General features: G+C 36.6%; 6 protein-coding genes across 10 annotated transcripts; 3 read left to right on the top strand and 3 right to left on the bottom strand.

The window, feature by feature from the left end:
* Positions 1-8,179: 8,179 nt before the first annotated feature.
* LOC105233484 (insulin) lies at positions 8,180-22,846 on the top strand. Its single transcript, XM_011215586.4, has 3 exons — positions 8,180-9,890; positions 21,533-21,761; positions 21,835-22,846. Exons 2-3 carry the CDS (start codon positions 21,533-21,535, stop codon positions 21,987-21,989), a joined length of 384 nt encoding a protein of 127 aa, XP_011213888.1. The 5' UTR covers positions 8,180-9,890; the 3' UTR covers positions 21,990-22,846.
* Positions 22,847-36,107: 13,261 nt separating this feature from the next.
* Positions 36,108-39,397, top strand: LOC105233483 (zinc finger MYND domain-containing protein 11). Its single transcript, XM_011215585.4, has 8 exons — positions 36,108-36,437; positions 36,492-36,604; positions 36,674-37,390; positions 37,498-37,699; positions 37,756-38,419; positions 38,491-38,572; positions 38,635-38,778; positions 38,852-39,397. The coding sequence occupies exons 1-8, from the start codon at positions 36,311-36,313 to the stop codon at positions 38,999-39,001; spliced, it is 2,199 nt and encodes a 732-aa protein (XP_011213887.1). The 5' UTR covers positions 36,108-36,310; the 3' UTR covers positions 39,002-39,397.
* An 804-nt stretch (positions 39,398-40,201) lies between these two features.
* LOC105233482 (fumarate hydratase, mitochondrial) lies at positions 40,202-45,529 on the bottom strand. 3 transcript variants are annotated; one of them, XM_011215582.4, is made up of 5 exons: positions 45,333-45,529; positions 41,848-41,979; positions 41,586-41,786; positions 40,691-41,495; positions 40,202-40,628 (listed from the first exon to the last, which is right to left on the bottom strand). In XM_011215582.4, the coding sequence occupies exons 1-5, from the start codon at positions 45,432-45,434 to the stop codon at positions 40,366-40,368; spliced, it is 1,503 nt and encodes a 500-aa protein (XP_011213884.2). In that variant the 5' UTR covers positions 45,435-45,529; the 3' UTR covers positions 40,202-40,365. The 3 variants fall into 3 exon arrangements, with proteins under 3 accessions (XP_011213884.2, XP_011213886.1, XP_011213885.1); XM_011215584.4 differs by lacking the exon at positions 45,333-45,529 and adding an exon at positions 44,801-44,944; XM_011215583.4 differs by lacking the exon at positions 45,333-45,529 and adding an exon at positions 42,078-42,223.
* Positions 42,683-48,620, top strand: LOC105233481 (protein crooked neck). 2 transcript variants are annotated; one of them, XM_049455672.1, is made up of 5 exons: positions 42,683-42,784; positions 43,214-43,277; positions 46,286-46,338; positions 46,395-47,367; positions 47,451-48,620. In XM_049455672.1, the coding sequence occupies exons 2-5, from the start codon at positions 43,214-43,216 to the stop codon at positions 48,521-48,523; spliced, it is 2,163 nt and encodes a 720-aa protein (XP_049311629.1). In that variant the 5' UTR covers positions 42,683-42,784; the 3' UTR covers positions 48,524-48,620. The 2 variants fall into 2 exon arrangements, with proteins under 2 accessions (XP_049311629.1, XP_049311630.1); XM_049455673.1 differs by lacking the exon at positions 43,214-43,277 and having other exon boundaries at positions 42,705-42,784.
* Positions 48,621-50,090: 1,470 nt separating this feature from the next.
* LOC105233480 (DNA-binding protein K10) lies at positions 50,091-53,708 on the bottom strand. Its single transcript, XM_029553485.2, has 2 exons — positions 52,445-53,708; positions 50,091-51,413 (listed from the first exon to the last, which is right to left on the bottom strand). The coding sequence occupies exons 1-2, from the start codon at positions 53,471-53,473 to the stop codon at positions 51,339-51,341; spliced, it is 1,104 nt and encodes a 367-aa protein (XP_029409345.2). The 5' UTR covers positions 53,474-53,708; the 3' UTR covers positions 50,091-51,338.
* Positions 53,709-56,024: 2,316 nt separating this feature from the next.
* Positions 56,025-58,597, bottom strand: LOC105233479 (protein regulator of cytokinesis 1). 2 transcript variants are annotated; one of them, XM_011215577.4, is made up of 2 exons: positions 58,446-58,597; positions 56,025-58,377 (listed from the first exon to the last, which is right to left on the bottom strand). In XM_011215577.4, exon 2 carries the CDS (start codon positions 58,351-58,353, stop codon positions 56,302-56,304), a length of 2,052 nt encoding a protein of 683 aa, XP_011213879.2. In that variant the 5' UTR covers positions 58,354-58,377; positions 58,446-58,597; the 3' UTR covers positions 56,025-56,301. The 2 variants fall into 2 exon arrangements, with proteins under 2 accessions (XP_011213879.2, XP_011213880.2); XM_011215578.4 differs by having other exon boundaries at positions 56,025-58,374; positions 58,446-58,580.
* Positions 58,598-71,731: the final 13,134 nt, after the last annotated feature.

Genomic DNA, 71,731 nt, shown 5'->3' with positions numbered 1-71,731 from the left:
AGTGTATTTTCAATGGAAAATTTTTACATGCCCTGGTCCAGTTCTTAATGTTCAAATTAAGGGCTAAAATTTTCAGGGAATTTTTTTAGGGTATTTCCAAGCAATTACTAGTGTTTGGAATCGAATCTCAATACTCGGTATCCAGCCGACTCCCGCAACCAAATTTTACGGACTGACGAAGAATTAACAGTTATGGGGAATATAATTTTAGAATAAGACTTAAGAAGACTTGATGAAAGACTGCATCAATAACAGATTACTGACCAACATGAATAACGAATGTGGAAAGAAACAATGTCAAAACGAAATGTGCAATTAACTTTCATAAAAACTGTTTTCTAATTGAATGTGAAAGAAGTCTTATAAATAATCAGAAAGCCATCTTTAATAGTGCCTTATTTTCGCACAAAACTGTTGCATTTATGCTGCTCTATGCTCGGGCCGTCAAAATTGCGTGTTCTTTCCTCAACATGTTTTCAGGTTCGATTGTTCTTTTCTCAAAGTGTTACCTTCTAAAAGTGGCCATACACGATAGATAGATAGATAGATAATTTAATGAGGTAATGCACCGCGACCTAGGGTCTATTGTGCTCTCTTCTATATCACATGTCTTCCCAGAGTTCCAGCAGCCTGAATAGTTCCAGGAGTTTGCCGGGCGCTACTGAGGTGATGTGATCCCTGCTGATGTAAATGGAATCCAGGGCCTTAAGCCTTTTTCCACAGATTGCTGTACAATCCAGGATTAGGTGCGCTGGTGTTTCCTGTTCCAGGTCGCAGAACCGACAGTTAGCACAGGACAGGACAGCACAGGCTGCCTGCTGCCAATGCCGTTCTCTCTCTACTCTCTCCTCCGTGCGTATGTTTCTGGTCCCATCATCTGGCACCCAAATTAGGTGCACCCGGTTACACAAGGACAGGCGGTTTAGCCTATCTATGCATTCCTCGACTAAAAGCGACTTGGTCTCATATGATGAGATCGCTGAGAACAGCTATGCGCTGGTTGCGATAGTTGCGGCGGAGGTTGACTTCAGCGCACTGACATATGGCAAAAACTTCAGCCCGGAAGATACTTGGGGAGAATCCCATTGGTATGAACACGCGGTCCCGCAATACCTGCCCCAATACCTTCCGGTGTTTTTGAGTCATCAGTGTACCACTGAATGGTACTGTCTTCCAGCAGCCTTTCCAGCGTGGAATCGCTCCACTCCGTCTTGCTGCCCACAGTAACCCACAGTAACTTTGAAATTCTTTTTGAGGTTTATTTTCTTCGTGGTGCCTTTGGGAGGAGGGCTAGCGGTGTGCTTTCCGCTATTGCATCCATCTGTCTAGAGGACATTATCTTTCCTCTTCCTCAGCCTTCTGCTGGCATGGTGTGTTTTGCTGCTTGCTTTATCACCTGATGCAGCGGTGTGAGCTCCAGTCTGACTTCCAGTGCCACCGTGGGGCATGTGCGCATTGCCCCCGAAGCACAGACACAGGCAAGCCTTTGCAACTTTGACAGTCTCCGGATCACCGAAGACCGCGATGCTTTGGCGGCCCAAGCAACTGCTCTATAGGTGACAATAGGCCTTACTATCATGGTACACAGCCATCTAATGATACTTGGCTTGCATTCCCATGATCTGCCGGCCAGGCGTCTGCATATCATAAGTGCTCTAGTTGCTTTGGCCTACTCCACCATAATGATGAGTCTAAAGTGAGGCCGAGGAATTTGACCTCATTCGACATTTCCACCTCTGTGCCTCCGATTGTTAGGGACCTGAGACCCGGAAGAGATCTCCGCTTAGTGAAAGGGATCACGGTAGTTTTTGCTGGGTTGATATTTAGCCCTACCGTGTTGCACCATCCTTTCGCCAGGTTTAAGCCCCTTTGAACAATGTCGCAGAGAGTGTTCTCAAATTTACCTCTCGTCATTATGACAATGTCGTCCGCGTACCCTTGACAGCGGATTCCATTGCTGGTGAGCAACTCAAGGAGTTCATCTACTACCAAGCTCCATAGCAGAGGGGATAGTACTCCACCCTGTGGGCAGCCCCTTGTGGTGCCAAGAATCTTGCTTTCTCCCACCGTTGTTTCCGCTACCCAAGTACGCAGAAGGGCTTGGCCATACACGATACACATGTGCGTTCGATCGGTATGTGTGCGATTGCGGTTAACTCGTGTATGGACTTGTGCGCATACCGATCCATGTTCGCGAAAATGTTTGATTTTTTTTTGTTTTTCGGTGTGCACACTTGTATGTCGTGTATGGCGCTGTGTGCAAACAAATCTCATTTCTCTCGTGTGGTAGAACAGAAAAGATCGCGGACAAACAATTTCCGCTTGCTTGTCGCACATATTCACTGTTTGAAGAACGAACGCAAAATGGATTTGTATGTCGTGCATGGCGAAACGATTTTATACTGATCGAACGCACATGTGTGTCGTGCATGACCCTTTTAACCAGGCAATAGTGGAACATTTTCTACCCTCTCTCTTAGTACATAAAAAATTCGAGTTCGTAGATGGGCGTAATCGGACCACTGCCACGCCCAAAAATCGTCATTAACCGAAAACCTATAAAGTGCCATAACTAAGCACTTAATTAAGATATAATATTGTAATTTGGCACAGGATATCGCATTAGCAAGGGGCACCTGTGGGTAAAACATTTTGGAAAAGTGGGCGTGACCCCGCCTCCTAATATATTTAACGTGCATATCTCCTAAGCCACTTAACCATATATAACCATGTATATTATATATTCTACCGATAGTGTGAAAATGGATGAAATCGGAGTATAACCCCCCGGAGTATAACTCCCCATTCAACGGTACTGTTAAAACTACTAAAAGCTCGATAAATCAATAATTAAATACGCCAGAGACATTAAATGAGAAGCCTTTATGAGAGCCGGTGTGGGCTGGACAATGTGCGTGGCACCGCCCACTTTTTTGTGAAATGCTATATCTCGGGACCCGACCGACCGATTTAGACAAAATTTAGTATGTATCATTTTTCTAACATTTCTATGTTACAGAGAGAAAATAGGCAAAAAGGGCAACAACCACGCTTACTTCTCTTATAAAACAATTTGAAATTCCATTTGATTCGTTCACTTTCCAGTACACAAATCACGAAGTAATTAATATAAGGGAATACAATTTTGGTGTAATAATTCCCTTAAAGTGTGGCATCTCCAAGACCTTAGGTACCGAATATGTGGGCCCCGGTATCTATAGTTGACTTTTGACCGAAAATATCGGTCAATGTGTGAGATATATAATTGAAATTCAGGGATAATCCTCCTCTGACAATGATATGTCCGCATATCAAAAAATTGTCGAATTAGGCTAATACTTCCCTGAGCTCCCATATACCTAATATAAATATTTTCGAACTTCCAAGTGATTATGCTGGATATATCAGCCAATATTCCTGGCTTTAATTGTAGCAAGTTGCAAGAGTACAAAATGTTTGGTTGCATCTGAACTTAGCCCTTCCTTACTTGTTATATATAGATTCTTAATGTTGCCAAGTATTTTAATCAAATCTAGTGACATGATTCAGTGATTCAGTCAGTTTTATTAAAATCATTATTGGGAATTGCAAATGAGTTAGTCGATTCATCATCTTCAGAAAAGGAAAGAAAGAAAATCCCTACTCAGGCTGAAAGGATTCGTAGAAGACGTTATGAATGCTTACTCAGTCTCAGAGGCAAAAATTAGTATTAAATGACAAACTTATTTTCATTATTTTCGTTAATTACAGTTTAAAATTTTCATCGACAACGCTTTAAGTAATGAAGTCCCTGAGAAGTAAGGAATGTCAGCTTCAAGCAGTGCGAAAGTATTTCCGGATTTAATGCAAGTTTCAATTCGAAGAAAATACTTAAAATAAATATATACGATTTGTTTGAAATATACCCATGATTGTCGTCCAAACATTTCATAAAATGTTATGAAATGTAGTTACGAGTTTTCGAGAGTTGGAACGTTGAGCTGTATGAGTTATGTGGCGACATTGACATAGTTCAGCGAATTAAAAGACAGCGGCTACACTGACTAGGTTATGTCCTCCGAATGGACGAAAATACTACTTTGAAGTATTCGCCGGGGGAAGCAGAGGAAGAAGAAGACCTCCACTTCGTTGGAGAGATAAGGTGAAGAAGGACCTGGCTGCACTTGGTATCTCGAAAATACAAATACAATTATTTCGACTTTACTGGTGGATGGCTTAACATACAAGTATTGTATGTAGGCATAGTAAAATGGGACATAAAAATCTTTGGCGTACGTCATAGATTGTCATGCTTCATGCATAACATTTTATGAAATGTAAGATAAGGGTATGAAATCTCAGAGTTAAATAAATTGAATGGCTCTTAAAGAGTTTAATATGTTAGTTAATCAACAATTGTTACTTCTCGACAGAAAATGTCGAACCTCGAAAAATATATCTGGCAACAGGAAAAGTAAATTAAGTTTAGACGATATTTAGACAAAAGGTCACAGTCTTCACAATGGAGTTTTTTTTTTCAAAAAATTGTTTTTTTTTGCTATGAAGAACAATTAATAATTTCCGTGATGCTAATCAAGATGAACTGTCTGAAATAAATAGTTTAAATCTTTATTACATTCGTTATTTATTTGATTTTTTTGTCATTCTTACACATTTTTTCGCGCTTACGTATGTACTCATATACATACATATGCGTACGTATTTTGTTGGCGGATGAAAAAATGCTGATACATATGTATGTATTTGAGTACATGCGAACAGCATGTGCTACTTGAGCAGATAAAAACTTGGACGAATTTTGACGCGCAAATATTAGAAGTAAGAAAGAGCAAAGTTCGAGTGGAACCAAATGCTATGAACCACTATCATTTTAGATAAATAATTTTTCTCTAAATATTATGATTCCTTTCTGTCGTGGCATCTTCAAAACATTCCTCTTCAATATACTTCAAATGATGAAGTAGATAGATTGTCACCTAATTTTTATCCCTTCCGCTTATGCGCGCAGTCTAAGTGGACCCTTATTATATAAATAGGTATTTTTACTATTAAAGCTCGAAAATTCTACGAAATAATGCGGCGACTAACAGAAGGTTCAAGACCGGAGCACACTCTTGTAGAAACAACAGAGGTGATCTACTACTTCCCAGAGCATACTAAAATTATGGAGGGAACACTTTTCCAGCCTGCTGAATGGCAATGAATGCATAACACCAGGAGATGGCGAATCCGATTCCCCAATCGATGACGATGGAGCAGAGTGTACAGCTGCCGGCGGATGCCGATGATATTGATATCATTGGTCGCAACAACCGCGCCGTTAGTTCTGCTTTCTCCAGACTGGATAAGGAAGCAAAACAAATGGGTCTGGTAGTGAACGAGGGCAAGACGAAATATCTCCTGTCATCAAACAAACATCATCGCACATCATTTCGTCTATCTTGGAACCAGTATCAACACCAACAATAATGTCTGCCTCGAAATCCAACGCAGAATAACTCTTGCTAACGACTGCTACTTCGGACAGAGTTGGCAATTGAGAAGTAAAGTTCTCTCTTGACGGACAAAGACTACAGTTTACAAGATACTCCTCGTCCCCGTTCTGCTAAATGGTGCACAGGCATGGACGATAACATCGGATGAGTCGATGTTACGAGTTTTCGAGAGTTGGAACGTTAAGCTGTATGAGTTATGCGGCGACATTGACATAATTCAGCGAATTAAAGCGGCTACACTGACTAGGTTATGTCGTCCGAATGGACGAAAATACTACTTTGAAGTATTCGCCGGGGGAAGCAGAGAAAGAGGAAGACCTCCACTCCGTTGGAGAGATAAGGTGAAGAAGGACCTGGCTGCACTTGGTATCTCGAAAATACAAATACAATTATTTCAACTTCACTGGTGGATGGCTTAACATACAAGTATTGTATGTAGGCATAGTAAAATGGGACATAAAAATCTTTGGCGTACGTCATAGATTGTCATGCTTCAGAGATAAGCTTGACCTATAGTATAACTACAAAAATGGCACATTCCGCGCTACACCTCTTTGGTATGTACATTTGTATACAAATATATAAATAAATCGGAATGCATATTATGATAAGAATATTGCTGATTACGTAATATAATCATAGAAGAAGGTTGAAGGTTGCTTATATCAAACAACATGGCTAGAGTAATACATACAAAGACATGATCTCAAGGGCTGTCAACTGGCCCAAAATACATAACAACTTTATCTGCTAATAACGGGTGTTTTTCTTAGACCTGTGGTATTCAATGTGGCAATACTAGTCTTAGGAGTTAGTTTCTTTGGCAGCTAGTTTGTCATAATGAGCAGTTTTACTCCGGAACCACTTTTGTAAATCCTTATTGGTGACTTGGATGAATCAGTAAATAGAGTCGATAATCTGAGCTACGAAGGGTCGTTCACTCACGTACGCCGTACAGTGCACATTTTTTTATTTTCTTTATTTTTTTTTTTTATTTTGTTTATAAATTGCAACTAGTTCAAATAAAAGAAAGAATGGATGGATATAGGGAGAATATTTTGGCTAAATAATCCGAAAATACTTCTGTTTTTTTTTAGTGCGCACTGAAGACGCTATTTCCGCTATGGTAATTATTTTGATAAGTCCGACAATTGATAATTTGAAAGAGAATATTCGACGCGTTTTGCTGAAAAACGCAGTAACCCTCTCATTCAACTCAAATTTAAGTCAGTGAATAACTTTTTGAGGTATAGAAACCATGGAGGATTTCGTGGTTCGTAGTCTAATTCGACTAATTTTGACCATGTATACGGTGATGTTGTGGCCAGTGCGATTTTATTTCTTCACTAAATGGTACTGTTTTTCTCTAATTTCACGTCTATTCAACCCAATAGTTCGACATAGTAGATCCGTGTTATCTTCCAGCCTGGATAATCAAGAAGCTAAGCGTCCAATTAAGAATGATTGCAATCTGTAACCTCTCGGAAAGCTAATAATATAACATTCAATAGGGTTTGATGGTCAAGTACATTATAAGAACCGATTAAACTTGTCAATAATTTATGATTTTCATAGACTCCGCTGACACGTGGTGTGTTTTTATATTCAAAATTTCTTCAGAGTGTTTGTTTCTTTACGGTGATAGGTTAATGATTAAGCTTATACGTATGTCTGTCTTGCAGATAGAAATTTTATATTTCATACTTTGGTATTTAAAATATCACGCTTCCGTTTACAGGCAAATCGTGTCCGTTATCAATCCAAATTAGTTACAAATTTTATAGCTTTCTTTGCTATTCTAATGTATGCTTATTACGCATAATTCTACAAAAAGCTTAAATTCGTGAACCAGTCGTACTTAAGTTTAACAGGCTCGTGACTTTTATACGTACGTTGCTAAGGCACATCCCTATTAAATAATTCTGCTTTATCATATTTAAACATTTAAGTTACATAAATTTACAATAAGGTATGCATGATACAAAATCACATAGTAAAACACCGCATCACTCCGATATACTCGTAGGTGACAAGAGACAACTCAACTGAAATGTATATTAAGAATCGAATATTTGATGAGGGCCAGGTGGAGCTATCGCCTCTTTAAATAAATGTTTTTAGAGTTAAAGGGCAACTCACATAAACCTCCGGTAAGATACCCAAATGAAGACAAAGTTTGAATGGCTATGATATGAGAATTATACATACTATATATTCTCTCATAATGAGACACGTAAATTTGATAGGCCAAACATCTTACAGATGCTTTTGCAAAAAGATAAATGATTCTTACTGCTACTAGCGTTATATAAAGAAAAAAAAACACCACCGTTTAGAAATTCTTTTGATAATAGTGGCAATAGTGGCAGGAATTAGACCCTCCTATTAATATATTTACATTTAAAGCACACGCAACGCCAAAACTCCTCGCAGATCAAAGGTATTTGAATGCTTTATAAGCTCTTTTTGATAGTGGGCAAGAAATACTGAAAAAACTAACAACGGCGTGTTGTATTAGCCGTTTCATCTATATATAGGTACATACATATGTACATATGTGATTCTTATCGTGTTTGTGGTTTGCTGTTTATTGTATTAAGTATCAAAATGATAATTAGTAAACAGCAGCGAATCGACAGCACCGACGAAGCTGTGGCCGAAGACACAGTTTTTAGGAGGCTCTTTTGCAAATTGGCTGTGAAACGGCGAACAACACGTGCTGTGCTACATATAACGTACTAAGCAATTAGGAAATTCAGAAAAAAGTTTAACAGAATTAGTAAAATCATTAAAAAAACAAATTCTGTTTCTTAAAAAGTATAAAAATCCAACATTTATTCGGTTGAAAGCTGGTGAAAATCTTGAGAGACTTTAGAAAAGTTCATGTCATTGCCAGCACAACGAGTTATTTGTGTGAGAATAAATTGAAAATAAACTATAATTCAGTTAACTACATTGATTACCTAATAAATAAAAAAAAATGTAACTATCAAACAAATCACAATCGCAGTTAAGTTGTTAACTCTCGTCAAACATCTTTATTAGTATATAAAAATATAAACAAGTGTTTAGCCTTCGCACACAAAGTTAGTAATATGTCAGATGTGAAAACCCACATAACATAGGAAACCACTGTAATAACACAACAACAATATATGATAAAAACAGCAATAGACAAGAAGTAATAAACTCTAACAGCAGCCGCGCTGCAAACGCTCTGACGCGCCGCAGTGTTTGTTATCCAGTTGTCAAACCCACCTGCGGTGTGAGTGAATGCTCAAACATCGCGTCTAACTATAGCACAGATCACGCTAAAAATAGCACAAACATTGACAGCCGCGCTAAGATACGCCAAGGAATCCACTGTCTTACACTTACACCTATCAATACGTACATAGAAGGTATTTAAACATAAATTTGTTCGCTGTTAGGCGGCAAGCAGCATACTCGTAGGCAGGCATTGGGGCTCCATGCTATAAGCGCTTATTCGCGCTCTGTGGCTAGCTGCTGCTGGACGCTTGCTGAGGATAGGTGCCACGGCTATTATTGTATACTGTGTCGTAGGCAAAAACAGGTCCAAAAATAGTCACTGGCGTGTTAAACATTAATGCCGAGCAGCAACACCGATACACAACAAACGAAAAAGTGGAAAAAATACTGAACAATCAGCAGCAAACAGCTTTATTCCCTGCAATTGAACATAGATTCATTTGTAACGTGGAAACAACTTCAAGAAAACAAACACAGTAATTTTAATAACAAGCAGCGGTAGTAGTGCATTGAAAAAGTAGTCAACATTGTAGCCGACTAGAAGACTCCAAAGCACCTCGCATACGAGCGCTTGGACCAGAGCGATGTTGAGCTCACACCGAAACAGTGCGAACCGCGCACCATAACACAGCAAACGTCAATAAACATACATGAAGAATTGCATTATTCGGTGGCGTTACCGTTAGTCACATAAGTAAAAATTATAAAAATAAATTTAAAAAATAAATTGCAATTTTGTTTAAAAAGAAATTAGCAAAAAGAAAAAAATATAATTATATGTTTTAAATTGCTAGTGATGTGCAACTTGTGATCTTCAATTACGCGTTTACGTAAAATATAAATTCGATTAATATAGTAACTCAGTTATCTCAAAATAAAAAAAGTTCCTGAAAAGGTGGTTTTGGTGAAAAGAAGCGAATCATAAGGTTTAAGCTTTGAAGTGGAACTACAAAGTACGAGTATAATAGCCAATAAATATAACAAAGTTTCAGAAAATTTCGGCAAAATCTGTTGCTGTCAGCGCGGGAGACGTCAGTTTGTTTATTTGTGTCCACAGGCATATAATGTTTAGATATCGCTTAAGTACTCATATACGTAGCGGTCAGACAACAACAATCACACAAAGTAAGTAAACATTTCAATATGGTATTAGCTATTTATACAAACATTGACGGCAGGCATTTTTTTCTTTCGGTATCAGGTGCTTTATTTGGATATTCTTAAAATCGCATTGACATTTTAGTGCACGTAATCATATGCGCACAAGTAAAAAAATCGGGCAAATTTATTTTTTTTTTTTTTTTGGTATATAATCGACCTCGTTTAAATTGATGTCAATGTCTTTTTGTGCATTCATTTTACGGTCAATGCCAACAGTTGAAAGAACTAGATAATTGTTTATTAAGCTGGGATTAAGAAATCTAATATATGTACATCAAATACATTAAAGTTCATTAATGCTGCTAAAAGTAAAAAAAAATATTCTAAATTATTTTAAATTCAAAAATATGTCACTGAAAAGTCGGTCATTATTGTTGTTTCTATAAAATTGTCTCGGTATTATGCAAAATAAGGAACAGGAAATTTTTTTCAAAAAAGGAATTAACACTCAGTCCACACATACACCAATATACTTATGAAAATAAAAACCGTAAATGGTTTAGACTCAGCTATTCGACGCTGTCCATCAGCTGAATACTTGTCTGATTATCAGTTCTGACGGGGTAACACTTATTGCTGAAGCTTAAGTAAACAATAAAAGTAATAAAATCGTACTTGAAATCTGCATTTGGAAGCCTTCTAAATTAGCTTTACTAAAACTGCACTAAAGCTAATTATAGTTTTTTTGAAATATATATATATATATATACATATATATATATATATATATATATAAAACAAGTAAGGAAGCGCTAAGGTTGGGTGCAACTGAACATTTTGTACTCTTGCAACTTGCAAGAATCAAAGGCAGGGAAATCATGAGTAAAGTAAGCCGGATTTTCGAAAATACTGATATTAGTTACATACATATATAGGGGATAGGCCAAGGTTTCGCTCAAATTTATCTATTTTAGGCACAAAGATACACTGTTATGAGTAAACACGCTCTCTTATTTTTATTGGGATAACTCACATATTGGCCGATATATGCGGTACAAAGTCACCCGGAAGTTCGAAAATCTTTATATTAGGTATATGGGGGTTAAGGGAAGTATTGGTCCGATTCAACCCATTTTTGACAACAGACACACTATTATAGGGGAAGGACTGAAAACTGAACGAATCAAGTGGAATTTAAAATTGTGCTATATGGAAAGGAGACGTGATTTCGTCCATATTCACAATGTGACATAATAATGTAGGAGGAACGTACTACATTTTCACCAAAAAGTGGCTCCTCTAAAGCTCTCTCATCCCATCCCGATGGTAAAATTAAACGTCTCTGTTTTTACACTGTCAGTGGAAGTTCTTAAAAGATTTGTTCTAAGCAAATTTGGTTGTTGTAGCTAAAGTAGTTCAGGATATATATATTGTATATTAGGGTGATTCAAAAAAAAAGTATTTTTTTTTCGTTTGGTACTCGGAAAAATAGGTTCCTAGACACCTCTAAGAAAGCCTCTCCAAAAACCTATTTACGAAGTGCAACGCAAGTGAGGATGATCGCCATTCACTTAGGAGTGGACAGAAACGATCCCTTTACATATGGCTCAAGCAGCTCACGATTTCTGGTCTTTGACCAAGTATCCTCTGGGTAGCCTAAGAACATCCGTTTGAAGGCGAGCTAAAGTGAGAAAGCAAAACATTCCCCACATAGGGTTGTGAACAGTGTTTGGGACCCGACACGAAAAAAAACACCCTCAATGAAAAATAACAACCAAACAGTCGTCGCACTCGCGACTTGGCACCCACGTCACTGTTGACAGTCATAACTTCGAAGATAATTTCGTCTATTTAGGAACCAGCATCAAAACCAACAACAACGTCAGACTAGAAACCCAAAGCAGGATATCTCTTGCCAACAGGTGCTACTTTGGACTGAGTCGGCAATTAAGAAGTAAAGTCCTCTCTCGACGAACAAAAACAAAACTCTATAAGTCACTCATTATTTCCGTCCTGCTTTATGGTGCAGAGGCTTGGACGATGACAACAACTGATGAGTCGACGTTGCGAGTTTTCGAGAGAAAAGTTCTGCGAAAGATTTATGGCCCTTTGCGTGTTGGTCACTGCGAATATCGCATTCGATGGAACAATGAGCTGTATGAGATATACGACGAAATTGACATAGTTCAGCGAATTAAAAGACAGCGGCTACGCTGGCTAGGTCATGTCGCCCGAATGGACGAAAACACTTCAGCTCTGAAAGTATTCGACGCAGTACCCGCCGGGGGAAGCAGTGGAAGAGGAAGACATCCACTCCGTTGGAAGGATCAGATAGAGAAGGACCTGGCTTCGCTTGAAATCTCCAATTAGCGCCACCTTGCGAAAAGAAGAAACGACTGGCGCGCTGTTGTTAACTCGGCTATAACCGCGTAAGCGGTTTCAACGCCAGTAAAGAAGAAAGATAAAACCCTATATCAATCTCGCTAGTTTTAGGTAATACGTACAACCGTTTGGTGAACAAAACTATAATATTCTGTACCAACTGGTTGCAAGACTATAACTAGTAGATCCGACGCACATAAGAGCATTTACCCTCAAAAACCGGACAAAATTATTTTAAGTGATTTTATGAATGAAAATGCATGTTTGAATATAATAATGCAATTTATTAAAATAAAACAAATAAGGAAGGGCTAATTTCGTGTGCAACCGAACATTTTATATTGAATATATGTATATTAAAATAAAATGATAAAGTAAAATTATAATAAAAAAATGAGAATTCCCCCGTGTGTTGTTACAAAGCCTCTTCTGATTCATCAGAATGTTCAGGCAATCCTGCTTCAGTGTCGACGTGGACCTATAGTTCCTGTGACTCGAAGAGCTTTATAGTTTCACTCAAGAAGGATGGCTTTTGCTTCGTTGACGGTTTCGCTGGCAACTTAAAAATGGATCAGATGTGTGAAGAAGCCAGCATCTTGGTTGCACTGAACCCATGAAAATTTTCTTGCAAAGTCTTGTCGATATAGACGATAATGCTTGTTTTCAGCCTCCGCTGCCTCTTCTCATAGCTGACCGATAGGTAAGATAGCGTATTTTATGATTGTTGGGCCATGTGCAAGCATTTTATGAAGAGTGAGCGTCATTGGATGCCAGGATGCTCCACGTACATTTTTGCTGTATCTTTGCAAAATATTTGAAATTTCATTACATCAATTTTATGGCCAGATGATATTGCTTCTAGAATGACCTTAAGTTTGATTATGAAATTTTTTTATTCCTGTAATTTCAGCAGCTAAATCTGGATCGATGAAGAATCTTCGAGATGTGTTACCCGAATTAGGATTTCCGAAACCAGCCCTATTAATAGTCCAGCCCTTTCCCTGTATGTTTTTTGGATTCTCTCCTTATTTTCTTTCACAAGTTTTTTCTCTTCTGTGGTTCGGACTTGCCATTTCTTCAAAGGAAGTTTATAAGCAAGGTGTAATATTGTTTCAAATAAACGGATCCTAGCGTGGAGAATTGACAAATCAAATTTTAATGACTGGGATTTTCCTCATTAGTACTTTCAAAGTTATTGAAACTTTTTGACGTTTTTCAACATATGTAACATCTCATGGTAGAAGTGGAAGCAATGTATGTCGCACGAAAATATCTCGTATTGGATTGGGTATTTTGGTCACCAGCAATCGTTTTGCCTGATTCTCTACTTTAATATAAAAACGAAATAATAGAAAAAATTCCTAACGTAGATCTTGCACATTTTCAATTCCAGTAATTTTGGGTACCACTCGAAAAATGTATACCCTCTTCCCACCCGTCTAGATTAATTTAGCAGGACTTCAGTTTTCAACCAAAAAAAAATTAATAAACCAGTACTCATTTTTTTACAACTGATCTACTTTTTTCAACGCGTTTTTTTTACAGGGGGGGAAAGAGGGGGCAAATGTTTAAGTTGCTATGTTAAGTAGAAACCCTGTAGTTTACTAAGAAAAAAATCATAGCTCGACCTCGCCCAAAACTATAAAAAAAACACTAATTTCTAAAAAATAAAAAAAAAAATTTAGTTTTTTTAATGATTCCTTGTTTTCTCGAAAAAAAAACACAATAATTCATTAACTAAATTAATTTTTATACTATTAATATTAAATACATACCATGTTGTCCTGAATTTATAAAAAGTATTTCCATGAATTCCGTTCACGCATTAAAAAAAAACCCTTGAAATCTCGAGAACAATGGAGGGTTTCGCGAATAAGCATGTGCGTTCTGAACGAAGTCTAGGTTTCGACTACTTGTGTGGCCATAAATCGGCCTGAAGGTCATTCATTTAATCGGTTCATTGTAGACCGGTTATTTAGGTACCAACAAAAAACAATTTTGAGTACCATCGCTGAAGTTTGTAATTTTAAATTTTGTCCGGTTTTTGAGGGTAAATGCTCCTATGTGCGACGATGCGTTGTTCTCTGCTATTCAATACAGTGAAAATATTAGGTACAAATAAAGACGAAGATTGATATCCATATGTGCATATATTTGCCAATGGAAGAAATAATGCATTTCCCATTTGCGTTTTATATTATATTAATAGTAATAATTATACTTTTTTGGAAATTTTGATCACATGCTTATGTTTAAAAATATGAATGTATACAGTGAAATTCTGCATTACGGACAGTCCTTATAAGCGGAAAGACGTGAAAATTTGCACGGGTGTTCCCTTAGTCCTGGAGTAGGTTCTAATAGCCCTCGATTTTGCAATTTATGTAGATATTTATAACTCAAGAATGGCTGAAAATTGGTGATGAGGTAGCTATAAATAAAAAAATATATTTTAGAACAGAGGTATGTGTTTAATATTCATGTAAGAATCATTTAAATATTTTTTTACTTCGAAAACAAAAATTTACATCATACAGCTACTGACAGGGAACAGTAGTTTATTACATACACATATATGATTATATGTATGAATTATACTGATAGTTACTTAACTAGAAAAGGTTTAATCATAATTTAGATGAGTTCATAAAAGCTCACAAATATTCTTGAAGCCGATTTTGCAATTGCATTCGATGAATAATACATATTGAACAAAACATTACCATATGATTAGATACAGGGTGTGAGACGCGCCATCTTCTGCTCGACTCCTGCACTGTTATACGCTATAAGAGGAAGCAAATGTACATATGTATATGTAACGATATACGATGCAGATGCAGATGCAGAGAGTGTAAAGACATTTGTTAATATGTTGTTACATCTTACGTATTTAAGTATGTACTATTCCTTAAGTGATTTACGAAGTCAACAAAAAATATAGATTGCTAATTTAACTATTCCTGTATATTGTTATCAATTAATTTTTACGGAACTGATAATTGTCCTACCTGATATTAGCATGCATTTATTAATTCAGTAGAAATATAGTTTCGAGTTGCAGCTTCTGACCCTAACAATACATTTTAAATACACGGTTTTGCCACGCTCCATATATGGACAGCTCCCATAGCCGGACAAAAACACAGCGACGGTGCATGTCTGGTTATGAGCAATTTCACAATAAAATATTTTTTTTTAATTGTTTTACTTTTAATATAATTGAGATATAAACTAACCTATCTTATACACAATTTGAACGCAGTATACAAAAATCTTCATTAGTTTAGAAGAAAACGTAACACATAATTTTTATATTGTATATAGAAATAGATAGACAAGCAAACAAATTCTTTACTGATATACTAATATTTCAGTTTTTCTTAAAATTACATCCCTTAAAACTCATTGAAAAAAATTTTTATTAAAGTATGTATATTGTTTCTATGTATATCTGATACAATCAATCAAAATCATTAATCACTTCTCTTTTGCTTTGAGGCACTAATAAATTGTAGGTTCAACGTGACGTATGCGTAATTTTTAGTTCCCAGCGATTCCAACCTGTCAAAAGGATTATGCTTATTGTAAATTAAAAACTAACATCTCCACAGAATGTTGTTCTTGAGAAATATATGAATTAAAATAGTGGGCGAGTTTTTCACATAATCACACACATTATTTAATCATTCCATTTTACTGCTTCTCCTTCATTTTTCTAGAAAAACGATAATATTTTCTTAAATTCCACAAGTATGAAAAATACTAAAGTATACTCCTGCCATATATCGAAATCCGACCAACCGTCTGACCATTATTCTACTAAACATACAAATATAAACATTAATTATATTTCACAACTGTAAGATGACCCTTTGCTAGTTATAACACCATACGAGTAATAAAAATCAGATTTTAATCACACCTCCAGTATACTTTAAGAATCAATAATTGTGAAAAAAGTTTAGTAGGACCTTAATATTTTGGGATGATAATAAAATTGTAGAAACATTTATGTCCTTTTTTTAAAGGCAGTTAGTATTTCTGATCTTCAATCTGATGAGCAAGTCGATAGCTTTCTATGGGCCGCAATTTATTTCCGCCGATCGTAATCATTCGCGAGCTAATCCCTCAGCTTTTGGTATATAGCTGCCGATTAAAATAAAGTTCTTATGCAAAAGCTTAAACTTGTGCAGGATATAGCTTTGTTGCAGCCAAGGATAACATTTTTTTCTTGTGAAAATACAATGGAAAATTTACTCGCGGCCGTCAGCGTTTGCTGGACTGTTTCTTCATTTCATTTTTTCCATATTCTTTATACTACGCATACGTTTTCTTAGACATAAGTACTGTATACAAAACAAAAATATCTTTAAGAATTGGTTTTTTCTCTGGTATCAATTTTCAAAATTTTCAATTTAACAAAGGAAAATAATATTTTCAAAGTGAAAACAATTGTTTATTGAGCAATTTTTTCTATTTAAAAACAATTGTATAAAACTGTTATAACGGGTGGGCCATCTAACGTTTTAAATTTGAATGATCTATATTTCGACATTAGAAACGTCAAATACCATTCGGAAAGCGACAGATATTCAGTAAAAAGTCTAAAATTTATGAATTGGGTCGCTATTTACTATTCTACACTTCGCAGATCGGGCAGAAGATCGTTTGACCGAGGATGGTCAATTTTACCGAAAAATCATCTTTTCGGACGAGGCTCATTTGCACCTCGATGGTTACGTTAACAAGCAGAATTGTCGCATTTGGGGCACAAAAAACCTGCACGTAATCGTCGAGAAGCCAATGCACCCGCACGAATCACTGTATGGTGCGGATTTTGGTCTGGTGGAATCATCGGCGCATTTCGGCTTCCGTAAAAGGTTTTTGACGAGATGCCAAGCAAAACATTGGGCAACTTTCATCTTTTTATGCTTTGCCACACTCCAATCGCCATTTTTATTAGAAAAAGACACTGAAAGCAAAGCGTTTACTGTGGCAGACCCTTGGTTTTCAGCGCTTCGTTGTTTAAGTATGAATTGTCACGCAAAGCCAGGAGAGTTTTATGTCAATGGGTCTTTACGTATGATCGTACCAAACGGTAATTTCGACTAAATCCGATGTGATACCGTTATGATAAAGGTAAACTGAAAACACATTTTTACCCGAAAGTGCATTATAGTAACATAGTATCTACCAATTCTCATTGCTAGTGTTACGAACACTATCGGCAAAGGTTTAATACTATGAAAGGGCGCCTTTATAATAACTGTCAATCACAATATTCAAGAGAAACACGCTTTGAACATAAAAAATTTAATCAATTCAAATCAGCGTTTAATTTTAAATGAATGAATTAAGTCAAGCTTATCTCTGTTTAGTAACTCAAGCACATGTGGGGTAATGCAAGTTTCAAATGTAGATCCAAATATAAACTCCCAACACGAGCATGCACACTATCATCTGTATATGTTTATATGTATGTACATTTATAGTAATTGCCTGGTATGCAGTCAGTATTATTTATAATAATTTGGATTTTATTCTCTTAAGTACTTAATTGCATTCTTATACTAAGTATTTCTATGAGAGCGCAAACGAAGGCGAACTGGCGTCTTCTGGAAATTTTGTGTTATTGTATTTATACAAGTATGCATACTTGTGGGATGTCGTTGTTAAATCGACAAATCTATGCAAGCTATAATTATATAGTTGCTCATACATTTGTTTGTTCATGTTGGGTTCCGATTTCCCCAAGGCGATCAGAGTTTTTTAATTTTTTTTTTTTTCTCGTGGCTTTATTAAAATAGATTAACTACTTTTTCTCAAGCAAAACTTAAGTGACAACGCTACGCCAACGCTTTCGAAGCCAACAACTGAAATGTAAACAACAATAAGTTTAATTACAAAAGCAACAGTGGCGGCGGCAACAACAAATCCATGCCCTAAATGATAAGAAATGCATTGAGCGAGCTCCTCCAAAGTTATTCGTAAACATTTATACATACATATACATACATATATGTGTAAATGTTTATTTTTAAACATTGAAATTTATTTTAATAAGTACACACGCCTGTACTCTTAATGATTAATCGAAATTCAAAGCATACAAGGAATTAAAAACAATTATATATGTACATATAATTATTTATACTCAATGTAGGCGATAATTATCTACCAATTTGTAACCATATACACTCATGAGTACATCTAGTTATATGTATGTACATATATTGAGCGCTCGTAGTATTAATATGTAACAAATCTGACAATCCAAAAATTTATTCTGCCAGGAAGCAAAGGTTATCTACCTCATAACCATTTTATATGTACCCATGTGTATATTTTATTATTGACATCAATGAGAACAACACCCAATATGTGTAGACTCCCTGTAGCCGCTTCATGAACATTTATTACATGCATCAACATTTGTTAATTATAATAATGCGTATTTTTAAGGAAAGTCCACAGAAACAGCTCTAAACTCGTTGCTAGCAGAGATTGAATCTCTGGAAGTAAAAACATACGCCCTAATAGTCTTCCTTGACGTAGAAAGCGCTTTCAATAACGTCCAGTTTAAGGGCATACTGAAAGCTCTTAAAGATCTGAACATCACCGAACCTCCATAGTTTCAACGCCGGAAGTTTCATGATGTGTACCTCTCTCTCTAAATAGGTACACTTCAAAGAGGGGTGTTATTTTCACTTTTCTGCGCCTTAACAATGAATTGAATTTTGTTCAATCTAGAAGAGAACACCCTCGCAAACGCTATGCAAACAATTGTAAATGACATAAATCGATGGGACGTATCGTGCGGCCTATAATTAAATCGACATAATATTGTACATTAGGAAACAAAAAAATCCAATCCGCTACTTAGGTCTAAGGAATAGTGGCCTTCCGACTACCAGAACACTGCAGTGTTTTCCAATCGGAGATCGCAGGTTTTCCTTGAAGATAGTGAAATAATGCCTCGATCTCTTAGAGGATCTCACATCATATTTTACGATAAACCTGCAATGGGTTCCAGTACACAGTGATATTCCTGACAACTGCCTATAACATGCAATAACTATTGTTCTGTCAAGACGTTGAAGAAAAAGAGACTTTGGAACACCTTCTTTGTGAAAGCGGGGCTTTGTATAAGAAAAAAAAATCGCCGAGGGTTTTTCGACGGGGTCTTGCAGGTTTCACAGATAAAGCATTTTGTATTGATGAACTTCATCAGGAGCACAAGGTGGTTAAGGGAGGAACAAATAGAGTGAGGCGATTTAATCATTTTCGTTTTACAGTGGACCTCCTTAGAGCCTAGGTGCATCGTCACACGTCTACCCTACCTACTTAAATACTTGTTCCTTTCAAATCTATATTTTATCAAATGGTTTTCAATTTTGACACAGCTGCAACCTTCCCCGAACTATTATAGCGCTACTCTTGAATGCCAATAATATTTCAGCTAAATAAGAACAGCCTTAGCTTCATCGGTAACCCGCCATTTTCTATAAATAATCAACAATCACGTTTCCGAAAAATTGAATTTCACTGGATGAAAATCGATGAGTGGTCGATTTTAAAACCGTTACACAGTCTCAATGCTGGTATTTATAATTTTGATAACACATTGTATTTTGCGATTCACTTCCTCTAAGTTAGTGGCTCACTAGAAACACTTTGTAAAAATAATATACACTTTTCATATTTAACAGTTCATACTTAAGTTGTGCTTAAGATAAAACAGGAAAATAGTGTTTTATAGTTCATACATAAGTTATGTTTCAGACAAGGCGACTCCCTATCGTGCGCCTTCTTCCATCTGCTGCTGGAGAAAATAATTCGAGCTGCAGAACGTAATCTAGCAGGTACAATTTTTTATAAGAGTGTACAGCTGTATGCCGATGATATTGTTCGTTAGTTCTGCTTTCTCCAGACTGGACAAGAAAGCAAAGCAAATGGGTCTGGCAGTGAACGAGGGCAAGACGAAATATCTCCTGTCATCAAACAAACAATCGTCGCACTCGCGACTTGGCTCTCATGTCACTATTGACAGTCATAGCTTTGAAGTCGTAGATAAGTTCGTTTATCTTGGCACTAGTATTAACACCAACAACAATTTTAGCCTCGAAATCCAATGCAGGATATCTCTTGTCAGCAGGTGCGACTTCGGACTACGTAGGCAATTGAGAAGTAAAGTCCGATCTCGACGAACAAAAACAAAACTCTATAAGTCACTCATTATTTCCGTCTTGCTATATGGTGCAGAGGCCTGGACAATGACAACAACTGATGAATCAACGTTACGAGTTTTAGAGAGAAAAGTTCTGCGAAAACTTTATGGTCCCTTGCGCGTTGGCCACGACGAATATTGCATTCGATGAAACGATGAGCTGTATGAGTTATGCGACGACATTGACATAGTTCAGCGAATTAAAAGACAGCGGCTACTCTGGCTAGGTCATGTTGCCCGAATGGACGAAAACACTCCAGCTCTGAAAGTATTTGACGCGATACCCGCCAGGGGAAGCAGATGAAGAGGAACACCTCCACTCCATTGGAAGGACCAAGTGGAGGAGGACCTGGCTTCGCTTGGTATATCCAATTACCACGTAGCGAAAAAAGCGCTGTTGTTAACTCGGCTATAATCGCGTAAACGGTGTCTACGCCAGTAAAGAAGAAGAAGAAGAAGACTTAAGTTATGCTTAAGTATTGAAAATGGGAGACTTAAGCAGTGCTTAAGTAACAGCTGATTTTTGTTTTGAATTGTTTTGAATTTTCAGTTATTTGTCAAAAGAAGAATAATAAGAAATAAGAAATTATTTTTTGTAAAAAAACATGGAATCGGATTGGGATTTCCACCAGTTCCAATAGGTGCTCCGACTCGCTAGCGGTGAAATTCGGCGTTCTTTTGTTGTTTTCATCCATTTCCGATATAACTTTCCTCGCAAATTTATGTATTGTCTGTTATAATTTAAATATTTCAAACATATTTTTAAGGATGACATTTGTGAAACATATGTTGCCCATAACGTTGCCATATATCATAACACAATTTTATAGAACTTAAGCATTGACAGCGATACGCAAACGACTACTGAGTCTGCTTAGCTAAGATTTTATTTGGGCACAACTTAAGTATGGACTGTGAAACCGGGCATAAGTCTTACATCTTTTGCTTTTATAATGCAGTCTTTATTCTATTTTACTCGATATTACTTAATCTTTTTGAGGTTTAAACGAGAGACATATTTCAATTATTTCAAAATTTTGTTATTTACTTACAGATGATGTTTCCAAAACACACCGTAAACTTTCCTAACCTGCTGTGCCTTAGTTTAGTCGTTATCAGTTTTGTATTTTGTGTGGAACTATCGCCGCACTGTACAGAAGCTTTACCTTTACTTCCTGGTGGTAGTAATGATGTGGAGTTCAAACGCTACTGTAGTACTAATCTCTCAGATGCGATCCGTCTCATATGCGGTGGACGCTACTACTCACTGTCTCGAAAATTTCGTAAGTATACAAACAAATTTAAGTTTTTTTAACATAATTTAATTTTTTATTATGCATTATTTATTTTATGCAGCCGATAGTGTTGGCATGGGACACGTGTCCAGCCTGAAGCGGTTAGCCGGTGAGGAAGGTGAATATCGGCAACCTTTTCAAGGTGCCATACACGAGTGCTGTCGCCGTCCGTGCGGCTATCCGGAGCTCAAATCATATTGTGAACCCGATTACTGATCAGCAATGATATGATAAAGACGTATGCGAGAGATTGGTAACAAACCATTTGACTTAGGCTCACGTGAAATTTCATTAATTTACATACTATACATACGTATTAGCCATAACCTCATGCATTTGAATCATACGAATTTGTTTTATCGTCTTTTTAGTAATTAAATTAAAATCAATTAACTTAGTTTAAGGATTAAATGTCTCGGACATTATATGGATATTGCTATATATATACATATATTTATGTATACATAAGCGCATTGTGTGGTAGTTATGAATAGTGAAAACAGGAGAATTTAAAGGTTGATAATGTGACCCATGTGATATAAGTACGTGAAGTTAAATAATTTTTATAAAACAATGATGAAAACAACAAAGCAGTCAGCAGCAATTTAAGAACTGGAGAAATGCCAGCTCACGAAAGTTTTTGAAATGAGTGAAAGCTGCCAATTTGCTGTACTTTGTTTTGCATTTTTTGTTTGTATGTACATACATACGTATATGCGTATAAATATATGTACATATATATGTTTATATGTATGTATGTATGTATATTGAAAAACGTGGCTTGTGCTGTTTACAAATTTTATATTAGAAGTATTTGTTGAAATTATTGAATAAATTATTTGTTTTGTTTTATTGCTACTAAAATGCATTATTTCTAGTTAAATTGAATTTAGTTAAATTGATAAAAAGCAACGTACAGCGGATTTTATAGTTAGTTAAATCATTAATAATTTAATATAATTTATATTGTTCGCTATAAAACTTTGTATGTAATATTTGCAAATATATAATTTATATAAATACAAACTAGAACTAATGGCTAATAAAAAGAAAAATAATGTAATTCAAGCAAATTAATGTTGTTTCCTTCGAACTTGAAAACGAATTTGAGTTTCGGGAACTTAAAAGATCGGACGGAACAAATATGATGAATAGGTTGGCCGAACAATAATCATGAGAGTAGACTTCCAGAAATAATTTTTCGCAGTAAAACCACGCACACGAACGACCAGTTTTTACAAACATGTATGTACTACTGTACCCAAAAAATAAGGTGACATTTGTATTTAAATTGCGCGCGTCGAAGGATTTGGAGAATTATTTTTTTTTTAGGTTGGTGGTACTGTCAGTCATATTTGTGTCAAATTTCATGTCAAAATATTCATTAGTGTTTGAGATACGTGTTGTTTTGTGAGCTGCTAAAAGTGAGTTTTTCGTTTTTTGCGATGTCGAAATTTGTTGAGCAAAGAATTTGCATTAAATTTTGTTTACGGAATCAATTTTCTGCTGCGGATACGTTGAGGATGTTGCAGAAAGCCTTTGGTGATGAGGCTATGTCTAAAAAAATGTTTACAAGTGGATTAGTGAGTTCCAAGCCGGCCGTGAACGTGTCGAAGACGAAGAGCGTCCAGGGCGACCATCAACCTCAACCGACGAAGCTCACGTTCAACAAATCAAAGATTTGGTGTTGAAAAACCATCGATTAACAAATAGAGACCTTGCTGATAAAGTTGGCAAATCGAAAGGCTCAGCCAATACCATTTTGAAGAATGTTTTGGGCCTCAAGCGCGTCAAATCTCGACTGGTACCGAAAACATTGAATTTTTTGGAAAAAAAGGCGTCGCGTTGAAGTGTCTGAAACGATCCTTTCCGACTACCAGGGTGTCATGAAATCCATTATAACTGGCGATGAGACTTGGATCTATGCTTACGACGTCGAAACAACCGATCAATCGAGCAAATTTCGTGCCAAATAAGAGCCGAGACCAAAAAAATTGCGTCAAAGTCGCTCAAAAATCAAGGTCATGTTGACTGTTTTCTTCCATTATCGCGGTGTTGTGCATTACGAATTTCTTCCAACCCGTCAAACAGTCAACAAGGAATATTATTTGAATGTTATGCGTCGTTTGTGTAACGTTATCCGCCTAAAAAGGCCGGAATTGTGGAAAGACCATCCCATACTGCCCTCGTAATTCGTGATCATTTCGCCAAAAACTCAACCCATATCGTTCCGCAACCACCGTATTCACCTGATTTGGCGCCGTGCGACTTCTGGCTGGTCCCCAAGCTCAAAATACCGCTCCGGGGACACCATTTTTATACGATAGAGGAGATTCAAGCCGCAGCGAAGATGGAACTGAAGGCATCCCGGAAAGTGACTACAACCAGTGTTTCGAAGATTGGAAAATCCGTTGGCATAAGTGCCTTGCATCGGAGGGGATTACTTTGAAGGGGATGAAATTGATATATGAAAATTATATCGATTCCGCCCACAACATGTTAATACAGAGCAAAATAGTTTCTACAGATACTGAAACGTTTTTCGTAAATTTTAGCACATTGTGTTCAATTTGATCTAATTTAAAAGATAACACGGTATATATCTCAAAAAATAATTATATTAGTTATAATTTTCAGTAAAATGACAAATGAGAAATACAAAACTGTTGTTTAATACAGAACATCGGAGTATGAAAGGGTATATGTGGTTCAAAACTTAAACAAACAAATAATTTAATATCCATATCCCACCACTAAAGCTATTTAAACCAAAGTATCTAAGAAGTAGTATTCTATTAGGTCTACAACTTTGCTTCCGTCGTTTTTTTTTTTTGTAAATACACCAGAGATGGTACGAAAGGGCTTCATGGGAGCCGATGTAAAAGTTTATCAACGGAAGTGACACCTCCCACCTTTGGGGAAACCATATACATCAAGAACTCTTGACCAATTTGAACCAAATTTTTTGCATAACATTGTTTTCGACGTTCTTACCTTACGTTGTTAAAAAATCGTCTCGCTGTGACCTTGCGACTAAAATGGACAAAATCGTTCCCATAATAACCCTAAGCCCTATATACCTAATGATTGATTTTAAAGACCTGCAAAAAATTTCCATAGAATATACACTACAATCGTGCGTTTTTATCTTTAAATACCTACAGATCTGAGGTATTTTATGGCATCGCTTTGACTTTAGACGCATATTTCTCAGAATTGTTCACTCTAAAAAAGTGTCCAGTCCAACAAAGTCGTATCTCACACCGGCGAGGTAGTAAGGGGCTCTAAACCCGATCTTTCCAAGAATTTCGCATTTTTTTATATATCACGTAAATGACAGGAGCTATAGAAAAAATGCAAAATTTGCACCATAACAAGTTGTGTATTGTAGATGTGCGTAATCGGACCATTGCCGTGTCTACAAAACACTCTTAATCGAAAAGTCTAAGCAGCAAATTAAGATACAAAACTAAATATTTAGATTCATATAATATATAATTTACCTAATTATATAATTAGGTACGATGAATCGAAGAGCAGGAGAAGGAGCATCATAATTCTTCATAACAAGTTCTGTCCTCCAAAATATTTAGCTTCACCGCGTCACACAGTTATAACGCCTATCATTGCGGCGAGTGAATGTTGTGTAGGGCTAGCAGTTCAATGGATTTAGAAACCGTACGCTGATTGCAAACCAACACTTTTTGAACTACCGCGAAGCCTAGATATCCAGCGCCCGAGTGCACGAGCTCTTTGTCATAATCATTAAATTTCACCTTTTACATAATATTGAAGATTATGGTCATGGCACCGGCCACTTTTAGGTGAAAAACTATATAGCGTATAGGAATTTAGGTAAACAAAATTTTGCAAAATTGCAAAATCTAACAGTTATATTAAGAAATCATTACAACTATTGGCATCCGGTTTTGTACAAGATAGTTTTTTAAATAGTTCCATGTAGGCTTACACCTAACCCGAGCTTATACGCAGCCAAACATGAGCTTCGTCAGGATCGGGAAGGACCTCTCTGAGCCGTTCGATACCAAACGAGGTTTCAGACAAGGCGACTCCCTATCGTGCGACTTCTTCAATCTGCTCCTGGAGAAAATTATTCGAGCTGCAGAACTTAATCGAGCAGGTACAACCTTTTATAAGAGTGTACAGCTGCTGGCGTATGCCGATGATATTGATATCATCGGCCTCAACACCCGCGCCGTTAGTTCTGCTTTCTCCAGACTGAATAAGGAAGCAAAACAAATGGGTCTGGTAGTGAACGAGGGCAAGACGAAATATCTCCTGTCATCAAACAAACAGTCGTCGCACTCGCGACTTGGCTCTCACGTCACTGTTGACAGTCATAACTTTGAAGTTGTAGATAATTTCGTCTATTTAGGAACCAGCATTAACACCACCAACAATGTCAGCCTGGGGGGTACGAGGTGTGTTCAAAAAGTATAGCGAATTTTGTGTTTTTTTCAAAAATTATTTATTTATTCATGAATATCTATTTTGTCCCCTTCAAAGTAATCCCCATGAAAGGGTATACAACTATACACTTGTGCCAACGGTTTTTCCAATCTTCGAAGCACTTCAAAAAATCTTTTTTTTTTTATCTTCTTCAGCTCCTCCTTCGAGGCCGTCTTTATCTCGTCAAGAGAAGCGTAACGTCGTCCTTTCATGGGCCTCTTCAGTTTAGGGAACAAGAAAAAGTCACAGGGGGCCAGATCTGGGGAATACGGTGGCTGCGGCATCATTAGTTTGTTGTTTTTGGCCAAAAAGTCGCGCACAAGCAACGATGTGTGTGAGCAGGGGCGTTATCGTGGTGCAAAAGCTAATTTTTGTTCTTCCACAAATCCGGGCGTTTCTGGCGGATTGCTTCGCGCAAATTGCGCATAACTTGCAGGTAATATTCCTTATTAACCGTTCTTCTCTAATGGCAAGAAGTCATGATGCACCACGCCCCTGCAATCGAAGAAAACTGTCAGTTACGATTCGCGATACTTTTTGAACACACCTCGTAAAGTCCTCTCTCGACGAACAAAAGCCAAACTCTATAAGTCGCTCATAATTCCCGTTCTGCTATATGGTGCAGAGGCCTGAACGATGACAACAACCGATGAGTCGACGTTACGAGTTTTCGAGAGAAAGGTTCTGCGAAAGATTTAAAGTCCTTTGCGCATTGGTCACGGCGAATATCGCATTCGATGGAACGATGAGCTGTACGAGATATACGACGACATTGACATAGTTCAGCGAATTAAAAGACAGCGGCTACTCTGGCTAGGTCATGTTGTACGGATGGATGAAAACACTCCACCTCTGAAAGTTTTCGACGCAGTACACGTCGCGGGAAGCAGACGAAGAGGAAGACTTCCACTCCGTTGGAAGGACCAAGTGGAGAAGGACGTGGCTTCGCTTGGAATATCCAATTGGCGCCACGTAGCAAACAGAAGAAACGACTGGCGCGCTGTTGTTGACTCGGCTATAATCGCGTAAGCGGTGTCTACGCTAGTAAAGAAGATGAAGAAACATGAATATATATTCTTTCCAACTTCTCTATTAAAAAAATGACCTCTACTTTCGGTTATCAAAAATATTCAGTTTCTATTCCTAATTTTTATGTGAAAGTCAGATAAAGGATCTCATGAAATATTTTACAATAGTTTATTACCTTATTTGAGCGTGACTAAATATCACGAGCCTAGCCAAGTCTCTGTTTAAACCAAAAAAACTAGACCAAGAGAGCCTAGGAATCAGAGAGAGCAACTAGTTTCTGCTAGCTGTATATACTTATGTATGTAATTGCTTTTTTTAGTTAATTTTTATAGTTTTGAAGTGTGAAAATAAAAATTCTTTTGCACATTTTGCAAATGTTAATATGGTATGTTTCTGAAAAGCATTTTTATTGGCTTATCTGCAAAATATTTTTATTTGAACAAACTAACATAAAAGCTTACATCGAACATTGCTGTCAACCCAAATGTCTGACGCAAAGATAGATTGGCTGGCCATAAGCGTATGTGCAACTGTGAGAGATGGTTAAAAACACACGATACACGAAGTTGGTAAGTATATATTGTGGCGATCAGCGAGGCCAGAGCAAAACAGAATCAACAACAATTCGAAAATCGACGTGGTTGTAAGAATGTTCGAACCGTAATGGCATGGATTGCTCAGCAGACTCAGTTTTAGTTAAAGTGAGTCCGAATGAAGAGTAAATGAATTACAGAGTTTGTGCGGAAACTGAGTCTTTTGAAAAGAATTTATTGCACCAATCGTTACAGTTCTTTAAAAACGTTCAAAATAGGCTCCTTCGATGTAGCGCTCCCAGCGCGATTTCCAAGCATTGAAATCGTCACTGAAGGTATTCTCCGGAGTAGCCTTGAGAGCCGAGGTGCAAGCTGCTTGGATCCCCTCTGTCGTCTCAAAATGCTTGCCTTTCCTCGGGATCATACTCAAAGATCCATGACTCGTCAGCTATGAAAACGTTATTAAAAAATTAGGGATCACTTTCACACATTTTCAAATTTTCTTGGCACACTTCCAATCGCCGAAATTTCTGGTCGTCAGTGAGCACTTTTAGGACCATCTTCGAGCGCACCTTGCACATTTTCAAGTGCTCCGTCACAATGTCATGAACCACAGATTTTAAATTTAACATCTAGGGTATTAAACGAATACTTAGTCGACGGTCTAAGTTCAAAACTTTGCGCACACGAGTCACATTATCGAAATTTGCCGAAGTCGCAGTTCTCCCAACACGGTCTTAATCAAAGACCTCTTCCCGGCCCTCCAAAAAGGCCTGGTGCCCCCGAAACTCACAAATCCTTGCTAAAGCAACATCTGGATAAGCCTGGTTGATCATATCAAACGTCTCTGTCGCAGATTTACCAAGTTTCACACAGAATTTAATCGAAAATAACAATAGATTTTGAGATACCTATGTATATATGTACATATGTATATTCTTGTTTCTACTGGCTTATCAGCTTGTACATCAAACAACGGTGCTGACTCCAGCAAAAAGCTTGCTGTGTTCTAGGTAATTTCAACGTAGACTATTTCTGAAGTAATCCCGTTACAGTATTTTTCTGTCAAACGCATTTTAGAAATCTCGCAATGTCTCTATTTATTACTTCGAACGCGTCAATATATTGTCAACGTAACTGTAGTTTCTTAGAATCGTAGAAATGAAAATATTTTTTTGTTTTCCTTTCTTTCGCATGTTTTTGATACCCAAGTTTAAATTATCTTTTATCGATTGTCTTCATCGCAACTGTAAATTTTTTAATATTATTATATTACTAAAATGTGAGAAAATTAAATTCTTATTTAACCTTTAACTAATGACGTGGTAGTAAATTTTACACCTTGTGTTTTGATTTTCTCATAATCCTAAAAAAGGCTTCTAAAATAAACGACAAATTTTTCAAAAAAATACAAAGAGTTTAAAATTTTCTTTCCAAATACAGTAATTAGAATTAATTTAAATCAGTTTGATGAAATTTGTAAGTATTATAATAAAAAAATCTCTAATAAATTTTAACAATCAAAATGGTGTAAAATTTACTACTACCTCTAAATCTACGTTTCGAAATTTGACCTCTTAAGTTAAAGGTTAATAAACTTATTTTAATCAACATTGTTCATATCAAACTGATGGAACTTTTCTAATATTTCTTTTTCACAGATGCAATAAAGTCAGTCCGTGAAAGAAGCGCCACTTTAAAATTAAAATACACTCACACAAAAAATAATGTTTTAGAATAAGTTGAGTTTTTCGCAGCAAAAAAATTAATTAAAGTAAAAAAGAAAAAGGACTAAATTAATATTTCTACTCGAAAAATTGCCATTGGAATGTTCCTTGTTTTCTTTATGCCTTTTGATTTCTTTGTAAAATATTGTTACGAATTTACTCTTGCTAGTTTACTTTGTTAGGTTCGTATCTCTGGATTGACAAATAAAATCAACACTGTTTAATTTAATTCAACAACTCTTTATTTCACAACTCGTCTACACTATAGCAGTTTACTCTTAGCACTGATTGATTACGTTGGCGCTGCCACGGCTTATATAGCCACGCACTTCTCGCTGATGCCGACGTGTCCTTCTAGAATATCGCGTCTGGAAATTACCAGAACATACGGCTATACGGCGCCAGACGCAAGCAGACAGTCGCGGCGCCAGACTCAGCAATTGTTTACCTAGACAAGCAGACAGTGCGGCGCCAGATGTCTATTGTTTCGACGAGCAGACAGCCGTGGCGCCAGATGTCTACAACAAGACAAATGCTATTCCATAGACCTACAGCTATTGTTCATAATCAGGGATGCATATAGTAATACAAATATAACTTAATACTACTTTTGTAACACTGCCCTCCACTAAAGCCTAATCGTCCCGATTAGGCACAAATCCTCTTGAACCAAATGGGGCGAGCCTCTCCAAATGTACTACTTTCATTTTACATCGTGCTTTTCCATTTCTTTGTATGCGGTATACCACGTCATTAAGTCGTTTCATCACCATATAGGGTCCTTCCCAGGCTGTCTGCAGTTTCGGGGACAAGCCTTTCTTTCGAAGTGGATTGTACAACAGGACCAGATCACCTTCTTCAAAACCTTTTGAATTTGCCGCTTGATCGAACCGGTCCTTCATCTTATTGCTCATCAGATGCGTATGCTGTCTTACCATTAGATGCAATTCATTCATTTCTTCCTTTAAGGCAGAACAATAATCTCCATCATTTCTTACAGCTGTAGGATTCGTTCCAAACTTAAGATCAGCAGGGAGTCGCAGATCAGATCCGAAAATAATCTTTGCTGGCGTGTAACCAGTTGTCTCGTGCTTCGCTGAACGATACGCCAGCAGGAACATCTGGATGCACTTGTCCCAATTCCGTTGATCTTTATCGACGATTTTCCGCAGATGTTCTTCGAGCGTTCGATTGAATCTTTCTACCATCCCATCTGATTGTGGGTGTAACGCTGTTGTCCGTGTCTTGTGGATGCCCAATAATGTACAGACTTCTTGGAAAATGGAAGATTCGAAATTCCTGCCTTGATCTGAGTGTAATTCGACGGGCACTCCGAACCTTGTTATCCAATTTTCTACAAATGCTTCGGCTACTGTCTTTGCTTCTTGGTTTGGTAAGGCATATACTTCTGGCCATTTACTGAAATAGTCCATGACAACCAGTAGATATTTGTTTCCGGCCGTACTGGTTGGGAACGGACCTGCAACATCCATTGCGACTCGTTCAAATGGTGATCCCACGTTGTACTGTTGGAGCCTACCGCGACTTTTGGCTTTAGGACCTTTAGCTGCCATGCACTCTACGCAATTACTTATCCATTCTGCTATGGAATCTCGACAACCGATCCAGTAGAACCGTTGTTTAATCTTCTCTATAGTTTTTGTAATTCCAAGGTGCCCTCCACTAGGTCCATTGTGATATTCTTTCAACACTTTCGGGATCATGGACTTCGGTACTATGGTCAACAGACGAGACTGTTTGCCATCTTCACTTTCCCAGGTACGATGAAGGTATCCATTAACGAGGTTTATGCTGTTCCATTGGGCCCAATATGCTTTTGCAGTTGGACTCTCGCTACTTATTTGTTCCTTTGGTGGTCGTACCCCATTTTCTTTGGCTATTATCAGCTTTGCAAGATCAGGGTCCTCCAGCTGATTGATTCTGATGCGGTGAGGAGTCCAATCATCTTCAGGTTCTATATTCAATAATCGCACGTCGATTATACCTTCTTTTCCCTCTGATTTGGAGCAATGTTTACATTCCAGTGGACAAGGGCGACGTGATAATGCATCCGCATTTTTGTGGTGAATCCCCTTTCGGTGTTCTGTTTCGAAGTCGTAATTCTGTAATCTTTCGATCCATCGTGCAATTTGGCCTTCCGGATTCTTAAACTGTAATAACCATTTTAATGCTGCATGATCAGTCCTCAGCAAGAATTGTTGTCCATACAAATACTTGTGGAAATGTTTTACACATTCCACCACAGCTAGTAGTTCTTTTCGCGTCACACAGTAGTTTTTCTCTGGTTTCCCGAGCACTCTGCTGTAATACCCAATTACTCTTTCTTGTCCGTCGATGAGCTGAGACAGGACACCTCCAATTCCATAAGCGCTCGCATCTGTATCCAGGATGAATTTCTTTCCAGGTATTGGATAAGCTAACATCGGCGCCGTACAAAGTAGTTCTTTAAGCTGCTCAAACGCTTTTTCTTGTTCCAACTGCCATACAAACGGGCGATTCTTCTTTGTTAAATCATGTAAACTTCTAGCCACGTTCGCAAATCCAGGTACAAAACGGCGGTAATACGTGCATAAGCCGAGGAAGCTGCGGAGTTCATGTATGTTGGTGGGTTGAGGCCAATCTTTAACTGCTTTTATTTTTCCCTCCTCGGTGTGAATCCCCTCAGTTGACACTTTATGTCCGAGATATGTGACCTGCTTCTTCCATAATGAACACTTTTTGGGATTCAAGCGTAATCCGGCTGATGCTATTCGCTGAAAGACTTCCTCTAGATTTTTCAGATGATCATCAAAACTTTTTCCCATGATGATAATGTCATCAAGATACACCAAACATGTCTTCCAGTTGAGTCCTTTTAACACATGTTCCATCAGTCGCTCGAACGTTGCAGGCGCATTACATAACCCAAATGGCATCACAGAGAATTCCCATAACCCGTCGCCCATACTGAAAGCGGTCTTTTCACGGTCACGTTCATCAATCTCGACTTGCCAATATCCACTTTGTAGATCTAATGTAGAAAACCATTTCGCTCCAGACAAGGTGTCTAATGTATCGTCGATTCTCGGTAGAGGATAACTGTCTTTCTTTGTGACATCATTCAACTTCCTATAATCTACGCAGAAACGGGTGCTACCATCTTTCTTTTTAACTAAGACGATAGGTGAGCTCCATGGACTTATTGAAGGTTCGATTACGCCGTTTTTGTGCATGTCTTCAATAATTTTGTTAGCATCTTCACGTTTTGCTAGTGGAACCCTACGCAGAGCTTGCCGGATTGGTTTAGCGTCTCCGGTATTTATGCGATGTTTGACAATGCTCGTTCTTCCTGTGTTGTTTCCTTCGTTTGCAAATATGGATGCGTATTTTTCTAATAGTTTTTCTGCTTTTAATTTTTCATTTCCATGCACCTCATTCAGCAAATTGTTTAGGAGTGTAGGACTTATCTGCTGTGGCTCAATAGTAGGCTTCTGTTCTGACCGTTCGCATCGTGCTATTGCACTTATATTCTGGCACTGTCCAATTACTGCTCCTTTCTTCAGCCTTATAGGCGTGTTGAATTCATTCACTACTCTGACCGGAATGGTGGCGTCTTCTCTAATTTTCACAAGCGTTCTTCCTACCAATATGGGTGTATCTATTTTTGTTGGTTCCACAATCCACAATTCTTCAGTCCCACCTCCTCCATTCACTTTAGCCCATACAATCGCCTCAGATTTTGGTGGAATACTCTGATTATCATCAACAATCACCCTCTTACTTTCAACGTTGGTCACATATCCGGTGTTTATAGGCATCTCCATGTTCTGGCAAAACAGCATTTGCTTGTTTAAATCCAAAGTAACCCCGTGATCAATCATGAAATCTACTCCCATTATAATTTCATCCGTGATTTCTGCTACGATGAAGGTGTGATTAACTTCCAGGGTACCAATCATTACTTCGCAAAACACTTTTCCCGCGACAGCTGCTTCCTCTCCGGTGGCCGTTCGAAGCTTGCAACCGACTAATGGTTCAACCGTTCCTCTTACCACATCCGGTCGGATAATTGAATGTGTGGCACCAGTATCCAAAGTAAGCGTTGACAGTCGTCCATTTACGATGCCGTTGATAGTAAGATTGTTGTCATGGCGACCTATTTGTGATATCGAGATGGCGGGGCAAATAGTTGTGGGAACCAGCTCACGCCCCTTTGAACTGTTCCGTTTTAGTTTAACGACTTGTGAGATGTGGATGCTCCGTCCTCGTTATCAGTTGGTTGTTTCCGTTTTGATGGGTTTACTTTTATATTGCAATTTCGGGCAAAGTGACCCGCTTTTCCACAGTTGAAACATCTTCCTGTTGTATTTACTCGCGGTGCAGCAATTGTCTTCAGAGTCTTCAATATTTCTTCCATCAGCGCCGGTTGTTCCATTTCAACCCTTTGTACTTTGTGTGCTGGTTTACTTAGTAGAGAAGCTGTTTCCTGTGTGAGGGCGTGCGAAACCGTTTCAGCAAACGTTCTTTTTGGCAATGCATATGTGGCGCGTTTGGTGTCCACATCACGAATTCCATTTATGAAGCTTTGAATTTTTACCCTCTCAATGTAATCCACAGGTGCATCTGCATTTGCCAAATGAGCCAGTCGTTCTATTTCAGTTGCGAACTCTTGCAATGACTCGTTCATCTTCTGACCCCTATTTTGCAGTTCGATCTGGTATATTTTTTTCCGGTGCTCACTACCATATCGTCTTTCTATCGCACTCATCAATGCCTCATAGTTGTCCCGTTCACAGTCTGGAATAGTCTGAAGGATTTCTGCCGCAGGTCCTTTCAATGATACAAACAAGGACGCTACTTTGTCCGCTGCATTCCAGTTATTGGCCATTGCTGTCTTTTCAAACTGAAGTTTGAAAATTTGAAATGGAATACTTCCATCGAATGTGGGTGCCTTCAATCTTTGATTATTTGTTGATGGTGCAGGGCCATGCAGTTGCAGTTCTCGCACACGATTACTTAATTGAAGAACTTCTGCTTTTAAATTTTCTTCGTCATTTTTTAAAGTGCTTAATTCGTCTTCAAATTTTGAAAATTTCTCTTGCACTTGTTTTTGTAGTTGTGTAGTATTTTCCGTAATCTGTTGTACCAAACGATGTTGTTGTGTAAGGCGAGACTCTAACTGTGATGTATTTTCAGCTATTTGCTGTGCCAGACGATTTTCGGTTTGCACTGCATTGTCTGCTATTTGTGATGTATTTTCAGCTATTTGCTGTGCCAGACGATTTTCTGTTTGCACTGCCTTTTCTGCATTTTCAGCTATTTGCTGTGCCAGACGATTTCCTGTTTGCACTGCATTTTCTGTATTTTCAGCTATTTTCTGTATAGCCACTAACAGCATGTTCATGTCCACACTCGATGATGTTCGTTGTTCTTCTACTTTTTCTTCTACCTTTGTAGAAGTTTCTGGCCCAACAAATTCGAACTCGTCCACATTAATTCCATCCGCTTCCATTGCTTCACGTAATCGTGCCTGCAGATCCGCCTTTTGCCCGCTTATCGGCAAATTACGCTCCTCCAGTTTCTTTTTTAATTGCTGAATTCTCAATTCTCCGAATTTAACCATCTTGATTTTGGATTATTTGACAATCCCACTTCTGACACCAATTGTTACGAATTTACTCTTGCTAGTTTACTTTGTTAGGTTCGTATCTCTGGATTGACAAATAAAATCAACACTGTTTAATTTAATTCAACAACTCTTTATTTCACAACTCGTCTACACTATAGCAGTTTACTCTTAGCACTGATTGATTACGTTGGCGCTGCCACGGCTTATATAGCCACGCACTTCTCGCTGATGCCGACGTGTCCTTCTAGAATATCGCGTCTGGAAATTACCAGAACATACGGCTATACGGCGCCAGACGCAAGCAGACAGTCGCGGCGCCAGACTCAGCAATTGTTTACCTAGACAAGCAGACAGTGCGGCGCCAGATGTCTATTGTTTCGACGAGCAGACAGCCGTGGCGCCAGATGTCTACAACAAGACAAATGCTATTCCATAGACCTACAGCTATTGTTCATAATCAGGGATGCATATAGTAATACAAATATAACTTAATACTACTTTTGTAACAATATGTAGATAGGGTAACAATGATTATTATTTATGTATTATTGTGTAAACGAGTTGAACAAAAGTAAAAAATTGAATAAAAGGTACTTTTGCACTATTTAATAAAAACTAAATGTGAAGGGTTTGGATAAAAAAGTTAAAAATATAACAGAGAAACACGCATTTTTTAAGTAGTAGACTTTTTGTACTTTAAATGCAAATATATAAAATATACATTTAAATAATATGGAGTACCTCCTTTATCCGTATAAACCCATTTTAACACCGAAATCGGGGGATGCTATTCTATAATACAACCAAATTTATGCTCTGTATTAAAATTATCAAATTTTTATGCGAATTTCGCATCATTTATTACCATTTTAACATTTTATCGATATAATAAAAATCGGTTTAAAAATATTACATCAAGACGGCAGATAATAATCAAATTTAATTGCATGGTGTGAACACGTTTATTGTTTCCAATGCAACTCTTCGTCATATTATTTTTGTTTGTTACAGTTTACAATTCTTAAGTCACATTATAAACCTAGTATCTTAAATTTATAATACTGCTAAATATTACTACTCTTTCATTGAAAAAATAATAGTATGAGATATTTTTAACTTTAATGTAGTGCCAAATATAATTGTTTTAAAATGTATCGAAAAGCTCAACCTGATTGCCTTCGCTACTTTCTGTCGAAACTAAGTTCAGGAAGCTCGAGCTCTGCCCAATTTGAAGACCTTGTACGCGTGCTTGTGAAAGAGGGAAATTACGAAAAATGTAACTAGATCATTAATTGTAAATTCTTTGATTTAATATAAGTCTGAATAACAGCGCTAGCCTCGGAAACAGTACAAAATGCTTTGAAGGATGGTCTGCTACACAATAACACAGGCTCCACCAGAGTACCGCGTTTATTGCGTTTGCCAAAACCTGCAGAAATTATTGTAATCCCATATTAAATTATTTATGTTCTTGAAATATCTTTATAATTTGTTTTTTGTTATTTTAAACAGGAGAATAATTTACATGATTTCTATTGTTTTGAGTGTCATTTACCGGGCGCCTTAACGCACTGCCGGCAGTGCTGCCGTTCGTTTCATCGACTCTGCTATCGTAAAGAACCAGAACGGCCCAACTACTCGGTACCATCAGGAAAATTTCAAAAAAATCGTCCTCCGGCGTTCAGTTCAGACACTGATGCTGACTCTGATGCCAATGACACCGCACAGGAAAATACTTCCTTCGATTATGAGAGTGACGTAAGGGTACCATCGTCTTTGCTGCAACTAGATACTGGTTCTACTAACAGCGGAGGCCAACAACGCTTCACCGAAGAGATTACAGTTGATAGCACATCTTCGCCTATTCAGTCCGATTTGAATAACTTTGAAGATGAAGTACCGAATACGTCAAATGCAACAAAAATTTGCAGTGAGCTACATAGAAATCAGAAAATCTACCGAGAAGATTTTGAAACAGAGTCAAAGGCTAAAGTGGAAGTTGTTTGCATGGGCGAAATACGACCCCCAACGCGAAAACGTCCACGCACTCTCACGTCAAATTTGTCGTATAAAAGTGAGATCTGCTTAAATGAAGAACAAGAATCAGATTTTGAACTTTGTACGTGCTGTCGACTGTTAAAAACAGCTGAGCTGCGACATCCTCCAAATATGCGGCGGGACGAATTAAGTTACTTGATTAATTTTACGTTTGAGCGTAATCGTTCGTGGGTGAGTATATGCCGTGGTTTATGTACTACTTTAACCTTGGATTAACTCTATAATTAATATGAAGTCATCCATACGAACAGAAAAGTAATACTTTTATTCCTAAACAGGTCAGTAATGACGTACGAAGTTACTTGGAGTCAAAAATACCTGTGGAATTGATTTCGGACGTTTCAAAATTACTATTCAAATTTCCCGATAAACATTTGGAATCCATAGCAGCTAAATTGAGAGAAATGCAGTATAACCTATTGACTGAATTCTTTGTTGACATACTTGACTTGCAGCATAACATTGGTGTATTTTTTGGTCGTAAGTAGTTAAATAAAGCAATTCGGCAAAAAAAATATATACAATTTTTCCAACAGCTAATAGCATGGAAATGGAAGCTACTAAATGGATGGTTCGTGACATAGCTTACGATTTGGCTGAGATTCGTCGTTGTCCAGATTGTTTCCGGCATTCACACGAAAAACATTCTAGCGTATGGTTTGCGAAACCATGCGTTCAACGACACGAATTAGTGTTTGCAAAGCACAGTGGTTTCTCATATTGGCCGGCAAAAGTAATTCGACTTCTACCAAACAATAAATACGATGTTCGATTTTTCGGCGGCAATCATTCACGTGCACTTATCGAATCACGTTTAATTCGCTCAATCGACACAGATATAAAATCTTTGAAGATCGGCAATAAACCGGCTATTAAAAAGGCGCTGGAAGAACTAAGAATACATCAAATTTTGTCGGCATACCCGCCTAGTATATTTTCTTTTCATGCAAACAAAAATGAAATGGAGCAAATTATAAGGAATGCTTTACAAAGAACAACAAATCAATTCCTGGAGAACACTAATAAGACGAGAAAACCTCCAGTACGTCGACAAACAATTTGTAACACCGCTCCACATATTAGAATAAATACCCGCTTGGATATCTCCGACGACATACTGTCTTTGCCTAATGTCGAACCGCCTGTTCTAAGTGACAGCGGATTTCTAAATGATACGGAAACCAGATCAAGAACGAAAAGGTTAATATTTTCTTTAAGAATAATTTAAATTTTTTATAGAATAACTGTTCTTAATTTTTATAATTTTTCAGATCGCAATATGGTAATCCAAAGTCACCGAAACGGCTAACACGTTCTGCAAATACAATAATAAGTGTGGTAGATTTAAAACAGGTAGATAAAATTACATATTCAAAGCGATTGTCAATAAATAAATGTAAATATTATCAATTTAGGTTCAAGACCAACTTGATGACGCCTTAAAAGTGGTAGCAGCTACACAAAAGAAAAATGAAAAATTGCAAGCTAATATAGAAAAGCTGAAAGCATCAATCAAAAAACATGAACATGAAAAGAAAATCCTTAAACGAAAACAGTGGGTGAGTAACTGTACACTGCAAAGTACACAAAGTTTTTGCTATACGTTGGTAAAATATTTTATATTTTTTATAGTGCTACTGGTGCCTCAATGAAGCTATTTACTTATGTTGCTTTCGTGCTGCGTATTGTTCGCAAATTTGCCAGTCACGACACTGGAAGGACGGTCACAGTAAAGTGTGTAGAAATCAAAATGATCAACGCCAAGCAAGCTCCACAACATGAAATTGCAATATTATTGAATCTTTATTGTTGGATTTTTTAATGATATTTTTGTAATGACATTGGTTTTAGCTATACTCTGATTAGGTTCTGTTAAATCTTTTTTTGAAAATGAATACTTTTATACATAGTTACATTATTAAGTGCTCACATAAGGCAGTTGTTTTCGATTAGGCCTTTGAAATTGCTTACTTTTCCTTTTTTATCTATGACACTATATTTCGTACGCGATTCGATTATGTTTAGTTATTTAACATATAAATACATCACTAGCACTGCATCACTAATATTTCGATAAAATAAGCAAAATGAAGTAAACGCATATTTATCAATGTACATACCATACAACGAGAGGTTATTGAGAGAAGAGTTAAATAAAAATGACTATGTTAGAAATAATATTGATGCATTTTGCATTGTGGACGTCGGTTTATGCGATACAAAATTCAAGTGGTAAACCGACGGCACGAAAACGTCGTAGGGAATTGGCGCAGGGGTGTCAGAATTACCCATAAAAATTTTCCTTACCTATGGGTAGTTTTCCAAGTAGAGGTCTTTGCTATAAGTCGGTGTGTAGAGTTAAACCTCCAACGTAACTATCGCAATGAACGTGTAGCGTATATACTAAGCGATAGCCAAGCGGCACTCAAAGGGATTTATGCATACGAGATCAAATCGCAATTGGCGCAGGAGTGAATAAAACGACTGATTAGTCTATCGGAACGTAACCAAGTCCATCTTATTTGGGAGCCAGGTCACAAATGTATAGTCAGGAATGAACTGGCTGATGAGCTTACAGCTTGCCCGCTCCGCAACATCCAATAACATGGTAGAACCGGAACCTTTCATTGCGGTTAGTCTCAACGCCTTCTGCATTGGCCATTGTAAGCTCAAGAAGCACTTATTTAACATGGGCCTAGCTTCCGGTGCAAATTGCCGGTTCTGCGACTTAGAGTCTGAATCACCAGAACACCTGCTAATGAACTGGGACACTTGGATCCATGTTTCCAAAAAGGGATCACATCGCATCAATAGCTCGCGGTGAGACGTTGTGCCTTGAAGAGGATACAATAAACTCTAGATCGCGGTGCAATCCTCACTTATGTGATCTGCAAAAAGTAATTGATGTTTTCCTTATATACAGAAACTTTTATAACTATTTCATGAGATTTTCTTTCAATCAAAATTTCTAAAACCAAAAAATAACTTCTGCCAGTTTCGGCTTATACTAGATAAGTACCAGCAAGCTTGTGTATTTCATTCTTTCAGATTTAAATAGTGTTCCACATCATGACTATCATTTTAGAGTATCGTTAGATTTCAATTCGCTTTATATAAACATTTAATATAAAAATTAGTCTCAATAATTATTTTGGACCCAACATTTCCGATGGTTTAACCCATTGCTCAAATTGTTCGGCAGTTAGGTAGCCCAAGTTGATGGCTTCCTCCTTCAAAGTGGTGCCATTCTTATGGGCAGTCTTAGCAATCTTGGCAGCTTTATCGTAACCGATGTGGGGATTCAATGCAGTCACCAACATCAAGGATTCAGCCATGATCTTTCCAATACGATCGCGATTCGCCTGTATTCCATTGACACAATTGGAGGTGAATGTGCGTGAGCCATCAGCTTTTAAAACAATTAAACCATGAATAAACAGTTATGTACTTAATATAATATTTCTCACTTACATAGCAAACGAATAGAACGTAGAACGTTCGAGACGATTAAAGGTTTGAAAACATTCAATTCGAAATGTCCATTGGCGCCGCCTACAGTTACCGCAACATGATTGCCCATAACTTGCGCTGCTAACATAGTTAGTGATTCGCATTGAGTTGGATTCACTTTACCTGGCATAATCGAACTGCCTGGCTCATTTTCTGGCAGCATCAGTTCACCCAAGCCGCAACGTGGACCCGAACCGAGGAAACGAATATCGTTTCCAATTTTCATCAAGCTAACGGCGATTGTATTTAAAACACCATGTACTTCCACCATTGCATCACGTGCTGCCAAGGCTTCAAACTTGTTTGGCGCTGATACAAAAGGCAGTTTAGTAAGTTGAGCAATGCGTGCGGCACATTTTTCCGCAAAGCCAATACGGGTGTTGAGGCCAGTGCCAACAGCTGTACCGCCCAAAGCCAATTCATAAACGCGCGGCAGAGCGGCATCGATGCGATCGAGTGCATATGCCATTTGCTGAGCATAAGCGCTAAACTCTTGCCCCAACGTCAGTGGCACTGCATCCATAGTATGTGTACGTCCGATTTTGATGATATCCTTGAATTCTTCAGATTTGGCTTTAAGAGCGTCATGCAAAATTTTTATGGCAGGTTTAAGGTTATTGTTGAGTTCCAATGCAACCGAAATATGAATAGCTGTAGGGAATGTGTCATTAGAGCTCTGCGATTTATTCACATGATCATTAGGATGGACAGGGCTCTTTGAACCCAATTCACCACCCAGCAATTCAATGGCACGATTGCTAATCACCTAATATGTAAGTAAAAAGTACGCATTATGTTATAAAATTATGGTAATCAATCAAAAAATGACTCAAAGTTTAATCGGCTATGTGTTCACCTCATTGACGTTCATATTAGTTTGTGTGCCTGAACCTGTTTGCCAAATCACCAAGGGAAAATGATCTTCATACAATTTACCGGATATGACATCGTCAGCAGCTTTCGAAATAGCGTCACTGACCTTGGCGTCAAGACCAAACTCCTTGTTAACCTCAGCAGCAGCTTTTTTTAAAATTCCCATCGCTTGAATAACCGGTTGCTAAACACAAAAGCAAATGTTAGATTTTTTATTACCTGTAATTTAACGGAATGCAGCTTACCGGCATGCGCTCAGAAGATCCGCCAATCGGAAAATTCAACTTAGAACGCATTGTCTGGGCACCATAATACTTGTCAGCTGGAACTTTGAGTTCGCCAAATGTATCCGATTCTACACGATAAGCTTCAGACGCCTGCAAACAAATGCATTATTGATTTCCACATGCTTGCATAAGCCAAAATTACTAAACAGAGCAATAAGAAAAAACTAAAAACTAAAAAGCCTCCGCACCATTTTAAAAGTGTGCAATTCTGGGCAGTCGCTCTGCTACTGAAACCATAAGGCTTAGAGACAATAAATTTGACTGGCTAATCGACGTGCAAATGTTTATAGATAACCAAATGAAAAAAACGCGTTATCAGCACATGTAAGCATTGTACATAGGTATATAAACATACATACATAAGTTAACACTCAAATGAGTAAAAGTTGTTTGCATACAATTTGGTGCCTTGCTGTTTTGGGGGCTTGACAGAAACTGACTAAAATACAAAAAAAATATAAGTTTCAAACTGATAGAAAATTACAATTTATAAAATTATTCAATTTTAGTTCAATTTATAATCCTATTAATATGCAGTATAGGGATTAGTACGTGTGGTTGTATATACATATAATATATACAATGCTAACGTATTTTTAACTGAAATCGGAAAATTTAAATAACCGGAAAATAAAACTCTGTTACTATACATTTCCATTTATAATAAGAATTTTAATTGGCATATACTAACTACATACATATGTACATATATTCCCATAACATTCAATTTAAACAACTTTTAAATTTTCCCTAGCAGTCAATCTACTTTTCATAAATATACATCAGTAGGGAACATATCGTAAAGCGTCAAACAGGCATTTACGGTGAGAACGGCAAAAAATAGCATTCAATTAACACATCAAAAGCGAGAGCATGGATTAAGGTCTGTGTCACAGTAAGTACAATATTTATATATACATACATATGTATATGTATGTACATAGAAATAATTTATGACTATAGTCATACATATGTATATAAATGTTTTAGGGGATATTATAATAGCTTTCCAACAGTTTTAAGGTGGCACTACTATGTTCTATTAAACTTTTTCATTTCAAATCATTAAACATTGAAGTAAATTAGTCTTTAAAAGATTTTATAATTTATGGTCTTATAAAGCTGGGCATATACCCTGTATGTATAATTTGTATATCAATTCGTGGTACAATTGAAATTACTGAAAATATATTTCAGTTTGAATATTACAAATTAAAGTAAAATTCGGAAATAATTTTTAAATTTATCCAGAAGTGATAGTTTTCTTTAGGAAACTAGATTATCTATTATTAAGCATATTTCCTTTTTGTTCCATTGTTTTTAGATGAACCTCCAAGGATTAGTGATCACTGCTAGCAGCTTCGGTTGGAAATGGGTCAACGCAAACAGTAATTACTTTAAAAATTATATATATTTTTTCAAATTTATGTCAGGTCAAGTCCAAACCATATTTAATTAATTTAATTTACTATTTTTACTTTTCTAAAATATAATAATTTACTAGCAAAAAATTATTTATGAATATAATTTTTCAAGTCTCTGACCTAATGCAATAGAAATACTTTGGAAACAAAGCAGCCATAGAACTTCTGCTTATCAATTAATACTTTTGTTCCGAATCCTAAAACGCGTATTCACGTCTTAATTTTTATCAATGTGTTTTTTTTTCCTTTTGTACTTGATGAGATAGTTGTTTATTTACCCATTATTATCATCTAGACACCGAAGTTAGATACAACTTGTATATAAGGTTTTTCAAACCTGTCACATTCTTATACAAATTGCTGTACTTTTCCAATAGCCTGCACTTAGCTGTACAATATGCATATATGTACATACATATGTACATATATGCATATGCGGTTTAATTGTACAAGTAATTGACAAGCAGAGTGGGTGAACTAGTTTTTAAGGATGAGTGCCAATCAAAGAGCTTATAGCGGTATTTAGATTAGCAATAAACAATTGTAATTTTTTTTTTGTAAAATATTAATATGAACTGTGTTTTATCGTTCCAACAGATACTAATTTACCACTCCAGCCATTAACACCGCTTTCAGTTAAAATAGATTGCAGCTTTAAAGGTTCTTTGAAGCCTTGTATCAGCCAAATCAATTCTCATCGTGATAAACTTGAATCGAAGCAAAGGCTTAAAATGCTGCAAGCAAATCAGAGGCAGCCTAGCTGCCTCCCAACTTTCAGGGAAACCCTAAATCAGTTAGAATAAAACGTCAAATTTGTGTAGCGGTCGCGCATATTTGTACGATCTTCGATACCTAAAAGAAAAGCTTTATTCTTAAATATATTCACCTATTTTGAAAACGATATCGAGGATGCATTTTGTTCTAGATGCAGTTGAGATGACAATATATTGGGATTAATTCAACCAATACAGTATAGATTTTGATAAGTTTAGAAAATTAACGTGCAGAGATCTTGAATATTTAGGGATTATAAATCGTGAACACCTAGTGAAATTGCTTAAAGCCATTGAGATATCGAGAACTTTTTACTAATTTGAACGAGATTTAATTTAATTTGGTTTTTCTTTGTTTGAAAATTATATGTATGTAAAAAAACAATTGTTAGAATATGAAGAATGACAACTCATTAATATCCTGAATGCATAAACAACATGTTTAACTAATATGTATGTATGATAAATCTGCATTATATTAAATATTGTTTATTGTAAGAAAAAATATATGTACGTATATGTATGTACATATTTACGTATGTATGTATAAAAGGCATTTTGCACGAACGCATGCACATAAATAAGTATATGTAAGTTCACATTTTTTTGACAATCAAAGCATTTTTGCATTGTTAGTATGTACATATGTATGAACATGCAGATGCCGAAATTCAAATATGTCAAGAATAATATAATCAGTGTATTTCCGCTTACCATTCTTAAGATTTCTGATTTTAACAAACTTTCTCTGTATATGTTTTCTTATTGACTGTTCATACAAAAACAACTTTAATGCAGAAAATAACTTTCTCAACGTGAAAGTACTTTTAACACGACCGACAGCTGAAGATAACTAAACAACACTAATGTGTTGTTATGTTTTCCGGTATTCAAACCGGCACTTGTATAGTAGCTTTGAGTCGCATATGAGCAAATATGAACCATATAGCATAAATGCATCGTAATTTTTATATAATTAATTTATACCCATTCGTATGAAAGTTGTTTAGACTTCGTGTTACTAAATCTAACCTCACATATTTTTATATTTTCCTATAAAATTCTTATGTTTTATTTCATTCAAATAATAAATTTTGTATGTTTTTAAATGTTACTTTAGCAAGTGTCTAAGTTTCACTAAAGTAGTTGAGCAGAGATATAAATATAATTAATATTACATAACCATCGCCCATATTACATCTCCGGCTGTTGCAAGCATTCTTGCAATCATTCAGCTATTACTTACCAATCCTCTCTTGATAAGCGATGAATGCACCCAATTGCGTTGGCTCAATTGGTGTAGACCACGCGCAAGATTTGCAGAACGTCTCATAGCTTGAAGCACCATTTTCTCTAAGAATGAATACACAAGACTTGCTTATTAATTTTATGCTAATAGCAATGCAAATCCACTACTTAAATCGACTACAGATGAGGAATAGTTTGTTTTGTTATCGAATAATCAGCTGATAAAATAAAAATAAAAGAAAAGGAAATAGCGAAATGAGAACATGAGAGAAATTGAAAGACAAAGAGTTGACAACAGTAAACCTTGCAAAAAATTTCTAATTAATAAAACTTGCAAATTTACTAAATAGAGTAACATTAAATTTTTAATAGAGGTAAAAATTCCATATTATATTTTGTGAAGTAATTTTTTGAATTATTTAAAAATAATCGAATGTCAAAATTAGTATAGAAGAGATTGCGGTTGCACTACGAAGTCTATTGTGTTCTCCTCTTTTTCACACGACCCATCACTTAATGAATGTCGAGATTATAATTGGCACTTTGAACCATTGAGCTCCATGCTTGGATACAAATATCTAAAGACCTTCTTCCTGAGTCTGCAAACTAAACTAAAGTTGTGATTAAACGAAAGTCATAAATTTAAATGCGTGTGAAAATAAATTTCGTCTGCACTTTTGTACTATAAAATACTGACACAATATTTTTTTTTGGTTATTTTCTTTATTTAGCATAACATTTTTAGTTAAATGTAATGAAAACGCCGAAGTTTAAAGTCGAAAAATATTAATTATGTATTTGTAATACAATGTTATGCGAGGATTAAGTTCATTATTATTACAACCCTGTTATCAGCAGCTGTTTGCTGCTCAATTACATTTGTCAAAATAATCGTAAAATTTGTTTACTATTCGGTTTGTCTATTTCAAAATACCTTTTTTAATTATATAGAAAACCTCTTTAGCAAGATGGAAAGACCACAAAAAATGCCCAAAGTAGCCAAGGTAAGTTAATATTGGTACCGTATATAAAAATCACATTTACATTATTATTATTGCAGGTCAAAAACAAGGCACCAGCGGAGATCCAGATTACTGCTGAACAATTGTTGCGCGAAGCTAAAGAACGTGACCTAGAAATTCTTCCCCCGCCTCCTAAGCAAAAGATTTCGGATCCTGCAGAATTAGCGGACTACCAACAACGAAAACGAAAAGTATTTGAAGATAATCTCCGAAAAAATCGCATGGTAGTAAGTCACTGGATTAAATACGCGCAATGGGAAGAATCACAGAAGGAAATACAGCGGGCACGTTCAATATGGGAACGCGCACTGGATAACGATCACCGTAATATCACTATATGGCTAAAGTATGCAGAAATGGAAATGAAAAACAAGCAAGTAAATCATGCGCGCAATTTATGGGATCGAGCCGTTACAATCATGCCCCGTGTTAATCAATTTTGGTACAAGTATACATATATGGAAGAAATGTTGGATAATGTAGCGGGAGCACGTCAAGTATTTGAAAGATGGATGGAGTGGCAACCGGAAGAACAAGCTTGGCAGACCTATGTTAACTTTGAATTGCGTTACAAAGAAATCGACCGTGCGCGCGAAATCTATGAGCGTTTTGTATATGTTCACCCTGATGTTAAAAACTGGATTAAATTTGCTCGTTTCGAAGAATCTCATGGATTTGTTCATGGTGCACGTCGTGTTTTTGAACGTGCTGTCGAATTCTTTGGAGAGGATTACATTGATGAACGACTTTTCATTGCATTTGCACGTTTTGAAGAAGGTCAAAAAGAACACGATAGAGCGCGTGTGATTTACAAATATGCACTAGATCATCTATCAAAAGATCGAACACAGGAACTTTATAAAGCTTACACAATCCATGAGAAAAAATATGGCGACAGAGCAGGTATTGAAGATGTTATCGTTTCAAAGCGCAAATTCCAATATGAACAGGAGGTAGCTGTAAATCCGCAAAATTACGATGCTTGGTTCGATTATTTGCGACTAATTGAAGGTAACGATATATATATATAATCTAAGTATTTTATAAGTGATGTTATTGACATAGTTTTTGTTTTTTGTTCATATTTTGTGTAGGTGAAGGCGATGTCGATCTTATACGCGAAACATATGAGCGTGCTATCTCTAACGTTCCTCCTGCCAATGAGAAAAACTATTGGCGCCGTTACATTTACTTATGGATTAATTATGCACTCTATGAAGAACTTGAAGCAGTGGATTTCGAACGTACGCGACAAATATACAAAACATGCCTCGAACTTATTCCGCACAAAAAGTTTACATTTAGTAAAATTTGGCTAATGTATGCACAGTTTGAAATTCGTTGCAAAGAATTACAAAAGGCTCGGAAGACTTTAGGAATGGCAATAGGTATGTGTCCACGCGACAAACTTTTCCGCGGTTACATAGAATTAGAAATTCAGTTGCGTGAATTCGACCGCTGCCGATTGTTGTATGAAAAATTTTTAGAGTTTGGGCCTGAAAATTGTGTAACATGGATGAAATTTGCTGAGCTGGAAAACTTACTTGGTGATACGGATCGAGCCCGTGCAATTTTCGAACTGGCAGTCCAACAACCACGTCTTGACATGCCAGAACTGTTATGGAAAGCTTACATAGACTTCGAGGTATCACAAGGTGAAACGGAATTGGCTCGCCAACTCTACGAACGACTTTTGGAACGTACGCATCACGTTAAAGTGTGGATGTCATACGCAAAATTTGAATTATTACGACAAGATTCTGAACTTGCTGATGACCCTGAAATAAATATAAAATTATCCAGAAGGGTGTATGAGCGTGCTAACGATACTCTTCGTAATGGTAGTGACAAAGAATCCCGCGTGTTGTTGCTAGAGGCATGGCGTGATTTTGAACGGGAATCGGGAGATAGTCACACATTAAACAAAGTGATGGAGAAAATGCCTCGCCGTGTTAAGAAGCGGCAGAAGATTGTATCAGAAAGCGGCGTGGAAGAAGGATGGGAAGAAGTGTTTGACTATATTTTCCCAGAAGATGAGTTGGCGCGTCCTAATTTGAAACTATTGGCTGCCGCCAAAATGTGGAAGAAACAAAAGGAATCTATTAATACAGAACCTCCCGCAAGTAATTTGTGTGATGACACAAATGTAGAAAAAGATAAATCTTAAAGTTTGGCATAAGTAAATGCAACAAATATACATATGAATTATAGTTTTCTACGTTAAATAAACGATATGATTTTTCTGCTAATATTTTTTAAGAAAACTTACATATGTTTCAGTGAATTTATATGTATATGCACATATGTACATTGTAAAAATGTATAAATATGAATAGGTTTTTAGGCATTTTGAACTTCGGTCTTTTTAGTCTATTTCGATCATAATCCATAGTCAGTAGAATTCTCTGTCTGTGCTTCAGTAAAAAAGGGGCCGAGTTCCCTTTTGCTGTTCACGAAATAATAATACGGACACGATAAAATATTTTTCACATTCGCATTTTGAACTTCGGTATTTTAAGTGTATCCCGTTAGAACAAATGTAGATTATGTATCAAAATGATTTTCTTCACTAATAGTTATTAACACCTAACTAATCAATATTTACAATTAGAAATAATCAGCATGCCGAAACTAGTTGAATTGGAGATTGTTGAAACTTGATGCACATAAAAATATTGGTATTGCAGATTGTCAGAACCGGACTATTACTACCACGCCCACAAAATGTCGTAAAACGAAAACTCATAATTTGATATGACTAAGTTCCGATTTATGGTGTGAAAAAGTTTAAAAAATGGATATGTGTCCGCTTCATAATTGGGTTTTTTCATGTCTAGAAATTGTAGAAATGAAAAATCTTGAATCCAGGTAGTGAGACTGAGTCCGGGTGAGTATTTCTCCTCGCCCCATATAACTAAGAGAAATTAACGACATTAACTGAAAAATATAGTATAATTAATTTAGCGTGATAAAACTTTGAACGATTTTGCCTTTAAGGTAAGCCATTTTAGATTTAAAAAATGTCAGAATTGAACTACAATTTTATTTATCTTATGGTTGACCTTTTGCACATCAACTTAATATATGATATATCTCATTTGGAGATGATTTTTATATGATTTCCACTGACAGAAAGTAAATAAAGTTAAAAATAATTGAGTTTATAATCTTATACTTACCATATGTATACCAAATTTCACCGTTATACATTCGCGATTTCGTGGAGTAGTGAATGTTAAATTGTTTTTTATGAAGTTATGAAAGCACCTGAAGGTTTTCCCCATCTTTGATCCTTGCAAATTGAGTATGAAATGTTCTCTTACATCTGAACTTGTCCCTTCCTTCCTATTATATTATAAAGTTTTGCCAATACCTTACACTATTTCCGTGGCTTGGAAGTTTGCAAATTACGAGAGTATAAAACGTTCGGTTACATCCGAACATAGCTCTACATTACTTAAGTTTATTTCTTTTCTTTTTTTGGAGAATGACCAGAAATGTAGTATAGACTTATATTTTTCTAGCACACAAATAAATTTCGTGATAGATAAATTTTTCCAATGAACTGTTTTCCGTGTTTCTGGTTTGTTAAGGAAATAGAAGGTCTTTTATTTAAGATAGTAATTGATTTTGTTTTAAGGATTTTTATGATAGGCATGTATTTTCGTTAGATTCCTAATTATGCAAAACCAAATATTTTACAATTCCTAGTGTAAATAAAATTTAAAACACAATTTCTTGATTTTATATGATTTATTTAAGTGTTTACGCTGAAATAGACATTTATTACAACTATGTAAATATTTATAAATGTGTATATTTTAAGTTATATTATGTGTCATTCCGTTTCTGATGAAACTTCATAGGGCCATCATTGTTGAAATATCCTATGGCAGAGCTATCTGTGGTAATGGCGTGTGAGCGACACTTAAATAGGTAACCGGAAGTTTATTGTTGTTTCAACAAAAACAATCGGTTGGGCGTTCAAACACCATATACCACACCACAAACTGCCATTTAATACAAGACAAACAAATATCGCCGTTTACACACGTACCGCATCTGCTCTGGATAAGCTCAACGCACATTCTTCCATTCATAATGAAGTACTGATAAATTTTGGACGATTATACAAATTAATCGTGTTCATTTTTTATTTTTAAATACATTTCTCAAGTCTCATATTATTTATCAAATTTGCTTTAAAATAATATGTTTCATATACATATGTATACAAAGAAATTAATTTATCGGCAAATACTTTCAATGTTTCATTTTACGTACTCATAAGTACAGTATAATTATTATTTTGACAATCTATAGATATGCTGAACTTATATTATATAGACTATAAGGATAAACTTTTAAAAGTTTGAAAAATACAATTTTTAAAATGACTTTAAACATTTATCCAAGCAATAATATTGTTACTTAATACGGTTGCACACGCTAATAAAGTAAGCGTGATTTTTATGAGTTTAACGAAAAGTATACAAGAAACATTATTTTGTGCAAATCTATAGCATAATTTTTTGGTAAAATTTATTTTGCAGCTTTCTTTTAAATATTGATGTCTACATAAATATTTGCAAAATTGTTTAACAAAATTCATACACCTCTGGTGTTTAGCAAAGTTGCTTATTATTGAAATCATTTAATCATTTTATTTGACTCTAATTTTATATATTTATTTAAACAGCAGCGACGTGCTTACAAATTTTTATTACTTTTATTATTTTTTCTTAACAAATTCTAATATATGTTAATTTACACACTTCGTCTGGACAGTTCACATAAACCATTTTGTTTTAAATGTTTGGTTTATGTGCGCAAATTTGATTGCGTTTTTTCAGTGTTAAATACTCAGATTTCTATTTAAAGGTAAATTTAATTTTTTCAGTTACAAATTTATGAATGAAACTCATTCATATATTTATATTTGCTAGTTATTAGTTAATAAATTAACTTTGATGTGAAATATTTTACTTTGCTTTTGCATCATTCTTGTTTTCTTCCTTTGTGGCGGTCTTGTTAATTGTTTGTTTGTCTTTAGCATCCTGTAAATAAATGCGCCCAAAGCATGGTTTAAGAAAACAAAAAATTTCCATATTAAACATTCTCATAAGTTAAAGAGACAAATTTAAAATAGCACATCATATTAGCCATGTGAAGTGTTTATATATACGCATATGAAAAGTTTATATTAGCAAGTGCTACACAATCTAAATAGCGATATGCATATCTTTATTATTATAGCTTAATATTTAATTTTTAAAAGTAATACAAACACTTTTGCTATCATGACAGAGATATGATGTGACATTAATGATGCCAAAAAAATTTTTTGCGAGATATGTTGGCATTTTCTTCTAAGCAATCGTTCAAAGTACGTGTGACAGACGGATATTAATTATTGTATGCGCATAAAATCATACGGAAATATACAAGAAATCATAGATTGATACGTAGACAATATCGAAGGGTTTTAAAATATGTATTCAACAAATATGTTCCTTCAAAATAAATTTGCAAAAGCTACAAAAATCATTTGTGTTTCTCAAACTATTAAATAAATTACCGGGAACGCAGTGAAATATTTTTTATAAATTTGAACAAAATTTTAATAATATTGGAATGCAAATTTTGATATCTGATTAGTGATTTAATCTACAAGTACATTAAGTAAAGATTGAGATTGATTAAAATTGACAAAATAAGTTTGAGAAACATGAAATCACTAAATCCGATTCGATATTGTTATACATATATTTGTTTTTTTTTTTTTTATATTAAATCAAAACAACACCCTTCATCGAGTAACATATAAATTATGCATAATGAAAAGGTTTAATGTTACTAATGTGTGTGTGCGAAAACATTGCTATGGATTGGTTGTTACCGTTCTTACAAAGAATATGTTAATATTTACGTTTATTAATAGCTGTAAGCTCTCAATATTCTTTCTTCAGTGTCATGTTTTGGTATACAATCCATAACAAATGTTTTTTGCAGACAGCGATAATGTTGGGAATAAACAATAATTATTGTTTGTAGACGATTATACCATTTAGTCTTTTCAAGATTTTACCTTTGCCTTAACGGCCTCCGCCTCCTTTTTCAAATATTCCTCCCGAGCAGTTTCGTACATAGATACAAACTTGTCACGTTGCACTTTAAATTGGGCGAATAAATCATCATTTTTATTGCCTTTGAGCCTATTTTCAATGTCAACTTTCTTGTCATACTCAGCTCGTATTTCTTCCGTAACCCAAGGCTTTTCAATGGGATACTGATTCACCAGATTTTTCAGTGTCTTAATGGTACTTTTTCCTTTTACCACCTTTTTCACTAACTTTGTGTTTGGTTTTTTGATTTTCCCAGCATTGCTAAACGGTGCTGGCGGCATAGCACGAGGCATGCGCGGTGGGATCATTGGTGGTATTGGAGGTGGAATAGGTGGTATCGGTCCAATACGTCCACTACGTCGGAGAAATGGTGGTGGCGGTTGTATACCCATTGGAGGAGGCATTGGGCCTCGACCCATTGGTGGCATCGGTGGGATCATAGGTGGCTGGAATCCGTGCGGTGGTGGCATGGCCGGCATTGGTAAATTTCCTCGAGGAACTGGACCAGGTGGTCCCATACGACGTCCGCGATTTGGACCGTTTGCCGGATTTGGAGCACCATTAATAAAATTTCTTGGACCACCGACATTTCCCCCATTGAATCTATTATTAGTTGTGTTATTTGAACCTTGATATTGAACTCCTTTATTTTTATTCCAATTTCCATTACTATTTTGTTGTGTTGGAGCGTTTACTGGAGGTTGTTGGAATTGCGTTTGCGGTTTTCCTTTAGGTCTATTTTTGTTATTCTTCTTTTTATGTTGCATTTGACCCAGGCCACTTCCACCGCCAATACCTACCGGTGGCGAAGGGTTGTTGAAATCTAAATAACCAGGATTGTCAGGAATTTGACTACCATTGAACATCATCGGATTGAAATTGCCGTGATGTACTGGTCCTCCACCGCCATTCCCTAAGTTCTTGAATGGTTTTTTGTATGGTATAGCCGCAGCTCTGTGCATGGGTCTGCCATTTTGAAAATTTTTCGCCATTCTCTATTTCGAAATCTTTGAAAAAAGTACAAGTCGTTTTTCTGTAATATTTCCAATAAATATAAAAATTGTTTTCGACCACTTTGTATAATGATTATATTTCTTTACTAATGGAAACTAATTTAGTCTACTAAATACAGTTTTTAATGATTTTTAAAGCACTGTACAATTATTTTGTAACATTACGTTTTCTTACTTATCAAATTTAGAGAAAGCAGACAGAAAAATAGGGTTGAAATTAGGATTGGGGAACGGACGAAAATGGAACAGTGTACAGAGAATTTTATATGCAAAATTTTACTGAATTTATACCAACTCCGAATTAAAAGTTTGCTTCACGGTAGAGGTTTGCTTATAACTATTATTCAATAAATATCATTGTTTTAGTTCACTAGAATGCTTTTAACAAATTCACAATATCTACATTTGTGAAGAATTTTTATGCCGATTTGTCTCCGAATGGATGCAAGTTTGAACACCGAAACCGACCCTCAGGAATCTTGTTTTTTAACCTGTTTTATTACATGCTTCCTGCGTTAACTTTGCCCTCGGTTCAGCTCGCATTGAACCCTTTAAATAATAAATAAAAAGATTATTAACAAATTCGACTAAGCACATAGTGTGTACTCGAATACTATACCTTGATGAACGGAGGTAACCAGAAAACCCCAATAGCTCTGATTTAAGCTTTTTATGCATTTTTGTTATTTTCAAAATTTTCGTCAAACAATCATATGCCAAAATATTCTTCTTAAATTTTCATGAACAAACAGATTTGATCCTTCAAATGTCAGTAAATTTAAATTTTAATAACAAATATCTTTTCCTTTCTAATACCGTAAGCCATACATATGTGCGTATGTCTACAAAGTTTCATGATAATAATAAAATTTAGATCATATTTAAACCTAACTATCCTTTAAATTATTGTATTTTTTAGTTATAATAAATTCAATTTTGACTATAAGTAGGGTATAACCTCAATAATCTCTCAAAGTTTCGTGATAATAATAAAATTTAGAGCGGCAATATTACGATTTTTCCGGCGCTGCGCGATTTGATGGTACGGATGGATAGAGGAGGTCCTCAGCATTAAAAAATGTATACACATATACCGTTCTCAGACCAATAGTTTTCGAGATATTTCACTTTAAAGTTCAAAAATTTGTAAAAAAACAATGCTCGTTATTTCACTATGTTTACCCACTTTTCACATATTTTTTAATTAATATATATTTAATTACACTGTACACATTCGTATGTATCAAAAATTTACACTAATTGTATATTTTTTAAGAAAATAAATATACTTTAAAAATTATTTTGCACATTCAAAGTTTCAAGTGATTTTGCGTGTTTACATTTATGACAAATAGCAGTGGTTTGCCATACTTTGTGTCATGAAAATATAATCAAAAATGTGTATATTATATATTAAATAGAAAAAAACGTATTATAGAATGGAAAGTTTTTTTTCAGTTTTTCTCCCTTTTTTTGATTAAAATAGGTGTTCGATCGATGAGGGTTATTTTTTTTGAAGCGCGGCCGAAGGCCGCCAGTGCAGAAAGTAGTTTCGACACAAAAGAACTATGAATAACCCGGTGTTCGATCGATGAGGGTTATTTCTTTTTTGAAGCGCGGCCGAAGGCCGCCAGTGCAGAAAATAGTTCGACACAAAAGAACTATGAATACCCCGGTGTTCGATCGATGAGGTTATTTTTTTTGAAGCGCGGCCGAAGGCCGCCAGTGCAGAAAGTAGTTCGACACAAAAAGAACTATGAATACCCCGGTTTTCGATCGATGAGGGTTATTTTTTTGAAAGCGCGGCCGAAGGCCGCGCCAGTGCAGAAAGTAGTTCGACACAAAGGAATGTTATTTTTATCTTTATTTATCAATTAACATAATATACAAAAACCGTTTGTATCATTTTCTTTATAAATGTTAAAAAGAAAAATTTTTCATAGTTTTTTAAAAACCATAATATGTGGCAACACTGGTACTTTGTAATGGACGTGAAGGAAAAACAAAAAACAAAACAAAATAGGGACTAAATTGCATGTAAAATTGTGGAACTTTAAAGTGAAATATCTCGGGAAACTATGCGTCTGAGGACGGTATATGTGTATACATTTTTTAATCCTGAGGACCTCCTCTATCCATTCGTACCATCAAATCGCCGGCGCCGGAAAAACCGTAATCGTGCCTTTAGAGCATATGTGAACCTAACTATTCTTTAAATTATTGTATTTTTTAATTAATAATTTTGTTGACATTTCCGTACGTTGTCATCTCACTAAAAGCAACTTTTTTACAGAAGCCAATTAATAAATTCAATTATTACTATAAGTAGGGAATAACCTCAATAATAATATTTAGAGAATTTTATTATATATACCGTGCATCGAACAATGTCAAGAGCCCATCATTCAGTTAAATTTCATCAAGATGGAATACCATGAGAACACTACTTGCAAAAGGTTTATATGTATGTATATATTCTTGCTTACAAGCTTAAAAATTATAAGATATTTTTTTTTTAAATATACACACGTATAAATCAATATATTTAGCATTTATTGCGAAAACTTTACTTATTTGGAAATTAAAAATATTTTTATTGTGTAGCCCCTTTTTTGTCCAATCACCCAAACGCCTTATGATAAAACTTCATTGTAATAACAATTGTTCAAGCTAAAAAACATGAGAAAAAAATCTTACCTAAAAACAATTACAAAATTGCCAATGAATCTTTAACATAGAACATTACAAATAATACATATATAAAAAACTTAAATCATTAACGGCAAATAAAATTACATTTCTTCATTTCAAATTATAATAGGTAAATTTTTCGTTGTAAGTTTTCGGCTGCTTGCAGCGGGCGACATTTTGGACGGTGTGAGTGGATGGTGAAACCCGGCACGGGGGTTAGGCAAGTGTACAACACAGCTGTCACTCGGATGAATTCGATTGGACCGAGTTGAAATAGTCGATGAGGTTGCAGCAATGCGTGAAAAAGCCGTGTGTATTATAGAAGAACGTGAATCGGGATCAATGCTTTTCTGGAAGGATTCATATGCATCATCTGTAGCTTCATCAGTGTTCCAATCAGAGCCATCATTGATAAGAATTTTTGGTGTAGCAACTGTGTTTTTCTTTACGGTCTTACTCAAGGAGGACCGCTTTTTGTTTCCAGAACTTTGACGCCCCGACCTACGGCGTATTGTGGTTGCAATGACACGTGATTTCTTCAAAGGCGATTTGAACGATTTTGTTGAGCCTGTATTACGAGCGTTTATCATTGGTTTTGTGAAAACGCTAGGACTGTTAAGTGGAAAAACTAAACTTCGTTTAGCCAACGGGGTATTTCTTTCATTTTGAAGCAGTTTCCGTTTCTTCGCTGAGTTGGCAGAGGCAGACGGGAGTGCGGATAAGTTAGTGTTAGAGGGGGCTTTACGCATTGAAATCATTGAACCGTTTTTTGCTGACATAGGTGTTCGCCCTGTAACTGGGTGAGGGGTTTGAGCATTTTTACGTGCACTGCTCATTTTCTCCTTTTCTTGACGTTTCTTCTCCCATTCTTTTTCCATTAACTCTAAAATATTTTCGCCATAAACACGAAACTCTTGATGCTCTTTTTCTTCAAAGGCAACAACTAACTCTCGAATCTGTTGCTCAATTTTCGGCAATTTAGTAGCGATTGTTTTGCGTTCCTTTTCCTCTTTAAGTAATTGGCCACCACGATTATTATACCGGCCTGGGTCTGAAGCTTTAGCCTCGAGAGCAATCATTCGATCCCAAAGCAATCTCCTATTATCGTAAAGTTCAAATATCTGCCGATTATTTTCATAAAATCGTTTTATATCCTCCAACTCAATTTCATGTAATACTAATAGATCTTCTGTATAACAATTATTGTGAAAGTTAGAAAAACGGTTTCTCTCTGTTTCCGATTTAAGTGTTTTATCCCACCATTCCACAATCTCCGTTCGGATTTGTTGGAGGCATTCTTTTATATTTTGACTCTGCAAAGATTCACATCGATGCAGTTCGTCTTTAAGTATATTATACGTTCGCTGGTTATATTCTGTATGACGCTTAAATTTATTTCGAGTGTTGGGCGATGTTTTCAAGCGCATCCAAAGCGAATCTAATTTCTTACGCATACTATCTATGCGCTCAGACAATGCTTGTACCCGCGCCCCATATAATTCTTGCATACGTTTGAGCGCTTTAAAAGTCTCTTCATTCAGTTTAATTTGTCTGTGATTTAATAGTCTGTCTTCCGTGTCTGTATTAACTTGTGTCTCTAATATATTTAAGTAATTTTTTATCTCCCGGCGTAATACTGACATCTCATTCAAGCGTTCCATACGCTCCATCTTTAATTGATCTAAGTGAGTACGAAATTCCAAAATATCCTCTTCTGATGGTAAAGGGTCAGCCAAAAGAGGACGAGGAGCTTCCCCCAACTCTTCACATAGACCTTCTTGCTCAAGTAACAACTCGCAGATTTCTTCTCGGCGCCGCCGTAATTGCTCTCGCAATTCAGTTAAACTTTTATCCATTTTCGACTGTAGAACCAACAAAGGTACATTTTTGTCATCAATTCTGGGGAACTCCACGTCTGTTTTTAATAAACGACAAAGCATATCTGCTTCTTTTTGTAACTCCTTTATTTCATTTTCTATAAGTCCTCTTCTTTGCAATGACTCTTCTTTCAATTCCGTAAAAAATGTTTTCACATGTTCCTTCAGTTTTTTAAAATTATATAAGCACATTTCTTCATCAAACATTTCCGTCCATATTGAAGCAAGATCGTTAACATTTTCTGCCATTAGCCTTTGCAGCTCCAAATTCTCCTCCTCAAAGTCAGCCATTTTACAGATTTTCTCCCGTTACTTCTGAAATCACAATAAATTTATTTACTCACTTTATATAATTCTTTTTATGCATAAATCTTAAAGCGTACCTTAGTGTACAAAAACTTAACAAGAACACTTATTTACACAAAATTATAACAATACACAAAAATTTTCAACTTGAAATGTTCGCCGAGTTTTACCACTTTTCAGTTGTAAATTTGATTTCAAACATGTTAATGTCACTAAAACTATCGATAAACACTTCAATAGTAAACAGCGTTGTATTTAGGTTTTACTAGTAGCAAATTATATCGAATATATAGCTAACCCTATGTCCAGACTCAAATATTTCCGAAACTGATATCAAATATTTTTTCAAGTAAATTTAAACGTTAATTATTCATATTGGGTTGAGTTTAGTATCGCGCCGGTTAATTTTGGCTCACTGTACCTAAACGAGAGAACCAAATTGAAAATTTTAAACACGCATGTATGCTTAAATTATCGAACTTTATTTTAAAACATATTTTATAAAAATCGGTTCACAAATTTTTCCACAAATTCACTTTAAAAAATGCTATTTTTTTGCAAATTTCTAAATATATGCTAGTGTATTTGCATCTGTTGTGCATTGTACGAAACCAATTATGGATACATTTTCACTCACATATATTACTTATGAATTATAAAAACCACTAGTAATGTTTTTAATTAGTTTTGATTGTTAATTTCTTTGTAAATCTTTACACAAAATACACCTTTTCCTGCATTGAGTTTAATAATGCGAAAAACCAAAATGACTACCCTATTTGAACTGCCAAATTACCGAGAAAGCACGAACAAAAGGGAATAAATTAAATCCACTTAGCAATAAATGTATGAAGTGAACGCAAAAAGGTGTTCAATGCTAAAATACTGTGGATGGGGTAGCCGGTGTTGGACCGGCCAGGGTTATTTTTTTAGAGCGCCACCGAAGGCCGCCAACGCAGAAAGGAGTACTACACGAAAGTACATCGGTCACCCCGGGTATTCACTCGACCAGGGTTATTTTTTTAGAGCGCGGCCGAAAGCCGCCAACGCAGAAAGGAATACTACACGAAAGTACTGTGAGCGTCAAAAATAAGTAAACAGCTGTTCTATCAATATTAAAGTGTTTATAACAACGCAGTCTTTAATGCAACAATAAAAAGTTGTATTACAGAATTCAAGGCTTATATTATAAGAGCTTAACTTAGTATAAATAATAAACAAAAATTAAACACAGCCAAAAATAATTCACTTAAAGTAAAAATACTCTCGTTTTTTCGCGTCAAAAAAAAGTAAACAGTAGCAACAACCGTTGTTTGTTTTCAATACTTATTTCGGGGAAGCGCCAAATATCCTTTGGAAACCGATATTATTCAAGAGATTAAGTGTAGTAAAACATATTTTGTATATCATTATGTTTTTTTTTTTGAGGTTAAGTCGCTAAAATATCAATATTTGTAATGGGCAAGCGAACGACCGCTGAAACGGTTAAAAACTCATATTAGATTTGCACAAAAAAGATAAATCTTTGCGCGAAATCGGAGAAATAGTTGGAAGACACTATTGCACAATAAAAAAAGTTATTGATAAACATGGTACACATCAGACTGTTGAAAGTTTGTCACGGCCGAGCCGACCAAAGCGCCTTACTGACACGGAAGCGCGATAAATAGTACGGGAAGTAAAAACAAATCCAGCTTCAAACGCTGCTCAAATATCAAAAGATATAGCGGAGACATTAGGTAAACCAGTAAGTGCCAGTACAATCAGGAGAACTTTGCACAAAAGCGGTTTGCATGAACGAGTACCACGCCAAGTGGCCTATACATCAAAAGCGAATAACAGATGAACTGGAAATAAAAAATAAAAAAATATACAAATCAGGCTGAAAATTTCTGGGAAAACATTTTTTATACAGACAAAAGCAAATTCGAAATATTTGAATCGAAAAAGTTTCCCAAAATTTGGAGATCCAAAAATAAAGCTTTTAGTGATAAGTGTGTTACCCACACCGTAAAGCACGGTGGAGGATCGCTTATGGTCTGGGGCTGTATGGCAGCATCTGGTGTTGGGAATTTGGTTTTTATTGAGTCCACGATTAACACATTGGCTTATTTCAACATTAAAAAAAAATGTTGCTCAAAACATTGAAAAATTAGGCCTATCAGGAAACTGGATCTTTCAACAGGACAACGATCCTAAACATAGGTCTAAATTTGTAAGTGAGTGGCTGTTATATCAAACACCAAAACTCTGGATAACCCTCTTGACCGAAAAATCAGACAGAAGGACATTTCCAGCAAGGATGACCTAAATAAGGCTTTGATTGAAGAATGGAGCAAAATCTCTCCAGAATTTACGAAAAAAATTTTGCAGAATACATGCCCAGAAAAATAGGTGATGTCGAGAAGTCCAAAGGAAAGAAAACAAAATACTTGAATGAATATTAATTTAGTTTACGAACATAGATTTTAACTTTACAGAGCTTTGTTTACTTTTTTTTGACGCGAAAAAACGAGAGTATTTTTAGTTTATGTGAATTATTTTTTGCTGTGTTTAGTTTTTGTTTATTATTTATACTAAGTTAAGCTCTTATAATATAAGCCTTGAATTCTGTAATACAACTTTTTATTGTTGTTGAGAATACCAAAAGTCACACTTGTACACATACACATTGTGTGTGTGTGGAAAGGGAATGAACAATGAAGATCACAGAGAGAGGCAAAGCTCTCTCTTCTCTTTGTTCTCTCCCTCTCTGCCTAAGAACATTTTTGCTTCATTTTTGTATGCACATGCGTGCCCTTTTTACTTACTTGCAGACAACGAGAGCGTGCGGTTGTGTTAAAGAAATAAATATTTAAAACGACAATTAAAGTGTTTTTCATTTTACTATTTTGGCAAATAGGGCTGGTGTGTTTCCTGGAGTTGATAAAAAACATTCATTATATAAACTCCATAGGTTATGGGCCCAGTCACAATTTGCAGCTAAGTGCTATAGTGAAGTGCTTTGAATATTAAATTAAATAATTAAAGTGAAATAAAAAAAAAAAAAAAAAAAAAAAAAAAAAAAAAAAAAAAATAATAATAATAATTAATATTGAAATTTGTGCTTATTTGTACATAACAACGCACCAAATTGGAGCACTTTTTTTTTCTTTCAGTTTCTATGCGAGTGTTAAGCAGACTAGCAACACAAATTCTAAGAAGCGCATAACAGTCAAAAAGGAAGAACAGTTATTCTCGGAAGATGGAAAAAGGAAAGAGAAACATAACACCCTTTAACGGGGAAAAGTATTCTATATGGAAATTTAGAGTCAGGGCTTTGTTAGAGGAAAACGAGTTGTTAAAAGTGATTGATGAGGAACCAAGTGATAAGGAAAGTGATGAAGTGAAGCGAGCAGAAAGAAATGCAAAGAGTCTTGTAATTGAATATTTGAGTGACTCTTTTTTAGTTTTTGCCAACAATGGGAACTCGGCTAGGGAGATTTTTGAAAATTTGGACACTATTTACGAGCGTAAAAGCCTGGCATCTCAGCTTTCATTACGCAAACAACTATTGTCTTTAAAATTGAAGGGTGATACTCCGCTATTAAACCACTTTCGTTTATTTGATGATTTGGTTACTGAGTTAGTTGCGGCGGGAGCCAAGATAGATGAAATGGACAAAGTGTCTCATTTGCTTCTAACACTTCCAACTAGCTATGATGGGGTAATAACAGCGATAGAAACTCTCTCTGAGAGCAATTTAACATTAGGCTTTGTAAAGACTCGGCTTCTCGATCACGAAATTAAACTAAAAGGAGTTAGCAAGGACACAAGTGCAAAAGTTTTGCAGGCTATAGGCAATCGAGAGTCTAGGGATAGCACATACAAAAACAAGATAACAAAATTTGTGAAGAACCAATTTCAGAATAAAGCAAAGCTTAGGCTGAAGTGTTTTCATTGCGGCAAATTAGGTCATATAAAGAAAGACTGTTTCTTCCTAAAAAGGCAGGCAGGTGGCAACCAGAATGTTCATGTGCAGAGTAATGTTAGAGAGAGACAGGCTCAGATGGCAACAGCAACGCAGCCAGAACGCTCGTTTGCATTTATGATGAACGTAACGGTTAGTGAGAAACAGACTCAGAAGGCAGCAACGCAGCTGGACTGTGCTTTCGCATTTCTGATGAAATTAGCTAATTCCAGTGAAAAGACAGATGGCGTAGATTTTATATTAGATTCAGGGGCGTCAGATCATATAGTAAATGACATAACTGTATTTTCCGAGTATGAGAATATAAATCCAAGTGTGGCGATTGAGATTGCAAAGCGTGGAGAATTTGTGTATGCTACTGCTAAAGGACAAGTTAGTCTTAACAGTTCTGGGAAAAAACATTACATTACAAAATGTACTGTATTGCAAGGAAATCCCGCACAATTTACTATCCGTGAAGAAGATGCTAGATGCTGGAATGTCCGTCGAATTTAATCCGGATGGTATAAAAGTAATCAAAAATGGTAACTTGGCATTTGAAGGGGTATGTAAGTATAATGTACCGATTATGAAATTTTATTTAAATAGTAAAGTATATACATCCAAAATTTTAAATGATGCTGAATATCGCTTGTGGCATGAAAGGTTAGGCCATATCAGTGTAGGAAAATTCTTAGAAATTAAACGGAATAGCTTGTTTGAAGATGTTGAACTTATAAAAAACGTACAGCTAAATAGAAATGAAATATGTGAGGCGTGTATTAACGGAAAGCAATCTAGGCTAAAATTCGAAAAATCTAAAAACAAAGAAAATATTGACCGCCCATTGTTCGTAGTTCATTCTGACGTGTGTGGTCCGATTACGCCCTCAACTATTGATAATAAAAACTACTATGTAGTATTTATTGATCAGTTCACACATTACTGTGTGACATATTGTTACGAATTTACTCTTGCTAGTTTACTTTGCTAGGTTCGTATCTCTGGATTGACAAATAAAATCAACACTGTTTAATTTAATTCAACAACTCTCTTTATTTCACAACTCGTCTACACTATAGCAGTTTACTCTTAGCACTGATTGATTACGTTGGCGCTGCCACGGCTTATATAGCCACGCACTTCTCGCTGATGCCGACGTGTCCTTCTAGAATATCGCGTCTGGAAATTACCAGAACATACGGCTATAGCCACGCACTTCTCGCTGATGCCGACGTGTCCTTCTAGAATATCGCGTCTGGAAATTACCAGAACATACGGCTATACGGCGCCAGACGCAAGCAGACAGTCGCGGCGCCAGACTCAGCACTTGTTTAACTAGACGAGCAGACAGTGTGGCGCCAGATGTCTACAACAAGACAAATGCTATTCCATATACCTACAGCTATTGTTCATAATCAGGGATGCATATAGTAATACAAATACAACTTAATACTACTTTTTGTAACACTGCCCCTCCACTAAAGCCTAATCGTCCCGATTAGGCACAAATCCTCTTGAACCAAATGGGGCAAGCCTCTCCAAATGTACTACTTTCATTTTACATCGTGCTTTCCCATTTCTTTGTATGCGGTATACCACGTCATTAAGTCGTTTCACCACCATATAGGGTCCTTCCCAGGCTGTCTGCAATTTCGGGGACAAGCCTTTCTTTCGAAGTGGATTGTACAACAGGACCAGATCACCTTCTTCAAAACCTTTTGAATTTGCCGCTTGATCGAACCGGTCCTTCATCTTATTGCTCATCAGATGCGTATGCTGTCTTACCATTAGATGCAATTCATTCATTTCTTCCTTTAAGGCAGAACAATAATCTCCATCATTTCTTACAGCTATAGGATTCGTTCCAAACTTAAGATCAGCAGGGAGTCGCAGATCAGATCCGAAAATAATCTTTGCTGGCGTGTAACCAGTTGTCTCGTGCTTCGCTGAAACGATACGCCAGCAGGAACATCTGGATGCACTTGTCCCAATTCCGTTGATCTTTATCGACGATTTTCCGCAGATGTTCTTCGAGCGTTCGATTGAATCTCTCTACCATCCCATCTGATTGTGGGTTGTAACGCTGTTGTCCGAGTCTTGTGGATGCCCAATAATGTACAGACTTCTTGGAAAATGGAAGATTCGAAATTCCTGCCTTGATCTGAGTGTAATTCGACGGGCACTCCGAACCTTGTTATCCAATTTTCTACAAACGCTTCGGCTACTGTCTTCGCTTCCTGGTTTGGTAAGGCATATACTTCTGGCCATTTACTGAAATAGTCCATGACAACCAGTAGATATTTGTTTCCGGCCGTACTGGTTGGGAACGGACCTGCAATATCCATTGCGACTCGTTCAAATGGTGATCCCACGTTGTACTGTTGTAGCCTACCGCGACTTTTGGCTTTAGGACCTTTAGCTGCCATGCACTCTACGCAATTACTTATCCATTCTGCTATGGAATCTCGACAACCGATCCAGTAGAACCGTTGTTTAATCTTCTCTATAGTTTTTGTTATTCCAAGGTGCCCTCCACTAGGTCCATTGTGATATTCTTTCAATACTTTTGGGATCATGGACTTCGGTACTATGATCAGCAGACGAGAATGTTTGCCATCTTCGCTTTCCCAGGTACGATGAAGGTATCCATTAACGAGGTTTATGCTGTTCCATTGAGCCCTGCTTTTGCAGTTGGACTCTCGCTACTTATTTGTTCCTTTGGTGGTCGTACCCCATTTTCTTTGGCCATTACCAGCTTTGCAAGATCAGGGTCCTCTAGCTGATTGATTCTGATGCGGTGAGGAGTCCAATCATCTTCAGGTTCTATATTCAGTAATCGCACGTCGATTATACCTTCTTTTCCTTCTGATTTGGAGCAATGTTTACATTCCAGTGGACAAGGGCGACGTGATAATGCATCCGCATTTTTGTGGTGAATCCCCTTTCGATGTTCCGTTTCGAAGTCGTAATTCTGTAATCTTTCGATCCATCGTGCAATTTGGCCTTCCGGATTCTTAAACTGTAATAACCATTTTAATGCTGCATGATCAGTCCTCAGCAAGAATCGTTGTCCATACAAATACTTGTGGAAATGTTTTACACATTCCACCACAGCTAGTAGTTCTTTTCGCGTCACACAGTAGTTTTTCTCTGGTTTCCCGAGCACTCTGCTGTAATACCCAATTACTCTTTCTTGTCCGTCGATGAGCTGAGACAGGACACCTCCAATTCCATAAGCGCTCGCATCTGTATCCAGGATGAATTTCTTTCCAGGTATTGGATAAGCCAACATCGGCGCCGTACAAAGTAGTTCCTTAAGCTGCTCAAACGCTTTTTCTTGTTCCAACTGCCATACAAACGGGCGATTCTTCTTTGTTAAATCATGTAAACTTCTAGCCACGTTCGCAAATCCAGGTACGAAACGGCGGTAATACGTGCATAAGCCGAGGAAGCTGCGGAGTTCATGAATGTTGGTGGGTCGAGGCCAATCTTTCACTGCTTTTATTTTTCCTTCCTCGGTGTGAATTCCCTCAGTTGACACTTTATGTCCGAGATATGTGACCTGCTTCTTCCATAGTGAACACTTTTTGGGATTCAAGCGTAATCCGGCTGATGCTATTCGCTGAAAGACTTCCTCTAGATTTTTCAGATGATCATCAAAACTTTTTCCCATGATGATAATGTCATCAAGATACACCAAACATGTCTTCCAGTTGAGTCCTTTTAACACATGTTCCATCAGTCGCTCGAACGTTGCAGGCGCATTACATAACCCAAATGGCATCACAGAGAATTCCCATAACCCGTCGCCCATACTGAAAGCGGTCTTTTCACGGTCACATTCATCAATCTCGACTTGCCAATATCCACTTTGTAGATCGAATGTAGAAAACCATTTCGCTCCAGACAAGGTGTCTAATGTATCGTCGATTCTTGGTAGAGGATAACTGTCTTTCTTTGTGACATCATTCAACTTCCTATAATCTACGCAGAAACGGGTGCTACCATCTTTCTTTTTAACTAAGACGATAGGTGAGCTCCATGGACTTATTGAAGGTTCGATTACACCGTTTTTGTGCATGTCTTCAATAATTTTGTTAGCATCCTCACGTTTTGCTAGTGGAACCCTACGCGGAGCTTGTCGGATGGTTTAGCGTCTCCAGTATTTATGCGATGTTTGACAATGCCGGTTCTTCCTGTGTTTCCTTCGTTTGCAAATATGGATGCGTATTTTCTAATAGTTTTTCTGCTTTTAATTTTTCATTTCCATGCAGTTCGTTCAGTAAATTATTTAAGAATGTAGGACTTATCTGCTGTGGCTCAATAGTAGGCTTTTGTTCTGACCGTTCGCATCGTGCTATTGCACTTATATTCTGGCACTGTCCAATTACTGCTCCTTTCTTCAGCCTTATAGGCGTGTTGAATTCATTCACTACTCTGACCGGAATGGTGGCGTCTTCTCTAGTTTTCACAAGCGTTCTTCCTACCAATATGGGTGTATCTATTTTTGTTGGTTCCACAATCCACAACTCTTCAGTCCCCACCTCCTCCATTCACTTTAGCCCATACAATCGCCTCAGATTTTGGTGGAATACTCTGATTATCATCAACAATCACCCTCTTACTTTCAACGTTGGTCACATATCCGGTGTTTATAGGCATCTCCATGTTCTGGCAAAACAGCATTTGCTTGTTTAAATCCAAAGTAACCCCGTGATCAATCATGAAATCTACTCCCATTATAATTTCATCCGTGATTTCTGCTACGATGAAGGTGTGATTAACTTCCAGGGTACCAATCATCACTTCGCAAAACACTTTTTCCCGCGACAGCTGCTTCCTCTCCGGTGGCCGTTCGAAGCTTGCAACCGACTAATGGTTCAACCGTTCCTCTTACCACATCCGGTCGGATAATTGAATGTGTGGCACCAGTATCCAAAGTAAGCGTTGACAGTCGTCCATTTACGATACCGTTGATAGTAAGATTGTTGTCATGGCGACCTATTTGTGATATCGAGATGGTGGGGCAAAATAGTTGTGGGAACCAGCTCACGCCCCTTTGAACTGTTCCGTTTTAGTTTAACGACTTGTGAGATGTGGATGCTCCGTCCTCGTTTATCTGTTGGTTGTTTCCGTTTTGATGGGTTTACTTTTATATTGCAATTTCGGGCAAAGTGACCCGCTTTTCCACAGTTGAAACATCTGCCTGTTGTATTTACTCGCGGTGCAGCAATTGTCTTCAGAGTCTTCAATATTTCCTCCATCAGCGCCGGTTGTTCCATTTCAACCCTTTGTACTTTGGGTGCTGGTTTACTTAGTAGGGAAGCTGTTCCTGTGTGAGGGCGTGCGAAAACGTTTCAGCAAACGTTCTTTTTGGCATTGCATATGTGGCGCGTTTGGTGTCCACATCACGAATTCCATTTATGAAGCATTGAATTTTTACCCTCTCAATGTAATCCACAGGTGCATCTGCATTTGCCAAATGAGCCAGTCGTTCTATATCAGTTGCGAACTCTTGCAATGACTCGTTCATCTTCTGACCCCTATTTTGCAGTTCGATCTGGTATATTTGTTTCCGGTGCTCACTACCATAACGTCTTTCTATCGCACTCATCAATGCCTCATAGTTGTCCCGTTCACAGTCTGGAATAGTCTGAAGGATTTCTGCTGCCGGTCCTTTCAATGATACAAACAAGGACGCCACTTTGTCCGCTGCATTCCAGTTATTGGCCGTTGCTGTCTTTTCAAACTGAAGTTTGAAAATTGAAATGGAATACTTCCATCGAATGTGGGTGCCTTCAATCTTTGATTATTTGTTGATGGTGCAGGGCCATGTAGTTGCAGTTCTCGCACACGATTACTTAATTGCAGAACTTCTGATTTTAAATTTTCTTCGCCATTTTTTAAAGTGCTTAATTCGTCTTCAAATTTTGAAAATTTCTCTTGCACTTGTTTTTGTAGTTGTGTAGTATTTTCCGTAATCTGTTGTGTAAGGCGAGACTCTAACTGTGATGTATTTTCAGCTATTTGCGTCATTTGCTGTGCCAAACGATTTTCTGTTTGCACTACATTTTCTGTTATTTGTGATATATTTTCAGCTATTTGCTGTGCCAGACGATTTTCTGTTTGCACTGCATTTTCTGCTATTTGTGATGTATTTTCAGCTATTATTTGCTTAATAGCCACTAACAGCATGTTCGTGTCTGCACTTGATGATGTTCGTTGTTCTTCTACTTTTTCTTCTACCTTTGTAGAAGTTTCTGGCCCATTAAATTCGAACTCGTCCACATTAATTCCATCCGCTCCCATTGCTTCACGTAATCGTGCCTGCAGATCCGCCTTTTGCCCGCTTATCGGCAAATTACGCTCCTCCAGTTGCTTTTTTTAATTGCTGAATTCTCAATTCTCCGAATTTAACCATCTTGAATTTGGATTATTTGACAATCCCACTTCTGACACCAATTGTTACGAATTTACTCTTGCTAGTTTACTTTGCTAGGTTCGTATTCTCTGGATTGACAAATAAAAATCAACACTGTTTAATTTAATTCAACAACTCTTTATTTCACAACTCGTCTACACTATAGCAGTTTACTCTTAGCACTGATTGATTACGTTGGCGCTGCCACGGCTTATATAGCCACGCACTTCTCGCTGATGCCGAAGTGTCATTCTAGAATATCGCGTCTGGAAATTACCAGAACTTACGGCTTTTGCCACGCACTTCTCGCTGATGCCGTCGTGTCCTTCTATAATTTCGCGTCTGGAAATTTCAGAACATACGGCTATACGGCGCCAGACGCAAGCAGACAGTCGCGGCGCCAGACTCAGCACTTGTTTAAACTAGACGAGCAGGACAGTGTGGCGCCAGATGTCTACAACAAGACAAATGCTATTCCATATACCTACAGCTATTGTTCATAATCAGGGATGCATATAGTAATACAAATACAACTTAATACTACTTTTTGTAACAATATTTAATAACTTATAAATCAGACGTGTTTTTTGTATTCAAAGACTTTGTGGCGAAAAAGTGAGGCTCATTTCAACTTAAAAATGGTAAATCTATATATTGATAATGGTAGGGAATACCTCCCTAATGAAATGCGTGAATTTTGTGTAGAAAAAGGTATCAGCTATCATTTAACGGTTCCTCATACCCCACATTTGAATGGTGTTGCAGAACGGATGATTAGAACAATCACCGAAAAAGCTCGTTCTATGATTAACTGTACTAAACTTAATAAAAGTTTTTGGGGTGAAGCTGTTTTAACAGCAACTTATTTAGTTAATAGGTCCCCAAGTAGAGCTTTGGAAAATATAAGAAAAACACCATATGAGATGTGGCATAAAAAGAAGCCAATATTAAAATATTTAAAAAATTTTTGGATCAACTGTATACGCACTAAATAAAGTGCGTAAGCGAAAATTTGATGAGAAATCTATCAAGGACTATACTCGTTGGGTATGAGCCAAATGGCTATAAATTGTGGAATGAGGAATCGAGAAAATTTATGATAGCTAGAGATGTAGTGGTGGACGAAAAAAAATATAAAATCTATGACCTTAAATGAAAATGACTCTGTGGTAAACATAGTGATGTTAGCAGAAGTCATGATTCTCAATGAAGAGAATGAAGAGTCAAATTTTTCATCACAGGAAATGAATGAATCAATGGATTCAAAGTTGGTGAAAACTCAAATGAAAATTCCACTTGTCTCGAGAATACCGATCCAGTAGTTGAAACTGGTGATAATATAAAGTGTGATTTTTAAGAGCTTGATAACTTTTTTAAAAAAAAAAACGCATAAAATTTGCAAAATCTCATCGGTTCTTTATTTGAACGTTAGATTGGTTCATGACATTTACTTTTTGAAGATAATTTCATTTAAATGTTGACCGCGGCTGCGTCTTAGGTGGTCCATTCGGAAAGTCCATTTGGGCAACTTTTTGAGCATTCGGCCGGAATAGCCCGAATTTCTTCGGAAATGTTGTCTCCAAAGCTGGAATAGTTGCTGGCTTATTTCTAGTAGACTTAGCCCACAAAAAATAGTCTAAAGGCGTTAAATCGCATGATCTTGGTGGCCAACTTACGGGTCCATTTCTTGAGATGAATTGTTGTCCGAAGTTTTCCCTCAAAATGGCCATAGAATCGCGAGCCATCTTGTTGAAACCACATGTCAACCAAGTTCAGTTCTTCCATTTTTGGCAACAAAAAGTTTGTTAGCATCGAACGATAGCGATCGCCATTCACCGTAACGTTGCGTCCAACAGCATCTTTGAAAAAATACGGTCCAATGATTCCACCAGCGTACAAACCACACCAAACAGTGCATTTTTCGGGATGCATGGGCAGTTCTTGAACGGCTTCTGGTTGCTCTTCACCCCAAATGCGGCAATTTTGCTTATTTACGTAGCCATTCAACCAGAAATGGCCTCATCGCTGAACAAAATTTGTCGCGAAAACACATTTCGAACCGAACACTGATTTTGGTAATAAAATTCAATGATTTGCAAGCGTTGCTCGTTAGTAAGAGTCTATTCATGATGAAATGAAAGAATACTGAGCATCTTTCTCTTTGACACCATGTCTGAAAGCCACGTGATCTGTCAAATACTAATGCATGCATGAAAATCCTAACCTCAAAAAAATCAACCCGTCACAAGAAAATGAAAATCAACAAGTCAGACGCCGTGAGAGAAATAAAGATAAACCAAAATTATCATATAAATTTTTAGAAAAATGTCTTATGAATACCCAATTATGTTTAAGTGATATTCCCAATACATATGAGGAAATTAAATTTCGCGATGACAGAACCTTGTGGGAGGAAGCCATTCAAGGATGAACTAAATTCTCATTTTGTAAATAATACATGGTGCTTAGTGCAAAGGCCTATGGATAAAAAACATAGTAGATTGCAAGTGGGTTTTTAGTTTGAAGCAAGATGAAAATGGTAATTTACTAAAATATAAGGCAAGACTGGTAGCAAGGGGCTTCACCCAAGAATATATGATGGATTATGATGAGACCTTTGCACCTGTTGCACGAATTTCTAGTTTCAGATTTCTTTTAGCGTTTTATAATCAATATAATTTACTGATCCATCATATGGATGTAAAAAACAGCATTTTTATATGGAACTTTAAAGGATGAAATTTATATGAAGGTTCCAAAAGGTTTTAAACCAGTATGATGGAAATAAAGTATGTAAACTAAATAAAGCTATTTATGGCCTTAAGGCAAGCTGCACGATGCTGGTTTGAGGTTTTTGAAAGTGCACTTAAAAATTTTGGTTTTCAGAATCTAGAAGTAGACCGATGTATATATATTTTAAATAAGGGAGATATAAGTAAAAATATATATATACTATTATATGTTGACGATGTGGTAATTGCCACCAGTAG

This window comes from Bactrocera dorsalis, chromosome 4 (genome assembly GCF_023373825.1).
Source record: "Bactrocera dorsalis isolate Fly_Bdor chromosome 4, ASM2337382v1, whole genome shotgun sequence".
In the NCBI taxonomy this organism is placed as follows: domain Eukaryota; kingdom Metazoa; phylum Arthropoda; class Insecta; order Diptera; family Tephritidae; genus Bactrocera; species Bactrocera dorsalis.
This window is presented reverse-complemented; position numbering and strand designations above follow the sequence as displayed.

Coding starts and splice junctions, on each gene's coding strand:
- LOC105233480 (XM_029553485.2), bottom strand. CDS start 53,473: ATGGCGAAAAATTTTCAAAATGGCAGACCCATGCACAGAGCTGCGGCT. Junction 51,414..52,444: donor CGGAGGCCGTTAAGGCAAAG/GTAAAATCTTGA, acceptor ATTTATTTACAG/GATGCTAAAGACAAACAAAC.
- LOC105233484 (XM_011215586.4), top strand. CDS start 21,533: ATGATGTTTCCAAAACACACCGTAAACTTTCCTAACCTGCTGTGCCTT. Junction 21,762..21,834: donor CTCACTGTCTCGAAAATTTC/GTAAGTATACAA, acceptor TATTTTATGCAG/CCGATAGTGTTGGCATGGGA.
- LOC105233483 (XM_011215585.4), top strand. CDS start 36,311: ATGTATCGAAAAGCTCAACCTGATTGCCTTCGCTACTTTCTGTCGAAA. Junction 37,391..37,497: donor TTGAGCGTAATCGTTCGTGG/GTGAGTATATGC, acceptor ATTCCTAAACAG/GTCAGTAATGACGTACGAAG. Junction 38,573..38,634: donor GTGTGGTAGATTTAAAACAG/GTAGATAAAATT, acceptor TTATCAATTTAG/GTTCAAGACCAACTTGATGA.
- LOC105233479 (XM_011215577.4), bottom strand. CDS start 58,353: ATGGCTGACTTTGAGGAGGAGAATTTGGAGCTGCAAAGGCTAATGGCA.
- LOC105233482 (XM_011215582.4), bottom strand. CDS start 45,434: ATGGTGCTTCAAGCTATGAGACGTTCTGCAAATCTTGCGCGTGGTCTA. Junction 41,980..45,332: donor CGCTTATCAAGAGAGGATTG/GTAAGTAATAGC, acceptor ATTTGTTTGCAG/GCGTCTGAAGCTTATCGTGT. Junction 41,496..41,585: donor CTAATATGAACGTCAATGAG/GTGAACACATAG, acceptor CTTACATATTAG/GTGATTAGCAATCGTGCCAT.
- LOC105233481 (XM_049455672.1), top strand. CDS start 43,214: ATGAACCTCCAAGGATTAGTGATCACTGCTAGCAGCTTCGGTTGGAAA. Junction 43,278..46,285: donor GAAATGGGTCAACGCAAACA/GTAATTACTTTA, acceptor TTAATTATATAG/AAAACCTCTTTAGCAAGATG. Junction 47,368..47,450: donor TTATTTGCGACTAATTGAAG/GTAACGATATAT, acceptor TATTTTGTGTAG/GTGAAGGCGATGTCGATCTT.